This window comes from Mandrillus leucophaeus, unplaced genomic scaffold, assembly GCF_000951045.1.
Source record: "Mandrillus leucophaeus isolate KB7577 unplaced genomic scaffold, Mleu.le_1.0 Scaffold159, whole genome shotgun sequence".
Taxonomy (NCBI): domain Eukaryota; kingdom Metazoa; phylum Chordata; class Mammalia; order Primates; family Cercopithecidae; genus Mandrillus; species Mandrillus leucophaeus.
In genome coordinates, this window is record NW_012101576.1 from 5,116,256 (window position 1) to 5,182,004 (window position 65,749).

Genomic DNA, 65,749 nt, shown 5'->3' on the forward strand with positions numbered 1-65,749 from the left:
AGCACAGCAGGAAGGGCTTGTCCCTGCTCCACCATGCCTGGGGCCTCAGCTGGGAAAGCTGGAATGGCTGGGGGTAACTTGAACAACTGGGAGGTGGAAGCATCTGGCAGCTCCTTCGTTTACATGCCCGGTGCCTGCGCTGGGATTACTGAAAGGCTGGGCTCAGCTGAAGCTGTCAACCAGAGCGCCTAGGCAGGGCCTCTCCTGTGGCATGCGGCAGCTGGGATCCAAGACAGGGAGTGTGTCAGGAGAGCAAGCATTCCAAAGGAAACAAGGGGAAGCTGCAGGGCACTTTCTGCTCTGGTCTCAGAAGTCACACAGCAGCATTGCTGTGTTACTCAGTTGAAGCAGTCACACACTAGCTCAGATTTAAGGGGCAGGGGACCTAGAGCCTGCCTCTCAATAATAAAGGCATCAACAAATTTGGGACCATATCTTAAAACCACCAAAGCTTACAAAAATATGTGGCCTTTAGTCATGTGTTGGATATCTGCACTTCACCGTTGGTATTTGCTGTTCACATTGGGCCTGAAAGTGTTACCTTCACAGCATCCACATTCAGCAGGAGAGATGCCACAGTTCAACAAGAGTTCCCACCACTCCTCACATCAGGAGGATTTGGGGGCCGTAAAATTACCGCTGAACTATATGCTATGAGAAATACATTCTGAATCTTCTATTCCTCTCTTCTTCCTAATGTCATGGACGATGAAAAGAACTGGCCTCATATGGTACCCTAGAGATGTGGTAGGGAGTGCTTCCCTGACTTAAGACATTTTCTTTTGACTTATGATAATGTGGGGAGATATTTGAATGAAGATAAATGACCATGTTTCACATTACATTTGAGTAGTAATGGGTACATTTATTGAGCACTAAACTTATTTGCTAGATGTGTGCTCAGCACTTAGTTGATCTTTCAACATCCTACGACCTTGCTGCTCAAAGTGTGGTCCTCAGATCAGAAGCAGCAGCACCACCTGGGAGCTTGTTAAAAATGCAGAACCCCAGGCCCTAGGCCAGACCTGCTAAGTCAGAATCTGCATTTCCGCAAGATTCCCAGGTGATTTGTTCATAAGTTAAAATGTAGAAGTACTGCTTTATGAAGCGGGTGCTATTACTATCTACCTTTTACAGAGTAGGCAACTCCGAAGGGTTAAGAAACTTGCTGATCACATTCAGAGAGAACAGAAAAAAGAAACTTGATGAAGAGTACACAATTTGTGAGTTAGAAGAGCTAAAATTCAAATTCAGGTCTGACTGACTCCAAAACCTATATTCCTCACAATATTCCATCGTGCCTCTCAGTAAATTTCACTGCATTAGCAAATGTGTTCCTTTACAGACAGTTATCATCTGTTTAAAGGGCGGTTGTGAAAGTCTCCAATAATCTGAAAAAGAGGCTCTGGAACAGGTATTGCCACCAAAACAGCATTATTCCATCACTTCACAAATCATTTAGCCCTCTGCCTCCACTTGCTCAACTGTGAGTTCCTTAAAAGACAGGACTGTTGTCCTGTTTGTTGTTAAATCTGCAGAAATTAACCCAGAATCTGACACATAACAGAGTATCTGCCCCTAACAAACTCCTTAATTAATATACATTAGGCCTGTTTTTTCAAGTGAGTTGTATAGATTGTGGGCAGTTAACTGGGTACTAAGATTATTCTGCTATAAAAGAGGATGCAGGGGTCCTCCCTGGGGTTTCCTGCAGGCCAGGACTTCGGCAGCAGAAAACCACCAAGGCTGCTGCTCCCGACCCATTGGTGCAGCTTATCTCTCCGTCCAGGCAGCCCCCAGCCCAGCCCAGCAACGGGACTTCCTGAGAAAGGTTCTCCTTTCTTTCCTAGCCCTGGAGCACAGCTCCTCTGCGGCTATAATTAACTTCCTTCCACATGATTTATGCAGAAAGGACAGGACATGTGAAATGCAGGGAAGCTTGGTTATAATCCCTGTATTTCTGTGGTGCCACAATTTCTAAAGCGCTTTTTTAATTGATTGCATCTCATGTGTTCTTATTGAGAAATCTATGGAGAGAGGAACACAGACACTCAGCAATGTATAGTGGCTAGAGCAAGAAGTCCTGGCTTTCCCCGGACAATCCCCACCTGTGCACGCCATCCTGGTGTGATTGTTAACAAACAGCCTTTGTTCGTGGTCAAATGTGCCCCTGTTTGGGTGATAAATTATATGGTCACCTTAGTCACTGGGGCTAAGTGGTGGTCCTGATGTCACCTCAGGAGTCAGAACGGGGCCAGTCCCTGATGCAGATTTGCTTTCTGGACCAGTGAACCATCTGTCATTAGGGCGTTTCCCCTAGTGTCGTCTTCAGGCCGCCTGCTTCAGAGCCAGCTGTGAGCTGGGTGTCCACGCAGGTGCCCAGACCCACCTTGGTCCTACTCAGAACCAGAAGCTCCTTTTCGCTCTGAGCCTCAGTCTGATGCTCCCTCCTCTGACCTCAGCTTACCTTGAAGTCCCTGATGACTTTCTCTTCCCTAGGCACCCATTCTCCAACTCTTAGCACTGGGAACCGTTTGATCTCAGTTTGAAGGCCTCCATCTTGCCAACCCTTAGAAGGTGGCCTGAATACCACCCTGCCCTGTATCCCACAGCACTATTATTAGATGGGAACGTCAGAGGCTAGAGCTGAAATCCCTGGCAGCCCTTTGTCCCCAGAGCGGAGGAGAGAATCGCCGGAAGGGACAGCCTAGCCTGAGGTTAGGCAGTCCAGTTCTCTTTCCTCTGGGCTCCGGAGGACTGCAGGCCAGCAGGAAAGAGCTGAGCTATTCTTAGCCGAGGTGTGGGAGCCTGGCAGGAGCTGCAGGCGCTGCCCCGAGGGTCAGAGACAGGAACTGGCCACCCACTCTGGCTGCTTCCCCTCTCTCCCTTGGCTGCCCCTCACACAAAGAAATGACCACCCTACTCCCTGCAACCAGCAGCAGTGCATGGCTCAGACATGGGTCACCCGTAGTCCCCTCAGTAGAAAGCACAGCTCTGCCTCCCTTTTATATTACAGTTTGTGGGTATATTTAGAGCTGAGCGGGGCCTCAGCCATCACCTCACTTTCTTCTTAGAACCCTAGCATCCTGATAGGTCAGGACTGAGCCCCACAGAAGGAAAACGATTTGTCCAGGGCCACACAGACATTCAGAGTCACGAAGAACTCTACTAAGAACTCTACCAGGGCCAGGTGGGGTCATAGTGTATACAAGCTGTAAGTTTGGGCTAAGGTTTCCAAGTGTCAATCAGCAGACAGGCGCTATTTGTGCCAACATCTTTGCAGGTCCTCATAAAACAAAGACCACTTGTGTCATATTACCAACTGTGCTTTCATGGAAAGGATTTTACTTTTTCTGCATTTTTGCTCCCCTTATCTTGAGGTTGCAAAAAAGACCTTGCTTTATGAAATGACTCTAATAGTATATGACAACCCTAGGTCAGTCCCTAACATTAAAACTTTTTTTTACTGATGTGTGAAGTAAAATATGTATTTAGGAAGCAATAGAGTGGAGAATACTCAAAAGAAAATAAAGATACACTTTATTCATTCATTTAATAAATGTTGAAAGTCTATTTTTGGCGTACACTGCACCAGAGCACAAAATACACCTGATTTCTACCCTCATGTTGCCTACAATCAAATGGAGAAGATAAGAAATAAACAAGTCAATGTCACTGTAAAATGTGATAAGGGCGATGATGAGTTTCTAAAATAAAATACTATGAGAGGGAATAAAGGGAATGGTGAGATGCTTATTTTCAATTGGGTGGTTAGGGAAGACCAGAAGAGGAAGGGGAGCCACTTTGCAGAAAGTGAGCAGGGGAGAGAAGCAATTTGACAAAGGAACAGCTTGAGTAAAGTCTTGAGGTTGGAAAAGAGCTTGGGGAGTTTTAGGAGCTGGAGCAAGGGGGAGGTTCTACCAGATGAGGTGGGAGAAGCAGGTTGGAGTCCAGCCTCTTTAGGTCTTATGGAGGCTGAGAAGAGAAGAGTTTTTGATTTTATTTTCAAAGAAAAGGAAGTTATTGAAGGGTTTTCAGCAGGTGAATGAGATGGTCCAGTTTTAATTTTAAATACAAGGGATTGGCTCCAAGATTCCCTCCCCCAACTGTGGGTAACAAAATCTGCAAAGGCTCAAGTCCCTGATATAACCTATGCATATCCTCCTGCATACTTTAAATCATCTCTAGATTACTTATAATACCTAATGTAATACAAATGCTATGTAAATAGATATTATATTGTATTGTTTTGGGAATAATAACAAGAAAAAAGTATGCACATCTTCAATACAGATGCAATATTAGGGGGAATATTTTTGAATCCACAAATGCAGAACCCAGAGAAACGGAGGGCCAACTGTACTTTTCTCTACCTGCTGTGTGAAGAATGGACAGGAGCAACTCAAGAATGGTGCTAGGGAGACCAGAGTAGATACCAGTGATATTCCAGGTGAGAAGTGGTAGGTTCAAGACCTTCCTAGAGAAGATAATTTTCTATTTGTTGAGAAAATACACACACATGCTAAATGAGTCAGGTCATCTGGCAAATGTAGTAAAGTCATATGTTTGGACACAGAGCTTTGGAAAGGAGAGCTGAGAACATTCCAAGACCTTCCCAATCCCTCTCTAGCTCCAATCTTTTACCCTGGGGTCTTCAGCTGGTTGCCGGGCTTGTTCCCCATAGGTTAATACATCCTCAGAGGAATCTCCGAGGCCCTGTCCCTAATGTCCCCAACCAACCCTCCCAAAGCTCTCCAGTTTGGATATGACCATTTCTGCAGAATGCACACATCTGGGAAGCAGCTGCCTGGCCACTCTCACAAAATCATCTCCCTGTAATCCAGTTAAAGCTGGAGTAGAGAGGAGGCATGGGGGACTAAGGAAAAATGTGAAGTCTGCCCAAGATGGGATCTGGGTACATGTCAGGGGTACCACCCTGATCTTTGTAGACAGGCCTCCAGGGTAGCCACTGGGATTTCAACTGGCCTCTGTGTCTTCTTCTGATCCCCACAAGACCAGATGTGTCCCACAGCTGTACACCATCTGCTACCCTCTACCCTAGAGGAAGCTACAGTTTAGAGCTTAAAGAAGTGATGGGGAAGACAGTGAGCTCTCCCTTGTCTATAGAGAGTTAATTGTGGGAATAAAGAGTCTAGACGTCCCATGAAGTGGGCAAATGGTTTGGCATTCATCTGCACAGTGGCTCCCCAAAAATGTCATGGCATGGGAAAAAATTTCAAAGAAAACTTAATGTCCCAGGGTTTCTAACTCCCTTCTTACTCAATGTTTCAGAGAGTCTAGCTTACGAACTTGATCTTTCCTATTTGCTCTGCTCTGTGCTCCTCTTCTTTCCTCCCTACCCCAAACACTGGCACCCCGAATTCCCAATCTGGGTCATCAAAAGCCTAACAGCATCTATTCAAGCTGACATCTAATCCTCCCCAGAGGAAGGGAACTGCACTCCCATCCAGCAGATGATGTTATTGGCCCCCTCCCTGAGCTCAGAGGCTTGGTGCAGCCCAGACATATGGATCTTTTTAGAGACTTATGCAATTTGGCAACCCTGTTTCTCACCCTCCAAGCCCTGCTGCTCAGACACTGCTTTGCAGAGAGAGCACCCGGAGAGGGAGGGAGTGGATCCCTGCATGCTCTTTTATTCTTTCCTTGTCATTTCTCCTGGCAACTCTCTACTCAATTTGGAAAACAAAAAGTAAAGTGTTCTTCTCCTGCCCAATCTTTGACTGAAAACAGGAAAGAGAAAAAAAAAATCAAATAAAAAGAAAAAGAGGAAGAGAAAATGAGAAAAAGAACACAGAACTGCACCATGAATATTCTGATCAATTCTCCAAGACAAAGACTGAGAACCCCTGAGCCAACAACACACTGTCTTGCTTCTCCTCTTCTCCATCTCCTGAGTATGTGAATGGACATAGATTCCAGACTATATGGAGCTCCTGGATTTGTGCAGTGCACAACCTGAGCACCATCTGCTGCAACCCTACCTTCTTCAACACTTAATTCATCCTGAGGCTCTGATGGGTGAACTTGACCTTGCTCTGTGTGCCCAGGAATGATGTATAATGCTTCTACTGAGGCAAAAACATCTCTGACACTTGGCAGGCTCACCCTTGCCCCTTTGTCCCCTCAGCCAGATGCACAGGAGACTGGCGTGTCTTTGAAAAATAAGGAACTTTCTTGCTGCCCATGGAAGAAAGAATGTTCTCTGCTTAAGAACCAACAGACAGAACCATCAAGAAAATTTTGTAGACTCCCCAGTCAGGACTCACCAAAGGTCTGGTGCTAGGAGTGTAAGACCTTCTAAGGTCCCAAGACCTTATTTCCAAATTGAGACCTTAGCACCAAGACCTTAGAAGGTCTTACTCTCCTAGTACTAGACCTCTGGTGACTCCTGGCTGGGGATTCTGCAAAATCTGAACCTTAAAGGGTGGGGCCATTTTGGTTGAAGATGTTAAACTAGGAGGGGTCCACAAAATTCACAGGAATTAGGTTGTCCTTGAGCCATCCCCCCATGCACTGCCTCTGAGGTGGTCTCTTCCAGGCCACAGGCCCAACTCAAAAGGCAAGAAGCAGGAGAAATGTGAAGTAAGGAAGCTTTGCCCTTTTCTTTCAGAGCCAGGCCAGGACCAAACACCTTATTTTATTTTTGATGGTTTCATGATAGATGGGACCTCTATATAAAGCTCAAGAGAATAGTTTGGGACAGATGTTTCCTTTCCAGTCACATTTTCCTGCCTCAAGTTAAAAATAGCCATCCTCTTTGCTTTGGCTTCCATAAGATGTATGCCATTAAAGCTCTCTATTTGGGTTCACAGAGACAAAGGCTGTTAAGTCCCCAGCTTTCACAGCCTGTTGGGCCGTGAACTGATGCAATATTGGGTTCAGGAAGAACCAGCCCCTTGAGGCAGATTCCTGGACACTTTAGTGAGAAAAATTATTTTCCTATACCTACCTTTAGGTAGCACCAGAAAGAGAATTTCCAAGTGAGGAAGGACATTTCGCAAAGTAGTTCTGTTTTTGTTTTCCTGAATAAATCCCTCATTATGGAGTTTTCTTGAATCAACGACACCCTCACCCCCAGGGTAACCTGAACCCCCTTTGGTATCTGGCTTTAATGGAAGCATAAATGCTGTCGGTCATATTCATGAGCAATGTTGACTTAGGCTTCACCATCAGGAAGATCAATTGAAAGCCTAGACACTACAGAGGGAAACAAGCAGAGACAACACCAGAATTACAGACACAAATCCACAAACAATGGATTTCTGACCTGTTCTCAGAGAGCTGCTTCCCAGGGTGTAAGGAATCTTTACTCAAGTCGCCCTTATCACTGACACATTAGCCCTTTGGCCAAGCTGTTTCCACTGTCACCTGACAGCTCCTGTGGACAACCCAGGACCTGACAAATCCAAAGAAATGAACTACAGTCATGCATAATTGCCACATCTTTTCCTTTTCACAGTACAATAGCTTTATGTATTTTTGTTTCTAAAAGTAGCATGTTTATTGTGAAAAACAAAAGTGTTGCATACTGGAGTGAGAACGAAAGTGAAAATTACCCACAATTCCAACACTGAGACAAATCAGTATGTGTGTATATGAGACATGTATTGCCACCGACACTGACTTTTTACCTCTGCCACAACAAAATAGCATCATACTGTGACATGCTTTTTCTCCCCACTTATATGTCAGATCGCCAGGTCTTTTTTTTTTTTTTTTTTTGAGACAGAGTCTCACTTTGTCACCCAGGCTGGAGTGGAGAGGAGTGACCTCGGCTCACTGCAACCTCCGCCTCCTGGGTTCAAGTGATTCTCCTGCCTCAGCCTCCCAAGTAGCTGGAACTACAGGCACGTACCACCACACCCAGCTAAGTTTTGTAATTTTTACCAGAGACGAGATTTTGCCATGTTGGCCAGGCTGGTTTTGAATTCCTGACCTCGGGTAATCCAGCCATCTTGGCCTCCCAGCGTGCTGAGATTATAAGTGTGAGCCACTGCTCTCAGCTTCAGGTCACTAGGTCTCAATAGCTGTAGCAATGACAGAAAAGCTGTGAATTCTGTAGTAGTCTAGTTGACACAACACATCTTTCTCACTCACTCACAAGCTTGTCCCTTAGGGGGCAAAACTGGGACGGCAGCCCTAGAATGATGCTTGGAGGGGAGGGGGATACAAGGCATTGCATTTTACAGCTCTGTTCTGAACATCGTTCCATTTCTGCTTTTGCTGACATCCCAAGGGGCCTATGAAACACACCAAGGTATTATCTTGGGTGCCTTGCACTGGTTGATCAGCCCAAGCTCACTCCCCTCTAAGAAACAGCCTCACCTGCTCAAGGGCAAGAGAAGGGCATTCTCACAACGTAAGAATCACCTCCAACCCATTGCAAGTAACATAGAAGTATATTTAACATATGTATATATACATGTAAGTAATTTAAAAACTTTTGTAATGTAAATATCTGTAACAAGTTAAGACAAATTATTCACAAACAAGTAACAGTGCAAATTAAAAAGGGAACACACTCTAGGTAAAGTACAGATTAACAAGCAAATAGGAATTTTATCAACAACAATTTGAAAGGTTTGATAAATACCCAGTTTCCTAGGAAAATAACAAAACTTACTCAAGAAGAAATTTTTTTAAATCTGAGAATTCAACGATTACAAAAATACAAGCAGTATTGTTAAACAATCCCACATTAAATACTAGGCCCAAATGATTTACAGGCAAGTTCCCACAAATTTTAAAAGGAAGTGATTACCCTAGTCTTATAAAAAACTTTTCCTGAGACTAGAAAAACAGGGAAATACTCTCCAACTCATTTTATATGGACTCCATAACCCCAATACCAAAACCAGACAATGATGAAAAGAAAAGGAAAAATTATAGGGCTGTTTCATTTATGACTATAGAAGCAAAAATCATAAATAGAAGATTGTATTAGCAAATTAAATTCTACAGTGTATAAAAAAGATAATAAACTGACAAAGTTGGGTATAACTCAAGTATGCAAAGTTGATTTAATGTTAGAAAATCTATAAATGTAGTTCACCATACTACTATATTAAAAGAGAAAAACCATATGTAATTTTAATAGGTATAGATAAGGCATTTGAAAAAAATCATTAGTTCATTACTAAAGAAAAAATATTTTAGTAAAATAGGAATAGAAGAGAATAAAATTAACATGACAAAAAGCACATGTAGGCCGATTGCAGCAACTCATTCCTGTAATACCAGCACTTTAGGAAGCCAAGGTGGGAGGATCACATGAGGCCAGGAGTTCGAGACCAACCCAGACAATAGAGCGAGACCCTGTCTCTAAGATAAAATAATAATTTAAAAGTGATAGGTAAATAAATAAAAAGTACATTTAAAAAATTAAGCAAATGTGGAAATATAAGAAGTTTGTGCTTCAAAATCTGGAATGAGGCGAGAATGTGCATGATCACCACTCCTTTTTATCCTTAGATGTTCTTGCCAGTATATTAACTTAAGTAAAACAAATCAATCGCAGAAGGATTGGGAAGGAAACATAAAATCATCACTATTTGCTTATGATATGATCATTTACATATAAAACCCAAAAGAATCTATAAATACTTCAATATAATAAGAGAATTTAATAAGGTAGCTCAATAAAAGATTAATATAAACAATAAATTATAATTTCATACACCAGAAACAAAAATAATTAAAAAGAAGATAGTATTTGCCATAGTCTTAGAGGACATAAATTACCTAGGAATAAATCTAGCAATAAATTAAATGAATTTATCATTTAACAATAAATGAATTAAAACCATTACAGGGAAAATTACAAACTTTAATGAAGACTCAAACAATGGAGATATATATCAAGTTCGCTGAAGGAAAGATTCCGTTCTCCACAGGTTAATCTATGGAGCAATTCTGATCAAAATCCGTATCGTTGTTTTGGAAGAAATCTGATAAGCATTTATAAAATTATATGTTATTATTATTTGGAAGAACAAAGAGCCAAGAATAGTCAGGGCATTTCTGAAGACAATTTGGGAGAGGAAAACTTGCCCTACAGATATCTGAACTTATTCAATGCTACAGTAAATAAGGCAATGGCGAAGACACTGGGGTGTCCATACTGACCAATGCTAGAGAGCCTAGAGCCAGACCCACATATGTATGAAATGTGGACACACGACAGAAATAGCATGTCAGATCAGCAGGGAAGGAAGAGACTACTCAGTAAATGCAACTAGAAAAATGGTTATCTGTATGAAAACTATATAAAACTGGATTTCTGCTAGTTATTTATTTTGTCTCCCTCAGCCCCAACCTCACTCCTCTGTACTTTTCTCTATGATACTGGCTATAATGTGTGTTTACTCTATTATGTGAGAATATTCAGTTTCATACAGAGGACAAGAAAAGCAAGTAGGTGAAACTCATCAGATGTATTAACTACAGATACAAAGTAAGCAAGTCATTTGTGAGACATAGGCAGAATTCAAAAGATGTGCTAAAAATACAGGATGAGTATCCCTTATCTGGGATGCTTTTTGGATTTTGGAACACTTGCATTACATTTATATGTTGAGCACCCCATTCCAGAAATCTGGAATCCAAAATGCCTCAACGAGCATTTCCTTTGAGTGTCATGTCAGTGCTCAAAAAGTTTCAGAATTTGGAGCATTTCAAATTTCAGACTTGGGATTCTCAATCTATAGTAAGTTAGCAACCTGCAAGACATGTAAAACAGAATAAATGGAATAGACTACAAAAGGATGGAGCAAACAAGAGTGCTACTTACAGGCAGAAAAGGATAGAAAAAAACAAATCATAGGCCATGAGGTATAGATTATGCCACCTTGGGGTTTGTGTCCGTATCATCCCTAAATTGACTATCTACTGGTGGCACCTTCCAGCCCCCCATAAGCTCTACCCAAGAAATGCTGGCAAAAAGGATGGATTCCCAGAACACTGACAAAGACCTGTGGCCAAGCCTACCTGCCCTTAAACATCTCTCAATAGAATGAATATACCTTGGTTCCAAGCATCTTCCTCAAGCTGATCCCCTTACTCAATCTCAGTTCTGGTCCTCATAACTATACCACTGCAGAGCGAAACACATGATTGAGGCTATGAGACTGTGCAGGACTTTTGCCCTGCTTGCATTCCCAAGTGTATCAACCTCCCGTAAATCTGTCCCCTTGGTTCTGGCTCTATGCTTCAGATATATTCCATAACCCTTGAGATTTGATCATCGTAATTTGGTCTGAGCCTTCCTGATCTGTGGCCTCTGGAATAGGCTGCCTATCATGGAGGCAAACATTGCATCATGGTGACTTACCACAGGACACTGGTTCCCAGACTCCTTTGTCGGCTGATTTCTGGTTAGGTTCTGCCAAGAGGAGGCGCTGGAGGGAGACTAGAAGGTGGAAAGAGGAAAAAAGGGACTCGCAGGTTGTCACTGCATCAGTCCAACAGCTGAATACTTCTACAGCCAAGGATCTCTCCCTGCCAAACTGGGGAAAAAAAAAAAAAAAAAGTTTGCAATGTGGGAAAAAAGTTTTGGTTCCAAAATATAAAACTGGAAAATCAAAGTTCACAAATTTTTCATTAAATGCCTACAAAACGTCAACTCAGTCAACTTGTAAACTGCAATTCAACTCTTTAATAGTTTCATGTAAATCTAATAAAGTTTGAATTATACGAACAAAATGAATATATTTTAAAATTCAGAATTATAACAGCCATTTTCCTTACTTTTTTAACATGAAAGACATTATATTTGACATAGGATGAGGGCCTCTTTTAGGTTGATTGACATGATACGTGTGTATTTTGGGGAGGGGTGAGGTAGGGGATGTTTAATAGTAAAAGTGGTCATGACCTCCAAGGGTCTATAAAGGGCCTGAGACAGTCTCTCATTCAGTGTATTTCTGTTGTATCCTCCACTTTGTGCAGTGTAGCTAACATTTTTTAGCAACAGCTTATGAAGCAGGAGAGCAGAGAATTGAGGAGCAGCCCAGAAAGGCTAGAACTTTGAAGGGACTACACAGTTCAACTCTATCTGGCCTGTGAGGAAATGTAAGGCTGGGGTCCCTTGGTGCCCTTGTGTCCAGTGGCCAGAACCTGTGTTTGGGGGTGGCTGGGGCAAGGGTGTGTGTGTTTGGGGTGATGAGTCTCAGTGACCCTGGAAAATATGAAGAGTGGCCAATCATTGTCTAGCTTTGTGGTTCTGGGGCTATCCATAGCCTTGCAAGCCAGAGAAGAAACAGCCCTGGTCTCTCAGAGGAAGGGATTTACCAGCCTCCCATATCCTCTACTTCTATTTTTCCTCCCTGAAGCCTGACATCCACTTCGCCCTTGCTCCTTGTACCCAGCATGGGTTCTTTCTATACCAGGGCTTCTTGAACCTCAGTGTGCATAAGTCATGGAGAATACTTATTCAAAGTACAGATTCTGACCCTCACCATTGATTCTGTGTAGACCATGCTTTGAGAAAACTCTGCTCCATAGAATCATTCTCTCTCTCTTTGCTCCCAAAGCTAGTTAAGAAGTTCAGATACTAAAGAAAGACAAGTTACTTCCCCTGTTTCCCGTGGTTCAGCTATGGGAGACAAATAGTATTTAAAGTAACCAGGAAAAAAATCTGGAAATGGAAGTTAAAGTGGACCAAATTAGCTTTCATATCTAGCAGGGATTACAACTCCACATTTGTTCACAACCGCACACTGGGTGCCTGAAGCAGACCCAGAGGCCCCTGGAACTGAGGAAGTTGAGGGGAGTGGGGGGCCTGGCAGTGTTGCAGCTAACTCCTTTTCCCTGTTAATTGGGAGTCTCAAGGACCGATGCCTGATTTTAAAATGCGTGTATGCCGCTCTTTCTGTCCTCGGGCCCTTGACATCACTATGTGATCAGTTCTGAATCACCATTTGCACTTTGAAACAGATTCATACCATTCTGTTATATTCAATCAAATTAGCATATCAGGCCTTTGCTCTGATTGTGTGATGAAAGACTTTGTTCCCTGTTTAAAGGAATACTAGGCAACAAGACCAGAATAAGGAGATTTTGGTTTTGTTTTTAGACCTAGATCCTTCTCCGGTGCAACCCCAATGCATAGTAGGTTTGAGATGGACCATAAAGGTAAACCTACTTTTATAATGCTAGAGTGTCTGCAGAGAAATCAGAAATGACCACAGAGTGCTGGTCTGGCTTCTCTTTTTTCCCTTTAGGCTATGTGGCACCGACTTCATGGAAGAGGCTGAACTGAGTATAATTTCACGATTCCACTCTGGATATCAGAGCAGCCTCTCCCAGGTTATGCCTTATCTGATCCCCCACCTGGTGCCATCATCTGCCCAGGCTGGCTTCTCTCTTCTCCGATCTCTGCATCCCCAATTCAAGACTAGGCTGCCTACCCCGCTCAGTTTCTTCTATTCAGTTCACCAACACCCAGAAGAACTGGTGAGGAACAGGAAGCTCAAGGATCTATCAAGTGGTGGAGGATGGAGTCACAGAAAGTCCTTTTTCTGATGGGACAGCAAGGTGAAATCCCTAGTGGCTTAGACCCGGGGCTGGAGAGGGGATAACCGGGGAGAAGGCAACCAGGGAAGTCCTTTTTCTTTAGGATGATGGTGGTAGGGAACTATGGAAGGTCACAGGAAAAGTTAACACAAGTTAACAAAAAGTTAACACAAAAAGGTTTGCAGGAAAAAGAAAGAAAGAAAGAAAGAAAGAAAGAAAGAAAGAAAGAAAGAAAGAAAGAAAGAAAGAAAGAAAGAAAGAACCTCCAAGAATGGTTTGGACAGCTAAAATGAATACTTACAGTCACGTATACCTGCTCACTCCTGATACTTCACTCACAACACAGCACAGGATCTTGTGAGGCTATCACTAAATGTGTCACATTGTGGTTAAGTTTTACCTGATTAACGAAATGCTCACACTTCTAAACTGAGGTCCTTACAGTAGATTCCTTTTGCAAGATTGTTACTAGCTTACAACTTAAAAATAAAGGAAAATCAAAAGGAAAGAAAAGGGGGGAAAAAATCGGAGGAAACTTGCCCCTGCCCTGGCCACCAGCCACAAAGGGGTTAAAAGTTAAGTGGAAGCGGAGCTTGAAGAAGTGGGATGGGGCCTCTCCAGAAAGCTGAACGAGGCATCTGGAGCCCGAACAAACCTCCACCTTTTTTGGCCTCGACGGCGGCAACCCAGCCTCCCTCCTAACGCCCTCCGCCTTTGGGACCAACCAGGGGAGCTCAAGTTAGTAGCAGCCAAGGAGAGGCGCTGCCTTGCCAAGACTAAAGAGGGAGGGGAGAAGAGAGGGAAAAAGCAAGAATCCCCCACCCCTCTCCCGGGCGGAGGGGGCGGGAAGAGCGCGTCCTGGCCAAGCCAAGGAGTGTCTTCCACTCCGTGCGTCTCTCTAGGAGCGGCGCGGGAAGGATGCTGGTCCGCAGGGGAGCGCGTGCGGGGCCTGGGATGCCGCGGGGCTGGACCGCGCTTTGCTTGCTGAGTTTGCTGCGTGAGTACCGCCCGCGCGCCGCGGCCGCTTGGCTTCGCCGCGGGGAGGGTCGAGTCTCTCTGGGAGGCTGAACGACAGAGCAGAGTCTCACCGAGAGAAGGGACCCCTGCCCAATCCCTGCACTGCCGCCCACTGCGGCTTCCCCTGGGGCCAGCGCCTCAACTGGGAGCCGACGGGGGTGGGAGGGGAAGGGAAGGCCACCACCCCGCGGGTATGCGTTAGCCGAGGTGCGAATCGGTCAGCACGACTGGCTCTTGGACTGAGATAAAGTGCTTTGGAGATGCCAGGGTCTCTTCCGGTTGCCAGAGGTGCGGAGTGCGAAGTTGCAGCCAGAACCGGGAGACTGGGGAGGAGAGAAGCAGGAAAAGTTTTGTGGCTCTTGGTTGATTCGGAAAGTATAGATCCCAGCTGATAGATGGGAAGGGGCCGGGGTGCCCAACTTGCACCGGGACTGGGAGAGCCAGAAGTGGACATTGAGGAATTCGAGGGAAGCGAATCAGGGATGAGGCTCCAGGTTCCAGGCCAGGGGAGTTCGGAATGAACAGTCCGTGAAAAGGAAAAACAAAACCAACCGACCAAACAAAATCCTTGCATTTAAGATTAGGAAGCTGAGTTTCAATTCCCACTTCAGCAACCCCACCGCGGAGGTAGAAGTAGACAGAATTTGCTCTGCACCCAGCCTCGCTCGCCTTACCAAAAACCGTCAGCCTTGCACAAACTCAAAACTTGTTAGCTTTTGGAGTTTTCTTCCTCTACCCCCGCTCCAAGTTCTAAAGCTAGTAGATGGGTTAGAACACTCTCCCCACTCACCTACACATACCCTTACTCTTAAGGTCTTGCTCTCACTTTGGGAAAAAAAAAAAAAAGGCTTCGAGTATACGTATTTATACTCGATTAATTTCCTTGGGGAATGACATTCTCCACCTCATCTCTTTGCACTTGGAAGGTTTGAAACTTTCGAAGCTTTGTACATTGCTCTCCCTTTTGCTTACAGCACTCCAGGGCTCCCAATTCTGTACTCTCACTACATCCTAAAGGCCACCCACTATGGCCCTGCAGAGTGACCTGGACTAGACCTCTTTGCTCCCAGTCTCTTCTGCTGTCCCCCTTTGGGTCCGCCCAGCTGGGGAGAGCTGCCCCTGGGCTGGAGGAAGCTTGGAGTGAAGTTTTGAGTTGCCCTGTTTGGCAGTCCTGGGCATGTGCTTCGGAGCAAGGAAAAGCTATCACTGAGGTTTCAAAACCCTAGAGTGGGTGCTAGACTAGGCCCTCATAACAGGGGTGAGTTGGCCGGGCGCAGTGGCTCATGCCTGTAATCCCCACACTTGGGGATGCCGAGGCGGGTGGATCATGAGGTCAAGAGATTGAGACCATCCTGGCCAACATGGTGAAACCCCATCTCTACTAAAAATACAAAAATTAGCTGGGCATGGTGGCGCACACCTATAGTCCCAGCTACTCAGGAGGCTGAGGCAGGAGAATCCCTTGAACCCAGGAGGTGGAGGTTGCAGGGAGCCAAGATCCTGGCACTACACTCCAGCCTGGGAGACAGAGCGAGACTCCGTCTCAAAACAAAAACAAAAGCAAAATAATAGGGGTGAGTTGGCCAGTGGTGCAGATTCCAATCAGATGCTCCATTCTCCTTTGGCTACACAGCTCATGATGACCTGGTCCTCAGCCGAATGAGGTCCACCCTTTCCTTATTTCCTAAGCTGGTGGGTGTCAGTCTCGCCTTGGTCTGCCGAGCTTGGGGTTTGGGGAGCAACACAACCTCTGCAAAGCTTTGGACTGTTATGCTGAGAATTCTATATCCCAGCTTTGGGTGGGGAGGGATGGGGCACAAGGCCCCATTCCCAGCCTTGCCAGACTACTTGAGCCAATTGTAGTTTTATGCCCTTCCCAAGAGCTTTCTAGGGTTTTTGCTTGGATTTGTTTTGTTTTGTTAATACTAGGAGTCATTTTCTGTCCTGGGATACATTGTGGGATAAATGAGATAACTGAGTGTGCCTTGAAATGCTACCATAGGGCCGTTGCAGAAATGCTATTATTATTGTAAAATTTAGGGTGGAGGGGATTTCTGTGGTTTGTTTTCTCATCATTTACCCCAACAAATAGCTTGTTCTGGAAAGTTCTTTTTTCTGTCCCTTTGAGAAGGTGGCATGGGCACAGGCACTGCAACTAACCAGCAGTGGGCTGTCTTTGTTGGAAGTGGGGTAGATCACAGAGCAGAATCGGGGTGGGGGACTCAGGGGCCACCAGGCAGCACTGACAGAGTACTGGCTGGAACAGGAAGCCTTTCAGGTAATTAGGGAACCCCTTTGTCAGGCTCAGGGTATCTATTTCCTCCAAGCTTTCCAAGGCCTGTCCCTCTCCTCACTCTGACAACACCCCCAGGCCCTCCCCATTGCATTCCTCTTCTTCCTTTGGGTCCTTCGTGCCTGCTGACCCCCACACCCATATCCTGTCTAGGGCTACATGTAAGAGGGGAAAAATAAAAGGGAAAAGAATTTTATCAGCTATTTTCCAGAGGGGAGAGGACTCCACCCTTTGAATCTCTGCCATATGGCGACCGAGGAGGAGCAGCCTTGGGGAACCTCTGACTAATTCAGTGGTCCCCAGTGCTCCCCACTTAGACCCAACCCAGCTGGCACCACCTTTGCAGATGTATGTCTACAGCAGCATTCCTGTTTGGCTGATAAAACATGCAGGGGCCTGGGGCCTCTTTTTCTTATCCCTTTGGCTCCACCTCCTGGACCTCCTCATTCCCTTGTCCTCATCTCCTTCCTTCGCAATCTTTGTCTCAAAAAGCTCAGGGCAAGAAGTGCCAAACTGCAGCAGATAAACTCAGCTGCAGAGTCCTACAAAAACAAATAAAAATGAGGAACAAATTCCACTTCTTACGGTTGGTCTCATTGCCTGATTTCCTTTAGACCTTGAGCTGGAGGGCCTGGGTTTACTTTCAGGGCTGGATGGTTACCCAACTCCACCCTCAGGGTACTTGGGCCTCCCTCTCTCATTGACTTTGGTTGATCTAACTAAATGGCTTGCAGTGTGGAGAACCAAAAATGAGAAGGTATGGAAAAAGAACACAACACCACCCTCCAAAAGAAAATTCTCACAGTCGCCAGGGCTGCGAGAATTCCGTATTTTTCTGGGCTTTGACTTCTGTAATGAGAACATTCTCTTCCCTCCTTAGCTAATAAATGAAAACATATTATTTATGAGTTTTAGTCCCAGAGCCGGACTTTGTGCTAAGGAGAAAGATGCATGCATGTTGGAAAGATGGAGAGACAAACAAATAGGGATGCATACAAAGGTGTACTTCCTAGTACCTGTGCTCTTGGAGCCCATCATGGAATGAGTCACTTCCTTCAGATGCAATGGAAAAGGCTTTTGGGCTTAATTGGGAAGTAGGCTTCTTCCTGATTTGGAAAAGTGAAATCAAAACTGATACTTCTTAGACAGGAGTGGCATCTCTCGGCAGCTGATTTAAGAAAATGTCTTCAGGGATCTTTGGGTGACAAAGCCTAGAACCCCAGACAACCCTGGATGAGCAAAGGCAGGCAGGAACTGAACTGCTTAGCATGATAAAATAAAGTAAAGCCTTCTGTTTGTGTGGGCCTAAGAGACACAAAGCTGAAAGGACTCCGGAGCCCAGGAAGAGCATATAAAGGGCAGCGAGGTACCTGGAGTCATAGCAGGATAGTGATGGGTGGAGAATGGAAAAGACCTGGGAGGAAAATTTTTTTTTAATACATGGCTTCATTAGCACAGTAATGTCTAATATTTCAAGGTTATGCCATTGTCTCCCCTGGGCTGCCCTGTAATCTCGTTCCATGCCCTCAGCCATTCAGTAAATATTGGCTACACACACTAGCCTTGAGTTAGTGACTCTCTGGGGAGAGTAAAGTAAAGAGTGCTTGGCTAGCTTACGGTGAAGTGGTATACTAGTGCCGACAGAGAGCCATTGAGCCATGGGGCCACAACCCAGGAGTCTGTGGTGCTGGTAAAATGGAGGAAGAGGTGACAGAGAGAAATGTAGGTGCCCAGAGAATCTTCAAAATAATCAGGGTTCCACAGTAAGTGGATGGGGTCCAAGACATGCTATTTTATTTATTTATTTATTTATTTATTTATTTATTTATTTATTTATTTATTTGAGACAGAGTTTCTCTTTGTTGCTCAGACTGGAGTACAATGGTGTGATCTCGGATCACCACAGCCTCTGCCTCCCAGGTTCAAGCCATTCTCCTTCCTTAGCCTCCTAAGTAGCTGGGATTACAGGCAGCACCACCATGCCCAGCTAATTTTGTATTTTTAGTAGAGACGGGCTTTCTCCATGTTGGTCAGGCTGGTCTCGAACACCCGACTTCAGGTGATCCATCCACCTCGGCCTCCCAAAATGTTGGGATTACAGGCATGAGGCACGGCGCCCGGCCAAGACATGCTATTTGAATATAAAACAGAAATCTCGGTACACTGGGAACCCTCAGGCCACAGACCCTTGGTTTATATATACTCACACCTCAGCTTAGCCTTTGAAGCTTAAGAAGGCATCTGCTCAGTCCTTTGTTCTAGTCTAGGATGACTCAAATTCATGGTAGGCCTCAGAGTTGGACAGCCCCCTAACATGGATGCCTCCTGAGTGTTTGCAAGAAGCATGAATGGATCACTTATCTCCCAATGTGGCTTATTTCATTCTTATAAATAGCTATATCATCATTTTAAGCTTTTTCCTTGGATTGCAGTGAAATTGGCCTTCCCATAACTTCTAATCATTACTTCTAATTCTATTCTTTGGGCTGGCACAGATTTAATCTTGTCCTTCATGACAATACCTGAAGACGTTTCTAGTGGACCCCACTAGATTATAAACTCCTTGAGGGATTGATTTAAATGACAATGACACTACACCTAATGGAGGAAAGAGATCCAGCTCTCATTTTATACTCTCCACAGCACTGAGCAAGATCCTTTGCCCATCACTGGCACTGCAGAAAAATGAGAATGAATATACAGAATGAATATATCCCTTCTCCAAAATTCTTACGACCAGAAGTGTTTCAAATTTCTTATTTTTTCAGATTTTGGAATATCTGTGTAAACATAATGAGATGTCTTAGGAATGGCACCCAAGACTAAACATGAAATTTGTGTTTCCTATATACCTTATATACATAGCCTGAAGATAATTTTAGACAATATTTTTAATACACTTGTGCATGAAACAAAGTTTTGACTGTGTTTTGACCGTGACCTGTCACATGAGGTCAGGTGTGGAATTTTCCACTTGTGGCATCATGCTGGCACTCAAAAAGTTTCATATTTTGGAATATTTTAGAATTTCTGATTTTCAGATTGGGGTGCTCAACCAGTATAAATAACATGAATCTTAAAGAAAGTTATTTATTCTTCCTCCCCAAATTCTTCTTTTCCATATCAGGGGTCAGCAAACTTTTTCTATAAAAGGCCAGAGAGTAAATATTGTAGGTTTTAGGGCCATATGTGGTTTCTGATGGATGTTCTACTTTGTCTTATCTTATGACACTTTCAGAAATGTAAAAGCCGACCATGCACGGTGGCTCACACCTGTAATCCCAGCACTTTGGGAGGCCGAGGCAGGCAGATCACCTGAGGTCAGGAGTTTGAGACCAGCCTGTCCAACATGGCTAAACCCTGTCTCTACTAAAAATACAAAAATTAGCTGGGCATGGTGGTGCACCCCTGTAATCCCAGCTACTTGGGAGGCTGAGGCAGGAGAATGTCTTGAACCTGGGAGGCAGTGGTTGCAGCCAGTCAAGATCACGCCACTGCACTCCAGCCTGGGCGACAGAGTGAGACTGTCTCAAGAAAAAAAGAAAGAAAGAAAGAAATGTAAAAGCCATTCTTTCCTGACTGACCATACAAACAGCCTGTGGGTCAGGTTAGGTTCACTGGCTATAGTTTGCCAACCCCTCATCTAGAGGAAATAACACTAGACCCTCAACAATATGACTTGGTTTCTAGACCTCTCCTAATCCTGGTTATCTTCACATGAACAGCCGCCAGTTTAATTAATTCCTCCTTAAAATATAACATGAGAACAAGACTGCTGTGGCTAGAGGTAGCTGGTAGGAACACACCTGCCACAGTTGTCCTTCAATCCTATTGCTTTTCCTAAACTCCAAGGATTGTGCTAAGCACCAAGAGTAAAACACGTAAGAATAAGAATGGTTCCAGCACTTTAGAAATTTATATTCTGACTGAGGTGATAGTTAGACCTATTCTGAGGAAGCAGCATATATGATTTTGTGGCAGATTAGTCACAGAAATAAGTATCTCATGCCCTCTGAGAAGCAGAAGGAAGGGGCCTGAAACGAAAGATATCCACTATTTCTTGAGCTTTTACCGGACAGGATAACTGCTTCCACTTCTTAGCTCCTTTGTTCCTCAAAACAGCTAAGACATGGGGACTACTTTTATCTCTGTTTTACAAGTGAGGTTTACAGAGTTGAAGTAACTTCCCAAACCACAGCTAAAACAAGGTAAAGAAGCCTTTCAATGTGACCTGTCTGGCTGCAGAGCCTGAGCTCTTTGTCTCTGGGCTATACTGCCTTCCTGGCAATACACTCTGTGGCTCCCAATGGCCTACTTCCTAGCAGAGGCTGGCATGTCCCTTCATCCTGGTTCTGTAACTCTATGGACTAAGATTCCCAGGAATTCCTTCAAGATACTCCTCTTGATCCAGGTGCTAGAATATGAAAGCATGGGCAAAATAAGACTGGCAGGCTAGGAGATCAGGAAACAGCACCAGGAAAAAACTAAGGAGGACTGTGAAAAGCAAGACCAACTATAGGAAAATTCAATCTCTTAAAGTATGGGGATTTAGTTATTTAGGTAGCAGAGCTTTCTGGATCGCTGAGGATTTGCAAACTCACTTTAAACAACAAAAGAATCTTCAATTTACAAGTGGCAGGTAGAAATATTTTCAAAATGTATTGCACATGCCTTTTCTTTCTTAGAATACCCCCCGAAAAGGACTATATGACTCAGATGTATCATGAAAATGTCATGGTTATGTTGCAATTCAGTGACATCATTAATGCTTATTAAGGTATAGATATCTAACCTATTCACTCCTACCATAAATGATTCTGGAAAACTGGTGTGAGTTTTCATACTCATGTCTGCTTTTCACTTATTTCTGTTTCTTAGTTTTCAGCTGTTGCTTCTCCTTATTATTTGCTTCTAATAGGCTCTTCCTACGTTCCAACTTTAGCTAGGATATCAGATAACCAGGGTTATTATAATTATGTGTAAAACAAGAGTAATTGCCTCTGAAGAAGTACCTGAAAGTTCAGTGCATGACTTTTACTACATGAATTTTGTGACATCTATTTGGCTTCTTAGAATCCTCATTTTACTAATTTTTTGAGACCTTGTCTCCTCCCTTGCTCCAGGTTCACGAGTTGAGATCAAATAGGGTAACTAAGGGTCAAATGGAGTCCCTAGGGAGACACAGTTAATCAGGATGGACTGAGAAGTAAACAACAGAGGAGAGCTTTTTATTCAACTTTAAATTGTACTATAATTCTCATAAGCTTGTGGACAGGGGCTGTTCCTTCCATCTAGAATGAAAAGGAGTGGAGGTTTCATCAATTGTCTCTTAGGATCTGACAAGCTCTCACTGACTGGTAGACTCCTGCTATTCCCCTACAGTGTTGAAAGTCAGAAGGTCAGATAAAGAAAGGTCAATGTTTGATGGTTTAATGCCATGGATGTGTGTGGGAAGAGAGGATAAAAAGAGATCTGTGGTCAGTCTTGACTCTCATAAATGTCGTTCCTCCAGGGCTCTAGAGACTGTAAACCTAAAGGATGTACTCACCCTGCTGTGCTGCAGTGTTTATGCCAGGATTGGCTCCAGGCCCCTGGCTAAGGTGTCCCCTTGCTCTGCACCAGCTCAGGCATTTCCAATCACTCCGTTTTGACTTTCTGCTCTCCCACTTGTCCTGTCCCCCTGGTGTCTCAGAGGGTGCTCTGCTCACCCTGGGCTCAGAGCCCTGACTCTGAAGTTGGGGTCCCTTTCTCACTTGCAGGTGGATCCCGCTACTCATTCCACAGTGCTCGGCCTGGTTTTGGGTGGAGGGGCTGCTGCAGCTGGGAGCCCAGCCTCAGTGGATCAGTAGCTGGCTTGGGTCCAGAGTTGCTTTGCTCTTCTGGAACAGGCACCTCTGTCCTCAGAACTAGCAGCAGGTCTTGCTCCACATCTGGAAAAGTTCAAAAGTGTTTGTCTGGGTGAAGGAGGCCCTTCGGGGGAGGGGGTTCAAGAGCATGACATCATCTGAGTCAGGTCCAGCTTCCTCTGGAGAGAGAAAAGGTCTGGGCCAGGGAGGACCAGATGGGGTTCCTAGGAATCAGTATGCTGGGGGAGAAGAGGGAGAGAGCAGGCAAGAAGAGGAGTCTTGGAATGGTGCCTTGAGAGGGTAATCCTTTAATTCAGTGTCTGAATATTGCCCCCTTGGATGAATTCAGATGAATCTGACCTTAAAGTCAGAGTGGTGGGAGGGTCCCATCTAAACAGGAAAGAAACCTGGATTGGCTTCTGAATCAATTTTATTTTGATCAACCCACCTCCTGTTTAAGCCAGATGGGAGCTCATCCTTTTCTCTCCAGAGATGTGGGGGAAGAATTGTGATTTTTTGACAGTTTAGACCCAGCCTAACCTCCTTGCTGCATCTACTCAAGAGTTAGCTAAACCTCAGTGTTCCATTGATGCTTCCCTTCATGAACTATGGCCTTCCCTTTGGGAGATACCTTGGTCATTCAGGCTCTTCATCTCTAAGACAGAGATAGTGATATTCCTTCTTCCTACTGCTTACCTGGCACATAATAGTAAGACATGATTGCCGCCCTCACCATTAATAGCAATCTACTTGCAGCAGGTTGTGGAAGGAAGCAGATATGAAAGAGTGAAACCCTTGTCATCACCTTTAGGAAAAGCATTCTTGGCCCCAGGTTGATGGCTGTGAAGCCAAAAGTCTAACTTCCCTCTTGATCTTAAGGGAAACAACAGATGTCATTCTACCTTGCTGTTTACCTGGAAATTGCTAAAAAGTACAGATCTAGATCCCAATCAGGAAAATTTAGAGACAAGCTTTAGGGTGGCCTGGGACCCTCCAGGGCTTTTCCTTGAAGATGGAACTGCCTTTGTGAACTCCGGATAACAAGTTCACCCTTAACATTTACAAGGCCCAAGGCAAGAGTACAACAGAGGCCTACATACTGTATTTCTAAACATTTCAAGGTTGTAAGTCAGGCCAACTAAGTGATAAAATATCTTCTATCCTATTCCCTTGACAAACATATCTTCATGACCACTTGGAAGGCCAGGTTTGAATTTGGGATGCTCAGATTCTTGGAATTCAGTGCCACAATGCAGTTGAGCAGGAAAAGATGGCTCCTGACCCCAGCCCACTTCCCTTCTCTTCTTTCTACTCGTGACTCTGGCTCAAATTGCAGGGCAATTGCATGTGTGTCTGGGACACCCCACCCACAGGCTTAAGCACTAAGCACTAACTCTTCTCCCTGCAAGCAGTCATCATTTGGCCACCACTGGGCCTTGGAGGTACACACCCTTGTGCTGCAGTTCACCTTAGCAGGATGGACTGGGAGAAGAGGACCAACGTGGATGTCAGCAAAGTGCCATTTGAGCAAGAAATGCTAGGACTTCTGGTTCCCACAGTATGATCTAGAAGAGAGGGGACATCCTGATTGGTCCTCACAGGAAGCAGGACAGAGTGTGGGCTCTTTGAAGCATAGGGTTCAGGCAAGAAACTTCTCCTTCCTGTGTCTAATGATACTGACTGGGAATGGTGAGTCACATCTGTAATCCCAGAGCTTTGGGAGGCCAAGGCAGGAGGATCACTTGAGCCCAGGAGCTTAACGTTACAGTGAACTGTGATCTCACCACTGCATTCCAGCCTGGGTGCAGTGGTGACAGAGCAAGACCCTGTCTTTTTTTTTTTCTTTTTTTTTAAAAAAAAGGATGTATCCCAAGATATATGGAAGACATGTGCAAGAACACTCATGAAGATCTTCAGAGAAAAATGAGATCCAAAACATTATACTATAATACTATAATAACTTAGCATTTGGTATCTCATTGATTCTCCCAACAATCCATGTAAGGTAGCCAGAAAAGCCCCTTACTTAAGAGGTAAGAGAGCTGAGATACTTGCATGCACTAAATTACATGGTTAGTTATTGGCAGAGCCAGAACGAAGCTTGTCTACCTTTCCACTACATTGATGCGAAACCAGACCTTGTGTTCCCTGGTTCATTAGCTGAATTCCTAGGTCAGAGCATCCTAAAAGCTGAATTCCTCAAGAAAAGGAAAGGCAAATGGGTTTGAATACCATGAGCAAAAGGATGAGGGGAGTTTGGGAATGGGGAAGCCTGAGAAGGATAGATTTTTAAGGGGATCACGTAGAGACAGTGTGAGTCTAGTGATTATTCCGAGAATTAGTATACCGGATGGAGAGTGACCAAAAAAGAGGATACAGTGAAAAGGAAAAAGAAGCATGACCTCTTGCACACTTTAGATCTTCGCAATATTTATGCAGGTGTAATTTTATACTTTAGTATGTAACTAAACATACTATGAATACCACCTCATATTTCCACGTTGCTACAGTTTTTATAATTTTTTCTTTCTAATGATTGTTTATATGATTATGTAATGATTGTGGTACATTAAGTGCATATATCACTTATCCTATTGTAATTCATTTAGTTACTCACGTTTCCCTCCTATAAATAATACTGTATGAGACATTTTTATGCATATAAATCTTTCCTTCCCTATGTCCTGAGGGCAAATCTGGTAGTGGGGAATTAGTCCACTGTCCAGGAGTATGTTCTTGTTGCTGCCCCATTGTCAGGGACAGCAGGGAATGTTCTAGACGGATTCTGCCTGAAGTCAGGAAATTGCATCAGGTAATATCACAAGGCTGATACTTTTAGGTTCTGATTCTTCTTCCTCGTTTTCCTATAGCCTCTGGGTTCACAAATGCCAACAACACCAGTACTGTTACCCCAAAGTCATCTACCCAGGAAACATTTTCAACTGTTTCTACAAATGTATCGTACCAAGAAACTGCAATATCTAGTACCCTTGGAAGTATCAGCCCACACCCTGTGTCTCAACATGGCAGTGAGGCCACAACAAACATCACAGGTAAAAAGAGCATTTGTGTCAGATCCCTGAGAGGTGCTGGTGATGCTTGGGTAAAGCATTTAGGATATTTTCAGACTGCTCCCCTACACCACAGAGGAAATTATACAAGTCCCTAGTACTAATGGCTTGAGTATCATGCGTAGGGCACCCTGAAGTAAATTCTAGATAATTCTTCCTTCAGTGACAGTTTTCTCAGGCCCATGTCTTGGGAGCTGATCCCGATCAGTAATGCCTCCATACCCCTTCTCTCATGCTGAGTTCAGCTTAGTGATAAAATCAGGATCAGATGACTCCATAGAGACCTCCGATCTCTTCTAAAGGAAAGAAGGTGAGTACAGGTCCCAACTGGGGGTCTTTGGCTTCTCTAAGGTAGACCAGCATCTATTTCAGTTTCAGGGCACCTCTAATACATTCTGGATTCTAGCTGTGGTTCCAACAGCTTGAAATGAGTTTGGTCAGGGATGGGACACGATGTAACTGTTAACTCCCCAAACTCCCTTTTCTGTGTTGAAATGCATGCCCACATCATGAACTTAGATTGTGTATATGTATGAGCACGTGCACACATACACACCCATGTTTTGTTCTCTTCCAGAAACTACAGTCAAATTCACGTCTACCTCTGGGATCACCTCAGTTTATGGAACCACAAACTCTTCTGTCCAGTCACAGACCTCCGTAATCACCACAGTGTTCACCACCCCAGCCAACATTTCAACTCCAGAGACAACCTTAAAATCTAGCCTGTCTCCTGGAAATGTTTCAGACCTTTCAACCACTAGCACTAGCCTTGCAACATCTCCCACTGAACCGTATACATCGTCTTCTCCTATCCCAAGTGTCATCAAGGTGGGTGAATTGGGCCAAAAATAGCAGATTGCCCCTCACTTCATATGTATGCAGGCAAGCTGTCTCTTTCCCTTCACACCTCTCCTCATCTCTGCCAGTGGGATTTGGGTCATGTCAGAATCAGCATGGAAATACACAGTTTAAATATTGTTGAGAGAAGTAGAAAGAGGAGGAAAGGGGTAGAGTTAGGTAGTAAGGCCCATCCAGGCTTCGGGTATTGCATTTTAGGGAGTAGAGGGTAAACGGGATTCTCAGAGATCCAACGAATCCTCTGATTCTTTCTAGTACCTATTGGTGGGACTTTGACCAGGGCACCATTTCCCTCTGGGAATATTTGGAAACTATTGCTCATTTGCTGGGGCTGCTTCTCCCAAAATGGTTAGGACAAATAACATTTCCTCTCCATGAGAGGATTTGGTGGCTGTGCCAGGCACAGAGAGGCAGTAAAGGGGGTCATTGGCAATGGCAGGAACTGGGCAGACCAGGGATGGTGAGCTCAGCCTGGCCTTCTCAGCCTTGGGGCCTATGGCTGTCAACAGCTTTCAGCATACAGGACAGAAAATATGAGGGCCTTAGTCAGGAGATATGCTTGACGGATCTGTCTACTTTCTGTTTTTAAAGGAGCCAGGGCCAGGTGTGGTGGCTCATGCCTGTAATCCCAACATTTTGGGAGGCTGAGGTGGGCAGATCATTGAGGTCAGCAGTTCAAGACCAGCCTGGGCAACATGGTGAAACCCCGTCTCTACCAAAAAATACAAAAATTAGCTGGGTGTGGTTGTGCACCTGTAGTCCCAGCTACTCAGAAGGCTGAGGCAGGAGAATTGCTTGAACCAGGGAGGTGGAGGTTGCAGTGAGTCGAGATCACGCCACTGAACTCTAGCCTGGGCGAGACTCCATCTCAAAAAAAAAAAAGAGCCAAAATGGGAATCTGGAGAGTCCTGGAGGCCAGGAGAAAAACCAGGTATCCCCAGCATCTGCTGGTCCACCCCATTATCCCTGTTTGCCTGTATGGCCTTCCTGCAAGTGTGTGATTGACTAGAGAGAAAACAGCCCAAATGGGAAAATATCCTCCCCTCTCCCATTCCTGCACCATCCAAGCCAACGTTTACCAAGATTGCAAATAGCAACTTGCCAGTAAGCCCAGGCTAATAACAAAAGTTTTGTCATCTGATGAGGATAATGAGGATAGAGGTGAAATAGAAGAGAGTGTGACTATTAGAAATCTCTAGTCCCCTGACAAATTTTAAATTTCCTTTTCCTTAAAACTTCCTAAGAGAGCACACCGCGGAAAGCAAACTGGAAAAAGTTGGGAAAGAAATGAGGAGCAAAGATGCTGGCTTATTTACTTTTTTTTCTTACAGTTTTTTGTTTTAATACAGACAGAAATCAAATGTTCAGGCATCAAAGAAGTGAAATTGACTCAAGGCATCTGCCTGGAGCAAAATGAGACCTCCAGCTGTGTAAGTCAACTCCCCATCCAACCTCTTCCTGCCGCCCCCTGTCCCCTTCCTCAATCCCTTCTGAACACCCTTAAACCTTCTTGGATTGCACTGGATTTGAGTAGGGGTCTGGGGAGTTTAGCTTGGTCAACCTGCTTTTAATACCCAGCTTTCTGTTTAGAAAGTAAGAGGCCCCATCTGGTGGGCAAAAGAGGCAAAAACAGTTTTAATTATTAATAAATTTTGTTATTTTCCCCTCCTCTATAGTACTTTTTCCCACTCCTCTATAGTACTTTTTCCCACTCCTCTATAGTACTTTTTCCCACTCCTCTATAGTACTTTTTAAATTTTCCCCTTCTCTATAGTACTTTTAAATCTGAGAGAGTCAGATTTAAGTTGCTTTTTGGTTAAGAAAGTCCCTCTCACTCACCAGATATAAACTAGTCACCTAAAATGTCAGTTCATTTATTATTATTAAATATTTACATGTAACTCTTTAATCCATATAGAATTTATTTTGCTGTAATGTTACATTTTCCATGTAACCATTTTTCCTAACATTATTTGTTGAATGACTCCCTCTTCTGTTGCATGGGATGTATCCTTTAGCTTATATTAAGTTTTTATATGTCTTAGGGCATACTCTTCAGACATATTTTATTTGTTCAGTTTGTCTATACTTTTGCCTATTTTAAATTTTCAAAATTATTGTATGTTTTTGCTATAGTATTTTTAATATCCAGTCAGGCAGATCTTTTTTTATTACACTGTAAAAACTGTGACTTTTTTTTCTTTTAGAAAAAAAAATGCAAAACAAAATGCTTTAAAATTTGAATTGTAACTGCTCTGGAATTTCTTCATTTTTTCTGGTTTTCTTTTGCCTCTCTCAGCATCTTGTTTCTTTAGCTTTATTTTTTCTCTAGATTTGATGGATTTCATAGGCCTATTTGTCACATAGATCTCCCATTATATATTCAAATTGATTGTCGCTGATAGGTTAGAAAGTTAATAGGATTTTGAATAATTATTTCTGGGTTGGCCAGTTTCTTGAATTTGCCTATTGATTCTAGGAACTTTTTAGATGATTCCTTTCAATTTTAAGGTGAGCTATGTTGTTATCTACCACAATATATTGTTTTTCTCCTCCTGTTTAGTAGTTATGCCTCTTGTTTCAGTTTCATGTCTTACTGCATTGGAAAGAATGTAGAGGGCATTGTGTTAATTTAAATGATTCTGGCAGACCTTGCTTTGTTTCAGTAAATCTAATTTCCTAACAGTAACATGGCTCTGGAGGAAGGACGAGGTGAAGGAAAGAGTGGTATTTACTTACAGAAGAAAACATTTTCTTATGAGTTGGGGATCCATTTAAGGGAATCACATATGTGATGTGTTGGCATGCATAGATTGGAGAGATCGCAGTCTGTAGAGGGCATAAATTACTTATTTTTTCCATTCGAACTTGGTAGTTTTACTACAATCATCAGTTGGGTCTCTCAGACTTAAAAATTTGTAAAAATTATACCTGAAAGAATTTAACTTAGGACATCTAAAAGCAACCGAAATAGTGATGACATAAGTTTGCATACTGGAATAACTAAATGCAGTCTGCAAAATAGTTAACTTAAACATAAACATACAATGTACAAGTAACATGCAGTGTGCTTCTGATGCTGATTTTCAACTCAACTCATTAGAAAAAAAATTGTCAAGTTCTTTGCTGATCGTAGCCAAGGAAAATGACGATCTTTCCCCCTGCAACTCCATCGACTTGGTGGAGCATACGTTTTGCTGTGTATCACACAGGTATGTGCCAGAATGCTAATTCTTTGTGCCTGGAATTTAGAGTTAACTGCAGAGCCTTTGCCTTTCTGTTGCTCTTCAAAGTTCACATGTAACTTGGGTCACTGTATGAGAAACGTGCCAGAAACTTACTGCTCTTTTAGAAGTAATTCCTCTTAACTCTGCTGTGGTCTTTGCTGTCTGGCCTACTTCGTGCCACGGCTGAGAAGGTCTCTGCATGTTCCTCTAAGATTCAGGTAGGATCTGTGAGTGGTGATGTGAAAAGAGAGCAGCTCCCCTCCAGTTCCTATGCTAAAGAAGACTTCCATCCACACTGCCCCTTCATGAAGCAACTCAGTGGCAGCTCATATGAGTGCTTTTGTTTCCCTGGTCTTTCCACCAGTGTTGATCCCCTTTCTTCCTGAGGGCTCCTCATCCTCAGCCCCCATGTGGCAATGCCTTCTCCTGCTCTCCAAGGTAATTTATCCTCAGCCAACTATCCTGTTCCAAAATGTTTGTCCGAGATGCCCTTTCCTTTGGCCCTACTCCCTGTTTGTCTGATAAACAGTCTGTTTCAAAAGCTGCGAGTGCTGCAGGGCCTCCTAATTTTCCTTAGGTTGAATTTGTACTTTCAGTGTCAGAGGGCCTTAAGGTATTGGTTCTAACGTTGGGAGCCTCAGGCCCTACGTAATATTCTCGTGAAGAGCAGGAAGGATTTGGTTTCCCCGAGCATCACATCCTTGACGTATGTTGGTACTCTCCTGCATCTGATATATGCCCATAACAGGAATATGTGTGCATGAGTCTAGCTATCCAGACACTCGTTCTGCACTGATACATAGTGAGTGCCAATATGTTAGCTCACCCTATGTGAATTCTGTAGGTGTGTCTTCTGTATGTGCATTCTGTAGACATGTCTATCCCATTCACTCTTTTTTTGCCCCCCAGCCGTCACCTCTAGGCAGCCAGGGGAAGGGAAGGTGATACCACTCTCATCTCAAACACCTGTTACCATATCTCAGCACCCTCATTAGCAGTGTGTGTCTTCCTAAGTCTAACTTTCATTCTTTTGGCAGCAGTGTCAGCTTAATTTAGTTTTTGTGGTTGTGGTTCCCCAAATAGTTTCCAAAATGTAAGATTACTTGATACTTTTATGCTACACCCATTTGTCCAGAGGAATCCACCAAAATATTTTTAATTGTGGTAAAATATACGTAACATAAGTCATGACTTTAACCACTTTTAAGGGTACCATTGAGTAGTAGTAAGCACGTTCACATTATTGTACAACCAATCTCTAGAACTCTCTGCATGTTCCAAAACTGACACTATATACCCATGAAAAAACTCCCTGCTCTCCCCAGACCCTGGCAACTTTCTGTTCCTATGAATTTGGCTACTCTAGGTACCTCATATGAGTAGAATTATAGTGTTTGTCTTGCTGTGTGACTGGCCGATTTCACTCAGCATAATGTCTTTAAGGTCCAACCATGTTGTAGCACCTGTCAGAATTTCCTTCCTTTTTCAGGCTGAATAATATTCCATGGTATGCATAAACCTCGTTTTGTTTCTCCATTCATCCGTTGATGGACACTTGGGCTTTTTCCCCTTTAGGCTAATGTGAATAATACTGTTTTTAACATAAGTGTACAAATATCTCCTTGACACCCTGATTTGAGTCCTTTTGGGGATATATCCAAAAGTGAAATGGCTGGACCACATGGGAATTCTATTTTTGAATTTTTGAGGAACCACCAGACCATTTTACATTCCCACCAGTAGCGTACAAGGGTTCCAATTTCTTCTCATCCTCATCAACACATGTTATTTTCTGGGTTTTAAAATAGCAGCCGTGCTAATGGGTATGAGGTGGCATCTCATGGCAGTTTTGATTTACATTTCCCCGATGATTAGTGATGTCGCGCCTCTTTCATGTGTTTATTGGTCATTTGTATATCTTCTTTGGGGAAAGGTCTAGTCAAGTCCTTTGTCCACCAATTTGTTCTTTAGAAATACCTATCTTTAGTACCATATCTGTTTATTTGCAGAGTTTGTAATTACTCAGCTACCTCACTTTACTCGTATTCACATTGACTTCATCTGAGGCAGGCTGCCTCCAGCCTCCACTAAAGGTCAGTTTCCATGTGGAAAACATAAGTTACAGATGAAAGATTTATGAATATGGTATGTCTACTGCAAAAAGCCTGCGATCTGGAAGCAATCTCACTTCTTATCCTTGGTTAACTGCCTCCACTAGTTAAGTGACTTGAAACAGGTCCCTCATTATTCCAGTTCCTATATGAAAATAGAGTTTTCACTTGCATTGTCAAACTCACACCAAAATAGATAAAATGATTTTAAAAGGGGTTAGGGGAGATGATTGATCCTAGAATCTCAGCATTGGAAAATATCTTAAAGGTCATTAAAAAAATACCTATCCTTCCCCCACCCCCATCCCCATCCCAATGCTTGACGTTAAGAGTCTTTGCAAAGTTTGAGAATGCTACTCTAGAGAGGTTAGATGGGTTTATTATGTTTGCAAAGAAACATGTGTGAGCTGATGTAGTTAGGAGCTTGTAAATCTGATTCTCATGAACAAAATGGTGAGGCTGTGTCTTCCTCCTGCCCACTCTCCCGTGATGTTTGCCCACAGCCTCTCTTGGGGGAGGATGTTTATTCCAAGCGTCCGGAGAAGCATTGTGCTTTGTTCAGGATCCACCTGCTCCTCTTGGGGCTCAAACACAATTCACTGATGCGGTTGGATTCCAGAGTGGGAGGCTGGCCGCTATTATTCCTTTGAATCTAGTCCAAGAAACTGTGCAAGGGGTGGAGGGACCCTGTGTCGAAGCCAACTGGTTGGGATGTTAAGTTGAACAACAATTCCCTGAGTTCTTTTGTTTGCTGCTATGGTTTGTGCAGTCTGAGTTGTAAATGCTATAATGTACACTCCCCCCAACACACACACTTAGGAGTCTTACAGTCTAGTCAGAGAAAAATGATGATAACAATGCACCGAATGTGATCAATATGTAGACTCTAGATGATATGGTATATAAGGTATAACTATTATTAATAATGATAGTAGCAGCTGCCATTTATCTAGTGCCCACTAGATTCTCAACACCACATTGGACACTTTTTTTTTTTTTTAGACAGAGTCTTGCTCTGTTGCCCAGGCTGGAGTGCAGAGTGTAGTGTTGTGATCTCAGTTCACTGCAACCTCTGTCTCCTGGATTTAAGCTATTCTTGTGCTTCAGCCTCCCGAGTAGCTGGGATTACAGATGCCCATCACCATGCCCAGCTAATTTTTGCATTTTATAGAAGAGACAAAGTTTCACCATGTTGGCCAGGGTGGTCTCAAACCCCTGGCCTCATCTGATTTGTCCATCTCGGCCTCCCAAAGTGCTGGGATTACAGGCATGAGCCACCGCACCTGACTGGACACTTTCATACAATATCTCTTTAGTCACCCCAACAACCCAGTGTATAGCTGAGGAACATGACAGTCAGACTAGTTGCATGACTTGCAAGGAATCCAGTAAAGAGCAGAGCAAGGATTGATGCCCAGTCTGGTTGAAGATAGGACGAGCTTCATTGAGGAGGTAGAAACTGAGTTGAGTCTTGAAGGATAGTGAATACCAGGGAGAAGGAAGTGTTCTTCATTCTCCTTGAAATGAAGGTTGTGGAACAATGCATGCTCTCCCCATCTTGGGCTTCCTGGAGGTGGTGCCTCGATTCCAAATGCTCTTCCCCACTGGCTTCCTCTGCTCACCCTTCAGCCATTCTTCAAGGCCTATAGTGAGATGTGTCTGCTAACCTTAACCAGACGTGTCCTCACCCTCCTTTGTATGTCCATAGCACTTTGGTTGTACCTTTCTTATGGTGCTTACCATGGTAGTAGCTCTGACCTCTAAAGTCTCTTCGCACCTCCATTTTTTCACCTACAAAATTAGTAGAATAGCTCTCCCAATCTTGTAGGTCATGTGAGGCCTAAATGAGTTAATATATGGAAAGCACTCAGAACTGTGCCTAGATATCGTAGGCATCTGTTATTTTATTTTTTATTTCTTTATTTTTGAGCCCGGGTCTCCGTCACCTAGGCTGGAGTACAGTGGACTCAACCTCTCAGAGTGGAGAGACCCTCCCACCTCAGCCCACCAAGTGGCTGGTATTGTAAATGCATGCCACGACCCCTGGTTTAATTTCTAAATTTTTTATAGAGATAGGGTTTCCCTGTGTTGCCCAGGCTGGTCTCGAATTCCTGGGCTGAAGTGATCCTCTCATCTCAGCCTCCCAAAGTGCTAGGATGGCAGGCATGAGTCACCACGCCTGGCTGGCATCTGTTATTTTAATTGCCATACATGCAAACTGAAAACTTTCACCGGGTGGAATTCATAGATACCTCCCAATCCCCACCCCCCTACACATGACACATAAATACAATACACACATACATGACACATGCACAGAGGTTTTCACACGGCATCCTATATTCAGGGCTTGATAAATTGTCAAGGTGTGGCTTCTTGCACTCAGCAGGCGTAGGAAGGTGCCATTTGGTTTGGCTAGTTTATGACCTGCAGGAGCCCTGTCCCTCTGCCTCTCTTGGGAAGCAGATCTATTTCAACTGGAGACACTTCAGAAGGCCAGAGTCATCCAGGCAAGAACCCCCCTCCTCCTCATCCAGACTCTTGGTGCTGGGGAGCGGGTGTGCTCAAGGGGAAGCCATGTAAGGCTCCCCTGAGAGAACTGGGTTTAGAGAGGTGGAGACTGTTGATTGGTTCAGTGTGGCATTCAGACTACTTAGTTCAAATGCTGTTCAGAAAAACAGATTTTTCCAGAGGCAGAGTGTCTATCAAGGACTTGCTGGGAGACCTGCAGAATTGCTCCTTTTCCTGAGGAATGAAGCAGCAGTGGCCTGAGAACTCATTTCTCTGTAGTCTTGTTTCCTGGGGGTTTTTTGAGGCTCCAGTTTGGGCTCGTGTCTCTGTGACCTGGGGTTTGGCTAACCACACTCTCCTGGCTTTATCCAAGCCCAGTTATTTTCCCTCAGCTGCTTCAAATTCCAGCTGGGTCCTGAGGCCAATCTTGACCTTGCTTTGTGTAGGAGCAAAGGAGCCTGGGTTTTCCTGCCTTGGGTCACAGCAGTGGGAAAATACCCAGGCTCCATTCCAACTGGGAGGACCCTGTGGCCTTGTTGCAAGCAGCGGCCCTGCCCGCAAACAGGAAGCTTTCTTCTCCACAGAGACCCAGTTCTGATGATGGTCACACACCCCAGCAGTTTTCCCCTAACAGGAAAGTTGTCAGGACTGTTCAGGCATTTCCTTCTCTGCCATCTGCCATCCGCCATCCGGACTGAAGAGAAAGTCTTAGTTTCGATTCCTTTCCTGTTCAGGGGAGGAGGTGACTGATTGGAGGCTGCTGGAATAAATTCTGACTCACCGTTGAAGAATTATCAGAGTTTTTCTTCTGAGTCCGAGTTCCTGGGTCTGATGGCCCAGTCAGCAACCTGGAGAAAAATCTATGAACTTCATTAAAACTGGGTTCCATGCTTTCAATGGAAAAGCAGGGATGGAAGACCAGACAAAAATGCCATTTCAGTTTAAGCAATGCGCTTCATGAGACTCCTTTGGGTAGTAAGAGGGAGGAGGCCACTGAGGTTTCCACTGAGTGTATATTATAGATTCATTCTCTACTCCTCACCTTCCTTGACTTTTCTTCCATCACTGGGGACTGCTGTAATCTTGAAACAGAATATTTTCTCTTAGTTATTATTGTATTATTAATATTTTCTGTTGGTCATTTCCTTTGAGTTTAATTTGCATATGTGTACATGGGTGATGCTTCAATTAGACAATTTTTTTAAGTTTGTTTTCTGACATCTTAGATACTAGAAGATATGGATTTTCATCCTTGGAGATTATGCAGGTTTTTTTCTTATTGTGTTGTTGCACATATACAGTTAGCAGTATTTTTTTTTCTGTTGGAATTTTAGAAAGAAGGATGCTTCTTGTGGATGGGGTAAGAGTGTGACTGTAATCGGAATTATTGCCTGAGACTCTGGGTGCAGTTTAGGGTAGAGCAGTAATTTCATCTCTTGCTCTCCATGTTTCTCTGTCTTCCCAGGCGGAGTTTAGGAAGGACAGGGGAGAGGACCTGGCCCGAGTGCTGTGTGGGGAGGAGCAGGCTGATGCTGATGCTGGGGCCCAGATATGCTCCCTGCTCCTTGCCCAGTCTGAGGTGAGGCCTCAGTGCCTACTGCTGGTCTTGGCCAACAGAACAGGTAAGGTGCACCTCTGTCTGGGGGAACTGGGAGGGAGTAGGGCTGAGATTAGAGAATCCTAGGTGGAGATGTGGCATCCCAGATCCAGAGAGACCACAGGTGCTGGGGAGAAGGGCTTGGGTGACTTTGGGAGAGATCCCCCTGAAATGGACTACCCTGACCATCAGAGCATCTTGTAGAACAGGATGGGAGGGTGGAGCAGGATAAGCTGGTTTCTCTTCTAGATTTAGAAACCCCTGTTTCTAATTCTAGAAATTTCCAGCAAACTCCAACTTATGAAAAAGCACCAGTCTGACCTGAGAAAGGTAAGTTCTCTGAGATATGGGTCTCAGAGGGAATGCCGGGGCAGGGGGGCTCCCTGGAGTAAGAGGGGAAGCCATTACCTTCCCCAGTTCTACCTACCCTCCTTCTCTGAGTCTTCTCCTTTCTAGTCTCGAACCAAAAATGGTGGGGTGTGACTGAATTAAGAGATGTCAGTCTCAAATCCCATTTCAAAAATTCCTGAGGTCAATGCCCTCAAGCATCTGTTCACTGTTGAGTTACACACAGGGGGCTGGAGTAGGCTGGGCTCCACTTTTGGCAAGTGACAGACTGTGTCTTATGTGTCTTCTTTTCAAGCTGGGGATCCTAGGTTTCACTGAGCAAGATGTTGCAAGCCACCAGAGCTATTCCCGAAAGACCCTGATTGCGCTGGTCACCTCGGGAACCCTGCTGGCTGTCTTGGGCATCACTGGCTATTTCCTGATGAATCGCCGCAGCTGGAGCCCCACAGGAGAAAGGCTGGTCAGTTCTGGGGGCCAGGGCAAAGGAAATGGGAAAGATAGTGAGTTTCCGGGGAGTTCAGTGGATGTCATGGAGCAGGAGGAGAAGTACCAGAAAAAGTCCTCCTGTGAGCTTACATAAAGACATGCACGTGTGCACACACAGTAATTGGTGGAAGATTCAAAATATTATGTAGCAAACTGGGGAGGGGACAGTAATGGTGCCAGCCCACCTACTCAGTGTGGTAGCAGATGATTCATGTCATCTATTCATTATGTTTTCTGGGATAGCTCAGCTTGGTGCCACCAGAACAGCCTGTTAAATCAGCCACACTGTATTTGTAACCATGTTAAATGCCCAGTGGGTGCCCCTTTGTTCAAAAGGAGGCATATGGAAGGAGAATCTCCTTTTGCCATTCTGGATGAGGGAGGACAAGGCTGAGGTCTGAATCTTGGCCTCTGGCCTGTCCCCTACCCTGGGGAGGTCATCCCACCCTTCTTGGGACTGCCCGTTTTCCTGCGGGAGCTGGCTGCCAAGCTGCGGTGGCATGGTGGGGTGCCTCTCCTATGTCCTTTCTCCTCTAGGAGCTGGAACCCTGACCACTCTTCAGGAAGAAAGGAGTCTGCACATGCAGCTGCACCCTCCCTCCCATTCTCCCTCTCACCTCCCCCCACCTCCCGCCCCTGCCCCCACTTCCTGTTTGGGCCCCTCCCCCATCCAGTGTCTCACAGTCCTGCTTACCAGATAATGCTACTTTATTTATACACTGTCTAGGGCGAAGACCCTTATTACACGGAGAACGGTGGAGGCCAGGGCTATAGCTCAGGACCTGGGACCTCCCCTGAGGCTCAGGGAAAGGCCAGTGTGAACCGAGGGGCTCAGGAAAACGGGACCGGCCAGGCCACCTCCAGAAACGGCCATTCAGCAAGACAACACGTGGTGGCTGATACCGAATTGTGACTCGGCTAGGTGGGGCAAGGCTGGGCAGTGTCCAAGAGAGCACCCCTCTCTGCATCTGACCACATGCTGCCTCCATGCTGGAGGTGACATCTCTTACGCCCAACCCTTCCCCACTGCACACACCTCAGAGGCTGCTCTTGGGGCCCTACACCTTGAAGAGGGGCAGGTAAACTCCTGTCCTTTACACATTCGGCTCCCGGGAGCCAGACTCTGGTCTTCTTTGGGTAAACGTGTGATGGGGGAAAGCCAAGGTCTGGAGAAGCTCCCAGGAATGATTGATGGCCTTGCAGCACTCACACAGGACCCCCTTCCCATTCCCCCCTCCTTTCTGCCTCATTACAGGAACCCCTAGGGGAAAGATGGGCTTTTCTAGGCTACAATTTTCTCCCAGGAAGCTTTGATTTTTACTGTTTCTTCCCTATATTTTCTTTCTTTACTTTGAGGAAACCAAAGTAACCCTTTGCACCTGCTCTCGTGTAATGATATAGCCAGAAAAACGTCTTGAACTACTTCCCTTATCTCTTCTCCAAGACACTGTGGACTTGGTCACCAGCTCCTCCCTTGTTCTCTAAGTTCCACTGAGCTCCATGTGCCCCCTCCACCATTTGCAGAGGCCTGCACAGCTTTCTGGCTGGAGCCTAGAACGGATCTCCCAAGTTTTAGGACAAACAGCTCAGTTCTAGTCTCTCTAGGGCCACACAGAAACTCTTTTTGGGCTCCTTTTTCTCCCTCTGGATCAAAGTAGACAGGATCATGGGACCAGGTCTTGGAGCTGAGCCTCTCACCTGTACTTTTCTGAACAATCCTCTTCCTCTGAGGCTGGGTCCTGGCCTTATCCTCTGATCTCCATGACTTCCTCCTCCCTCCTGCCGACTCCTGGGTTGAGGTGAGGCCTCAGTCCCCCAGCAGATGCTTTTCTGTCTCAGTCTGCCCAATCACCCGGAATTCGGAAGTCCTGAATTCGTAGTTTTCCCTTCCATCATATCATCCTGCTCTTCTGCTTCCCTCACCCTGAGCCCCTTCATTGCTCTGCACCTCCATGTGGTCAGAAACCCAGATCAGCTCCTAACCCTTATCACCAGCTGCCTCTTCTGTGGGTGACCCAGGTCCTTGTTTGCTGTTAATTTCTTTCCAGAGGGGTTGAGCAGGGATCCTGATTTCAATGACGGTTGGAAATAGGACTTTCCAGAGAAGAGAGGATTGGGTAGATATTTTTTCTGAATACAAAGTGATGTGTTTAAATACTGCAATTAAAGTGATTCTGAAACACATCTGTTATGTGACTCTGTCTTAGCTGGGTGTGTCTGAATGCAAGAGCAGCACCCTCCACTAGACCTAGCTAGACTATGCAGTGATGTGGTGGGGAGGACTAGCCAGGGAAAAGGGTGGAGCACCTCAGCAGACACAGGCACCAGCCAGGATACTAAGGACCTTTAGCCAAATCTGCCAACTATTCTCCTCCATGGGAAGAGGAAACACCCATTTCCAGTGGTAGAAAGGCAGACCCAAATGTACCAGGGAGCTTCCAAATGGAGGGTGGTATGCTAGGGTCTTAGGAGCTATACCCTTCATGAACACCATTCTGAGAAGAGGAACATGCTGATCACTGCTGCAAAATATGCAAAACAAAGGGAAGGGGCAATGTCCTGTGCATCCTCTATTATCAGGCCACCCCCGCTCCTCGGCTTCCCAGGTCACAGCAGACACAGTGAAGGTCTATGTGGGGATTGTGGTTCTAGAGACCTGACAGTCAACTCAGGGAGGGAGCTGGTTTCTGCCCTCAATATTAAGACAGCAGCCTTAAAAAAAAAAAAAAAAAAAAAAAATCTGTAAGCATGTACCTCCCCCCAGCTTCCAGAACAACCCCCGCCCAATCCCTACCAGGGGGAAGTTGGGGAGGGAGTGCTGAGGAGCTCCAGGAAACACTCCCAAGTGTGTCAACAGTGGCAGAGGCAGTTGGGACCAAACAAAGGTTGATTCCTCCATTCTTATCTCCACAAAGCCAGACCTTTCCCTTCAGCACTCCTCCACCCCCATCTCCTTCTTGCTTTTCTCCAACTTCTCTAACCATAGGTTCCTCTTCAGGACTCAGGGGAGGTGAAATGATGAGGTTTAGAGTCTTCCCTTGAAGGCGATGGCTACCTTGAGGATTGGAGCAAAGGACGATGGTAATCAGTAGGGAAGTCCAACTGGCCTGCATCTAGTTGCACGTCTTGCCTTGAGAGTGATCCAGTGAGGATCTGTCCCAGCTAGGTCATCAGGTAGGAGGGGTGTGTTCAGGGTTCAGATTCGTAGGAAACATGGGAGGAGAGGAAAAGGCAACTTGCAACCACCTCCAGCCTCAGGCCTAGCAACCTGCAATGCATTTCACCCTGTTTGTTGGAATGTGAATGTAGGCTTTTGGAGGAAGGGGTTTGTGTGTATTGTGGGGTGGGGTGCAGCAACTGGTTCCTTCTGACGGCTGGACAGCTTGCCCTGAAGAATTTGCCTGCCTTCTGGAAAAATCCAACTTTCCCACCCTGGGCCTGAGCATCCTGATACAGCAATGGCGCCACCTGCTGGCCGTATTGAGGTCCTACTGCTCAGCCTCAGCTCAATTGCCTCCATGTTGGGCTTCTCTCCCTGGCCGCCCCATCCTCTAGTCCAATTTCTCTTGTACACAAAGCTCATATAACTATAGAAGGTCACTGTTGAAGAGGACTTTAAAGATACATTTAATTAAACTCCCTTATGGTATAAAGACAAACTAAGGCTCAGAGAAGGGAGGTGGCTTGCCCAATCACTCAGAATTCAGAAGTCCTCAATCTGTAGTTTTCCCTTCTATCATATCCTACTCTTCTGCCGAGTCCTCCGGGTTCCTGCAGTTGGATGTCATGAAGCCAGTGTGGCAGTGTGAAGATAGGTTTCGGACTTCACTTCTGGAGCATTTCATCAACATAAGCTATCGTAGGCCTGGCCGGCCAAACAGGTCCTGGAGGAGCCCCGGAACAAAGAGATCACAGGAGGCCATGAGATTCGGCTTCCTTGGTGTCCACAGTGAGCCCAGGAAAATTAGCTGTAGGGTATTACACTGTTCACTATGGAGATAATTCACCTGGAATTATCTTCAGCCAGATTTTCATCTGAATGGATAAATGGGAATACCATCTAAATCCAGATAAATAGATCACTTCCATCTCATCCCCTCTAGGTAGATTAATCCCACACTTCCTCTTCACACAAAACCAGTAATAGGTCATCGATTTTGTGCAACAAAATGCTGCTTCTCTTCCTAAAGCCCCCATCGAAGAGGCTCCCAGCCACCATTCAATCATTCATCAAGTCTTATGATGTGCCAGATACAGTGCCACATGTGCCAGAACATCTATTATGTGCCAGACACTGTTCTTGAGACTGGGGATAGAGCAAACACTCATGAAGCTTATAATTCTAGCAGAAGAAGACAGTAAGCAATGTCATCTCAGTAAGTATATACGTGTGTTTTCAGGTCATATTGAGAGCTATGAAAAATATAAAATATATTGAGAATAATGGTTGGTATTTTACATATGGTGGTTACTTTCAGAAAAATAACAGTGGAGAGCACAGGTTAGCTTGAATGAAGTGGAGAAGCAGGTTGTATGCCAAGCTGGGAGAGATTATCCTACACTGGGGAAAGGACAAGTGCAAAGCCCTATGATGAAAAGCCGCCAAGTGCAGAAAGCCTCATATGACAGGGGGCAAGATGGCCATGAGGTTGTGTCAGTGAGTGGGGGGGTGGGGAGACACAGGAGGTCAGACTATATGGGGCCTTTTAGTTGTAGATTGGGAAGCCACTGGAGGGTTTTGAGCAGAAGAGTCATATGATCTGCTTTATGTTTTAAAAGGATCATGCTGGCTGCTGAGTAGAGAATAGAGGTTGAGGGATAAGAAAGTAAAAGAGACCATAGCAAGAAGAATGATCATGGCTGGAAGCAGGTAATCACATTGGCAGTGATGAGATCAAGCAGAATTCAGAGTGTTGTGAAGGTAGAGGTAACAGGACTTGCTCAGTCCATTTATTTCTTCAAATAATAATCACACTAACAATGATAGTAGTTAACATTTTTGAGTGCTTACTGTATGAAAATTGAGACATGGTGCCAATATTTAAATAGCATATTTTACTTAATATTCACAGAAACCCTGTGAAGTAGGTTCTATTATCTCAGAAAAAGAAACTGAAACTCAGAGAATAACAAGGGACTGTGCTGGGTGCACAGTGGCAGAGGCAAACATGAATAGGATGTGAGTTTATTTGAACCCCAAATGTTTAAATCTTGGGGTTAATATAACATACATTTAAACAAACAAGCAAGAAAAAAATGCACAGCAGAAAGTGAGAAATAACATGAGGAAAGACTAGATGAGGTGCTGTTATCTAGACGTGGACAGGACTCTTTCCAGCTGGGAAGATCTGAGACTGGGTCATGAACAGGTGGTTTCTTGAGTGGGTCCTGTAAAAATGAATATGATTTTGATGGCAGTAATGAGTAAGGACATTTGAGACTGATAGAAGAGTACATACAATATGTAGTGATGGGGAAAGATAAGGTACTGTCAAAGGACAACGTGTTTTCTGGTATGTCAGAGAAGTAGAATGTGTTAAGGGAAGCTGAGCACCAGAAAGATCCGGGTGTCACAGTTTGTGTAGGATGTTTAAAGCTAAACCACAGAGTTTAATTTTATCCAATAGAAGAGAACCCACAGAAGAGTTTCCATTTATTCATCAATTTATTCATTTATTCAAAAAATATTTCTTGAGTGCTTATTATAAGCCAGGTACTGTGCCAGGCACCTGGGATAAGACACAGTCCCTTCTGTCAAGTCTTTACATTGGGTGGATGTGGGAGGGACAGATGACAGAACAATATGCATTGAGTGTAAGCACTATGGTATAGGAAGCTCTGAATGGGAGGGGCATGGAAGCCATGGAAGATCATGAAAGGCTTCCCAGGAGAAGTGACGTCTGGACTGATCCTTTGGTCAAGCAGGAGTTAAAGAGGAGAAAAGGAGAGATATGGGTGTTCCAGAGAGAAGAAGGAGCCTTGTCCCAGGAGCAAAGTGAGGGTGATTATTCCAGAAATGTGAGTGATTCTTTTAAGGCTCAACCAAAGCATATGATTCTTCTTAATACTTTCTATTTCTTTGCTGAGTCTTTCTGTTCTTTTGTTTCAAGCATGCTGCAGTTGCTCATTAAAGCATTTTTATGATACCTGTCGTTTTAAAATTCTTGTCAGACCATTTCAACACCTTTATCGTCTCAATGTTGGCATCTGTTAATGGTTTTTTCTCAATGAAATTGAGATTTTCCTAGTTCTTGGTATTACCAGTGATTTTAATTGCATCTGGAAATTTGGGATTTATGTTGAAAGACTGGATCTTATTTAAAGATTCTGTTTAGCACGCCTCCTTTGATACCACACTGGTGGGTCCAGGTTCCCCATTCAGCTGTTGACACTTGCAGGACAGAGGGGTGGGACGGGGTGAAGTGGGTACCTCATTATTGCTGGGCCAGGGTAGAAGTTCAGGCTTCCCAGTAGATATCTGCTGATACCACCCTGGTGCCATGTCATTCCTTGAGTACAAAAGTCCCCCCAATTCTGCCTTCTTTCTGCCTATCAGAGTCTCCCTATGTTTGACTCATATATAATGTCCAGGGTTTTCAGAGGTACTTAACAGGAGGCGTAAGAAAAAGTGTGCCCACTCCATCTTGTCTGGAACTGGAAGTTCAAGTCAAAAATAAGAGAGAGGACAGGAAATCACAAGCCATGAGACTGGAGAGTTAGGCAGGTTCTACACCAGCTATTCTCAAAGCCCTCTTACACTCTTAAAAATTTAGAACTTCAAAGAGCTTTTGATTTTTAAGGTTACATCTATCAATAATTACTATTTCAAAAATTAAAATTGAGAAAATTTTAAATTATTATTAATTTGTTTAAAAATAACAATAATCATTCCATTACATAATGTAAGTAATGCTTTTCTTAATGAAAATTAATTATATTTTCCAAAACAAAAACAATTAGGAAAAAGAGTGTCATTGTTTTACACTTTGGTAAATCTCTCTAATATCTGGCTGACGGGAAGAATGCTGATTCTTTTGTTTGCTTCATATTCAATCTGTTGTGATATTATACAACGGGTAGCCTCTGAAATATTCCACTGTATACTTGTGAGAGAATGAATGTGAAAAAGGAAAATAGATTTTTAGTATTATTATGAAAATAGTTTTGACCACAGAGACCACTTGGAAATGTTTTAGGGAACCCCCAGAGGACCCTCGATCACACTTTGAGAACCGTGGCTCTAGACATGTTACTATTTCAGTAGCATCTAGGTACATGTGGCTGCGGAGCACTTAAAATGTGGCTGGTGCAAATGAGAGACAGGACTTCCAGCTACATATAATTTAATAAACTCAAATTTAAAAACTGAAACAGCATAAAATGTTTTGTTGTTGTTGTTGTTGTTAAACATGACCTTATAGTTTCGGTAAGAATACATTTCACTTTAACCCTTCAAAATTTAGCATCTGAATTGAGATATGCTGTACATGTTAAATACATGACAGATTTTGAGGACTTAGAAAAAAACAATGTAAGATGTTTCATTAATAGTTTTTATACTGAGTATGTTTTGCTATGATAATATTTTTTATATATTGAGTTAAATGTATTTTAAAATTAATTTAAGCTATATTTGTTAAAATCTTGAATGTGGATACTAGAACATTTAAAATGACATATGTGATTCACATTTTGTTTCTCCTGGACTGTGCTGCTCTAGATGAATTTAGATGATGAAGGCTTTGTGTGTCATGTAAAGCTCATTCTTTATTTTGAAGGTAATGTAGAGCCATTGAAAAGTCTGAAGTAGAGAAATGACATATCAGATTTGCATTTTAGAAAGCTTACTTTGGCTTCAGTGTGGAGCATGGACTGAAGGAGGAACCAGTTAGGGTTAGGAGGTGCTTGCATTATTGAAGGGTAGGAAGACCGTGGCCTGAAGAAAAGTGACTAAACTGGAGACGTATGGCTGGGCACAGTGGCTCACGTCTATAATCCCAGCACTCTGGGAGGCTGAGGTAGGCTGATCACTTGAGGTCAAGAGTTCAAGACCAGCCTGGCCAAAATGGTGAAATCCTGTCTCTACTAAAAATACAAAAGTAGGTGGCATGTGCCTGTAATCCCAGCTAATCAGGAGGCTGAGTGAGGCACAAGAATCACTTGAACCCAGGAGGTGAAGATTGCAGTGAGCCAAGATCACACCATTGCACCCCAGTCCGGGCAACAGAGTGAGACTCTGTCTCAAAAAAAATAAATAAATAAACAAATAAATAAATAAATTGGAGACCATAGTGGAAAGATGAAATCAACTGGACTTGGTTCTTAGGTGTAATAATGGCACTTTGGTTATGTAAGAGAATGTTCTTATTTCTAAGAGATGCACACAGGAATCTTTAGGGATGAAGGGCCATAATGTGTGTAATTTACTTTCAAATGGTCCATCATATTCACACACACATACACAGTACATCTGTGAGATAATAAGAATGAAAAGGTAAATAGCATCTTAGTAGTATTATGAAAAAATATATATGGAGAGAGGGAAAGGAGAAAGAAAGCAAATATGAGACAAAATATTAGCAATTTTCCATCTACATGACAGCAATCTAGTAAATGGTGAATCATTTTACTCTTCTTCCAACCCTTTCTGTAGGTTTGACAATTTTCAAAATAAAAAGGTGCGGGGAAAATGAAAAAAAAAAACTTCAAAATGTCTTGGAAATCACTGATTAGATATGACAGAAACGGGGTGACTTTCTGGTTTCTTGCCTGGCAACAGAGTAGACAGCATTGTCATTCCCAAGACAGAAGTGCAAGAGGAGCAATGGAATTGGAGGGATGATGAGTTCAGTATGGAATGCGTGGACTTTGAGAGGCTCTGGGCTCCAGCAGGCAATGTGCAAGCCTGAAGTTTTTGATAGGGAAATGTGGTAGAGATGCAGACATGGGTGTCTTTAGAATCTAGATGATAATGGAAGGTACTGGGGCACACTGGAGTATCAAGGGCATGTGTAGAGAATGAGAAGAGATGAGGTGTGAGGATGAAATCCTGGTGAACACTGACATTTCAGGGTCAGCAAAGAAGAATATCGGAGTAGACAACTTCCAAGATGGCCCACAACATCGCCTCTTCATAGGCAGGCTCTTGTGTAGTCAGCTCTTCTCACACTGTATCAGGGTTGGTCTGTGAGACAAGAGGGGCGGAAGTGATGGCGTGTCACTCCTGAGATTACATCATAAAAGACATGGTGGCTTTCATCTTGGCTTGGTACATGCTCATTCTTGCTGATCCCTTGTTCTGGGGGAAGCTGTCTATCATGTCAGGCTACAGGGAGTTCCATGCGGGGAAGAACTGAAACCTCCTGCCAAAAGCTATGTGAGGAAGCTTGGGAAACCTTGGAAGAGTATCCTTAAAAAAAAAAGTTTTAAATTAAACATAAATAAATACATAAACAGCACAACTGCAATCTCATGAGACAACCCAAGCCAGACAACTCAGGTAAACCATTCCACCCAGCTAAATTGTTCCAGATTGCTGACCCTAGGAAACTGCGTGAGTCCGGGTATGGTGGCTCATGCCATAAACTCAATCCTTTAGGAGCCTGAGGTGGAAGGTTTGCTTGAGGCCAGGAGTTTGAGACCAACCTTCACAAATAATGAGAACCCCCGTCTCTACAACAAATTAAAAAATTAGCCAGGCATGATGGCACGTGCCTGTAGTGCCAGCTAAACAGGAGGTGAGGCAGGAGGATTGCTTGAGCCCAGAAGGTTGAGGCTGCAGTGGGCTGTGTTTGTGCCACTGCATTCCAGCCTCGGCAACGGGGCAAGATTCTGTCAGAAAAAAAAAAAAAAAAAAAAAAAATCAAGAAACTGTGAGAGAATCCATGTTGTTTTAAGCTTCTGAATTTTGGGGTGATTTGTTATGCAGCAACAGATAACGAACACAGATAAGCCTCAAAGAGGGAATACGTCGAGATAGGAGAACCATGAGCCTGGGATCATGAGAATATTTCATGGAGGACAGCTTAGAATATGGTGGCTAATACTACTGAATGGTGGAGGTTTGGAATTTTCAACAAAGAGGTGATTTATAACCTTGGTGAAAGCAGTCAGGAGAGTCGGGGGGGAGCGGGTCGTGGGCAGAGACCAGATTATAATAGGCCAAAGAATGAATAAGAAAAGCTGTAATTTTTCCATTATCACATTTATTGAGGGGAAAAGTACAGTAAGTATCATAATCCTAATTTTAGATATGAGAAAGCCAAAGTCACATTGCAATTATGTGGCAAAATCCTCCTGACCGTTCCACCAGTGATACATTAAAGAATTTTCTCTGGTAGCAAGGTGGCTCATGCCTATAATCCCAGCACTTTGGGAGGCTGAGGTAGGAGGATTGCTTGAGGCCAGGAGTTCAAGACCAATCTACTCAACATAGCAAGATCTGCCTCTATGCAAGTAAAAAATAATAAAAATAAATTAGCCAGGTGTGACGGTGCATACGTGTAGTCCCAGCTACTCAGAGGCTGAGGTGGGAGGATCACTTGGGCCCAGGAAAGAGGCCAAGGCTGCAGTGAACCATGATCGCACCAGAGCACTCCAGCCTAGGCAACACAGTGAGACTCTGTCTTTTAAAAAGATAATTATCAGCCAGGAGCGGTGGCTCACACTCGTAATTCCAGCACTTTTGGAGGCCGAGGCGGGTGAAACACGAGGTCAGGAGATTGAGACCATTCTGGCTAACATGGTGAAACCCCGCCTCTATTAAAAATACAAAAAATTAGCCAGGTGTGGCGGCGGGTGCCTGTAGTCCCAGCTACTCGGGAGGCTGAGGCAGGAGAATGGCGTGAACCCAGGAGATGGAGGTTGCAGTGAGCCAAGATCGCACCACTGTACTCCAGCCTGGGTGACAGAGCGAGACTGTCTCAAAAAAAATAAAAAAAGAAAAAAGAAAAGAAAAGAAAAGAAAATTCTCTCCACCTACATTCATTACTGTTTCTGGGAAGAGTTCTGATAAATTCAGTTTTTGCGACTTTGTTCCATTTCCAGTGATATTCTTGAATCCCTTATGATTGTGGTGACCCAGCCAGCTTCCCAGCTGGGATGCTCCTTCATCTGGTTCTGCCTAACTCACCCCCGAGCCCCCACTGCCTTGGGTAAGTCCTTAGAAAGAGAACTGACAAATTAAAGTGAGACATTCTTTCATTTATCCCATAGCAATTTATTGAGCTTCTTATAAGAGCTTCAGCTACCTGGCTAGCATTCTTAGACATCAATGGGCAACCAACTTGTCGTTGGCAGTTTTACATATGAAGTCAGCACTCCACAAGCAAAAGAAAATCTGCCTTAGCTTCCTAGAGAGGGGGGCCCTACTCAAGGTTGAATAGAGCACAGTAAAATTCAGCAACTGCAGCATCAACAAATGAAGCAATCAGGGTAATCATTCAGCAGTGATTAATAGCAACATCTCTTCTTGGGTCTCAGACGTGAAGCTATAGATAGGTAGCTATTCCTAGCTCTAACTCTATTTTAATGTATTTGGCCTTCAGTCAATCAATTCACCTTCCTCTGACCTATACAGTCTTCCCTTCGAAAGGTTTCCTGAGTAAGGTTTGCCCTGGGGGTGCAACCCACTTCAGACCTGCTTGAGCTGCACCTAGCGGCCACATGGTGTCGTGGTCACTCTCTCTGGCTCTGGAGTCAGACATGCCTGTATTTGGAGTCCAGCTCTGACATGTTAGCTATGTCACTTTGAGTCGATTACTTTTTTAACCTTTTCCATCCTCGGTTTCCTCATCTGAAAAAAAAAGGGGGGGGAAGGGATAATATCTACCTCATAGTATTACCATAAGTATAACAGGAAGAAAAAGATGTAATGTAAAAAGTGACTGCCATATTTCTTCATTCTAGGAGGGAGCAGGATTCATCACAGAGGTGCTTCACTCATTTATGGAGGAATACACACTTTGTTCAACTTTTTTGGTTAAGAAAAGCAGCTGAGGATCCAATTCTCAGCTCCTCCTCTGATCTCAGAGTGAGAATAGCCCAGAATGGAGATGTTTGTTCAAAAGAGTTAAATTTCCTTTGTGTAATAAAGTAACAGTAATCAGATATTTTCAGGGAGAGGTGGAGGGCAGTAGAGAGATGGAGGGGAAGAATTGGGGAAAGAGAGAAATGACTGCAGGCAGCGCTCTGGGAGGCAGAGCAGCCAGGAAAAAGGACGCTGGGCATGCTAGTGTGATGATTTTCAGCACTTCCTGGTCTGAGTGGTGCTGTCACAATCCTATGTTGCCCTGACCTTTAGTAAAAGTCTTCCATGCAAAATGACCTTATGTACTGGGGCTCTTTGGGGAAAGAAGGAAAGAAGGGGCCCATTTGCCATGAATGAGAGTAATGTGATAAGAGGACAACATTGTCAGCGGGCGGGTGAAAGTGCCCAAATTCAGTTGGAGCAGGAATTCATAAGGAAAAGTGATCACAAAAAATGTCAGTCCATCTCCCAAGAGTTTTTGGAAATCTTGGCTGGGTGTGGTGGCTCATACTTGTAATCCTAACACTTTGAGAGGTCAAGGCAGGAGGATCACTTGAAGCTGGGAGTTCGAGAGCAGCCTGAGCAATAAAGCAAGGCTTCATCTCTACAAAACAAACAAACAAACAAACAAAAAATTAGCTAGACATGGTGGCTGGCACCTCTCACCCCAGATACTCAGGTGGCTGAGGCTGGAGGATGGCTTGGGCCCAGGAGTTCGAGTCTGCAGTGAGCTATGATTGGGCAACAGAGCGAGACTCTGTCTCAAAGTAAAATAAAAAATATATATATATACACATACACACATCTATATATACACACACACATATATATATATGTTTTGGGAAAACATGGACTCTCCAGACTTGGGTTGTTAATGAAACATGATTCAAGAAGGCTGGTAAAAATTAAGTTACATAAGGATTAAATGAGAGAATGTACATAAAGCAATTAGCTCAGAGCCCAGTTCTTGATAAGGATTCACCTTAAAATAGCCCTTATTACTATGACTTAGTGTTCAATTTCCTCTTTTCTTCACCCCTTTTACTTCAAAGGTTCACAATCTACTTAAAAATTTTGATATAGTCACTTGTTTATTCTACAAACATTTATCAAAGTCCTTTGATGTGTCAGATAAGTTAAATAATTTCAGGCAGTAGTAATTGTCATAGCTAATGTTTTTGAGGGCTTAGTAAATACTAGGTACCGTGCTAAGTGCTTTACATAGCTTTTTATATTTAATCCTCAACAGTCCTAGGGAGGAACAATTATATTCCCACTTTACAAATGAGGTTAGAGAATAAGGCACAGTGAGTTCAAGAGACTTGCCCCAGATCACACAGCTAGCCAGTGGGAGAGCCAAGGTTTGAACCCAGGCTGCTAGATTTCAGTGCACGCTTTTTTTTTTTTCTTTTTTTCTTGAGACAGAGTCTCACTCTGTTGCGCAGGCTGGAGTGCAGTGGCGCGATCTTGGCTCACTGTAACTGTAACCTCTTCCTCCCGTGTTCACGCCATTCTCCTGCCTCAGCCTCCCCAATAGCTGGGACTACAGGCTCCTGCCACCACGCCTGGCTAATTTTTTTGTATCTTTTGGTATAGATGGGGTTTCGCTGTGTTAGCCAGGATGGTCTTGATCTCCTGACCTTGTGATCTGCCCACCTCAGCCTCTCAAAGTACTGGGATTACAAGCGTAAGCCCCAGCGCCTGGCCTAGTGCATGCTTTTAAGCTCCACACTACACTATTTTTTATTTAATTTTTTTCTTTTTGTGTCTTCTCATGCTTGTTTCCTAAATATACTGTTTTTTAATGCGACTGACAATGTGTGTGAGTTATGGCGTACGGAGTCAGAGGGATCATGATGGAATAGCCACTATGGGGACATTATCCTAGAAAAATGAGTGGAATTTTCTTGCCTTCTTTTCCCTCAAACCTCATATTCCTTTTCCAGCTCTAAGCACTCAAGATGGAGTGGCAGTAGGATCCCAACACTAATATCTGTCCAGAACTGGTCATCAGCTGGCTTGAGTTCTCCCATTCTGCCTGTGCCTACCCTTAGCAAGGGGAAGAACAAGATGGAAGAGAAGGAAGAGACCTGATTGAACCAGCCAATAGATAATTAGAAGCTGACTATTTTGCAATAATGCAGCACAACAGCAATAAATAAATCAATCACTTGGGGGGTGGAGAATGGCTTTCCTATAATCAGCTATTAAAGGCTTGTACCACTAATTAGTCTATTAATTAGAACTGTTTTCTTCCTTCCACATGTTATCAGCCTGCCAAGGCAGAGAAAACTCAGCCCTGGGGGCAGGAGATAAGAGAAGTAAGACATACAGAAGTGGCAGATTCAAACAGTTGGGCTTGTGTGTGTTTTAAAAGCACAGTTCTTAGTGCCCCGGGCATATCCACCTGCTAGTAGGAAAAGAACGTTTATCAAAAACCAAAGGGCTGTTGTCTGTGTTGAGCAGAAAGGGGAAAAAAAGATTTAATCTTTAAAGAGAAAAACCACTATAACCACACTCAGGGATCTGTGAAGGGCAGTTCCACTGGGTGTTCCCTAGAGCACAGGACACAGTGAGAAACAAGCATACTTAGTGCCAAGGCAGCATAATCAGAAGACCCAGGGGCAGAGGCACTCTGCTCCTACTATGTGCCTGGCACCACCCCCATTCTTTATGTTTGTAGTGTCTTGTCTGATGATTTCATCTACATTCTCAGATGCCCTTGAGTTATTTCTGGGAGTGCCCAAAAAGGGACCTCATATGAGCCCTCACAGCTGTGGTCACCAAAAGATGGCTGTTCTGCTCTGCCTCTCCTGTTGTGGCTCTCAATGGGTCATGCTCCCTGCCCACCAAGAGCTTGGGAAAGCCTCTCATCACCGTGCCTGACCTTGTTTTGCAAGCTCAAAGGGCTCTGCCTGGGCTCAGAAACTCACAAGTCATTCTTAAAGAGTTCCAACGAGCTCTGAGCCCCACAGCCGTCTCCATACTCCTGACAAATGCACACTGAGGAGTACTGCAGCCTTCATACTCCTTTTTTCACTTTCCCAGCTCCTCAGATCTGTTCTTTCCTCCCCTATTTACTCAGCAGACATCCCCTTGCACTCACATGAAAAATAGCAGACACGGGGTGGGGTTTTGGGGCAGGTGTCTCCACTAGCAACAGCTCACCAACAGTTGATAGGTTATCTTGCTTAATCCTCCCAACAGCCGTGTGATGGGCTATCAATCCCATTTTGCAGAATGGGGAAACTGTGGCTCAGAGAGGTTAAGCAATTTGACCTGGCTTCCATGGGCTGTGACAAAGCACTTGGTAAGAGCTCAGTAAACATTTGCTGATGGACAGAATTGAAAATATGGAGGAAATGGAAGATCTCCAGCTTCTGAGAAGCTCAGAGTCTGCGTGGGTTCAACTACATAGTGAAGCAGGCTGTCAACTGAGGTGGCCCCATTAGAGTAAGAGAAGGGGCAGAGGTAGAGAGCATAGGGTCAGACCCAAGGCCAATTCTTCCCCACTCCATTCTTTCCTATCTTGATAACTGTTGATATATAGTCCATTTTCTACCAACAACTCACCCCCGCCCCCTGTGTCCCAACAAGCACACCTACACACACACGAAAACCCTTCAGAAGCGGTCAGTGGTGACACTTATGAGCTGCATGATCCTCAGGATGTCAACATGTATGTGTCCCAACATTGATACCTACTTCGGGAATGGAGAGAAGAGCAGTGGTGATGTGGCGGAGAGAGTCTGAGCTTGGAACCCCGTGTCAGGCCTCTGTTCCTTGGTAACCAGCTGGGTGACCTTAGGCAAATTGCTTTACCATGTCTACCTTCAGTTTCCTTATATGCAAAGTAGGAAATGTCAGCTGTCTATTCAAAATGTTATTGTGAGGATCAAGTGAAGTAATACAATACTTCTCACTAACGTACATATATATGTGTGTATACATATATATGTGTGTGTATATATATAGAGAGAGAGACAACTTTAAAATTACAAAATGCTTTGTTACACATGTATCTCTGGCCACCTTCAGAGCAAGCCTAATTATTATTGTTTTCATTTTTTAGATAAGGAAATAAAAAACTCAGAAAGATTGAAATTCACTTGAAAACAGTGAATAGTGCTATTATTAAAAAGCAGTAGGCCTGTCCTACCTTATCTGATTTTTAGATTACGAAGCACCACTGCATTTACCCCCAGAGTCTCTCATCTGGGGTATGTGCCATGTTCAAAGCTTTCATTTATTTAATAAATATTTATGTGTTCCCATTTGGCACTAGGTATTGTGCCAGGCATTGAGGATACTATCGCAGAGGTATTAGTGTGGCAGGGAAAGCAGACGTCATATAAGAACAATAACAATATTGTGTTTTTCACATTATAGCAGAGGAAGGGCCAGGTGGTGCAAGAGGAGACAGTTGGGAAACCTGAGGAATAGGTGGAACAAAGTCTCAGAAAGTCGGGGAGGGCCAGGCGTGGCAACTCATGCCTGTAATCTCAGCACTATGGGAGTCTGAGGCAGGCAAATCGCTTGAGCTCAGGAATTAGAGACCAGCCTGGGCAACATGGCAAAACCCTACAAGATACAAAAATATTTGCCAGGCATGGTAGCGCATGCCTGTAATCCCAGCTACTCAGGAGGCTGAGTTTGAAGAAATCACTTGAGCTGGGAAGGTCAAGGCTGCAGTGAGCTGAGATCACACCGCTGCAACCCAGTGACAGAGTGAGGCCATCTCAAAAAAAAAAAAAAAAAATTGTGGAAGAACTCTTATCAAGGTGGGAGAAACATGGTGTTTAGTACAAGTGAAGCATATAGGTAAGAGTGGAGGCTGTGCCAAGACGGGAGGCTGGAGAGTCAGTTGGGACCAGATCTAGGAGGCCTTGTTAGCCAGGTGAAGGAATTTGAACCTCATCCTTAGTCCACAATGAAACTATATAAGAGTTTTACGTAGGGAAGGGATTGGTATGTTTGCAAAATCCTTCTAAATGGGATATTTTATTAGTCTAAGCTGCTATAACAGAATACCATAGACTGAACAGCTTAAGCAACATTTATTTCTCACCATTCTGGAGGCAAGGTAGTCTCAGATCAAGGCATCAACAGATCTGTGTCTGGAGAGGTCTGCTTCCTGGTTTGCAATTGGCCATCTTCTCACTGTATCCTCCCGTGTTGGAAAACAGAGAGAAAGAGAGGGAGAGAGAGAAAGAGCACACAAACAAGCTTTAGGGAGATATAGACATTCAGTCCACAGCAGATGTGGAGACTGGATCTGGGCCTACTGAGGCTGGAGGCAGGTAGGCGAGTTAGGCTAGAGACAAATGCAGAAATCCCAGCAAGAAATAATGGTGGAATGAGCTAGGAATAAAGACAGGGCCAATCTTAGAGATTTAAGATTTAGGAAGTAGAATCAGAATGTGGTGATTGACTGGCATATGTGCAAGAAAGGAGGAAAGTGAAGTGGAAAACTCAAGGATGAAATCCACGTTGCTTGTGCACCAGGCGGGTGGGGACACCCCTCACTGGACTAGGAGATACTGGTGGTAGAATATCTGCCATTTGGTATGTGCATCTTGCATGAACTTGTCTTGCAACTTCATCCAGGAACCCCTCAATTATGGCTGCCTTGCCTAGAGGAGCAGGAAAGAATGAGATGAGCCTATCAACTTGAGGATTCTGTTTTCCAGACGCCTAGCAGTCCATGTGGTGGAGCATCAGGAAAGGAGGAGAGGTGCAGGTAGAGCAAAGGCATTCATCTCCCTGGGCCTCCTATTCTGTCAATCCAACCTCTCTTTGATTATTTAAGAACTGTTTGTCAAAGTCCTACCATATAAGGCCCTTAGTAGTTGCAGAGGGAGAAACTGATCTTAAAAGAGTTTTACTATCTAGAAGGAGATAAGAAAACCAACCACAGAAATAAATACGGGTGTATGTATAACATGTTAACAGCCATAAAATACCTACTCAGAAAACTGAGGTCATAAATGGCATTGCTGATTGGGAAAATCAGAGAGGAAGAGGTTTTCGAGTTGGCCTTAAAGGACAGGTGGAATTTGTACAAGCAGAAATGTGAGATTGGGGGTCCAGTGGAGATATTCCTGAAGGCGGAAAAAGCATGAGATAAGATGGCAGCGTATTCAGGTAATCACCAGCTCGCTCTTTCTGCGTAGGGTATCTGCAGAAAGTGAGATATTAAGCTGGGATCCACGGAGCTTTGAGGAGTTTCAGAATTCCCTGAAATATTGTGCAAAATTATATTTCCGTATGCATGCGCATTTTTTGAAGAGAGGGTCCATAGCTCTTCTGCAATTCTCAGAAGGGTGTAGATACAAGAAAAGGTTAAAAACAGTACTTGAAATTTCCATTAGAATTTACAGGTAGACTGGAGCATCTGTGCATGTGTGTTCTAACAAGCTCTGGAAGTGACTCAGTGCACACCTCGGATCTCTGGACGAGCCCATGGAGGCCTTGAGATGCCAGCCTCGAGAGCTTCCCACCCTTTTCCCACCCCTAGATTCTCCACACCCCCATTTTACAAGGAGTCACCAGCCTCCCCACAGTCTCCACTGCCCTGGAAGAAATATGGCGAGGCAAGGTCAGAGGAACAGGGGGAAATCAGAATATCTTGCAGACTCTGGAGTCTCCTTCAGAGACAGGGTGGGTGGGAGCTGCTCTGCCCCAAGTCTAGCGACGGCCACACGGCCTGACAGGTCTCCCGCCCCGCCGCAAGCCTATGGTCAAATTCTGGGAATTTCCGAATCAGTTGGCCGGCCCGGCTGCGGCAGATTTTCCCGGACACGAGCTTGCAGCGCCCGACGCGGCCGCTGGGTGGCGCCGCGCGGGACGCCGAGCGTGGGAAGCGCGGGCGCGCGGGCAGGCTGAGCTCACACGCCCGGGAAGCGGCCGCCGCGGAGCCGGCGTCCGCAGCGGCTGCGCATCTCGGGCCTGCAGCGGGGCGCTTGGCGGGCGGGGGTGGGGGGGAGCCGGTTTGCGCAGTACCCCCGGAGGGAGGAAGGCCGCCGAGGTAAGCGCCGGGACCTGGCCAGGTGGGAGTGGGCACCTTGGGCCGGGCCTGCAGGGCGGTCCCCGAGCGTCCCGGGGTAGGGTGGGCTCCCTGGGGACGATGCCGGAGGCCCCGGCCGCGCTCCGGTCGCGCCCCACCCCGGCTGCAGCGCGGCCTCGGGGCGCTGCTGGCCTCGCCGCGGGGGTGGGAGCGGTCGCGGCCTGGAGCAGCTCCGGGCGGGCCCCGGGCTCTGGGGCCAGGGCCAGCTGTGCTCAGGGGTGAGTGAGCAGCCCCCGGGCCCTCAAGTGAGCCCCTGCCCACTCCCCACCTTGCATTTCTCCTCTCCGCAGTGGGCGTGGTGCCCCTTTGCTGCAGAGGGGGCGCCCAGAGTTGAGGAAGGCTGCGGGGGAGAGGGCAGAGACAGGTGGTTGAGGGGGCGAGGGCTGGTGCGCCAAGGCTCGAGGTATTAATGCGTATTTCTTTTTGCCCCCTTCTTCAGGGGGCGCGGAGGTCCGTGTGGAGGAGGAGGCGGGAAGGCCAGAGGCATAGCTCAGGAGAGGGCAGGTGCTGCAGGAGATCACTTGGCTGTGTCCCTGTTCAACTCCCCCCAACCCCTGCCAAATTAATAAAGTGGGTGTGGTGATGACAGTGGAGGAGTTTGATGAAGACCTGGCCCAAACTGCCCAGAACTGCCCCAGGTCGGCCGCCTAGTCCCGCGTGTATATCTGGGAGCCGCAGACTGAGCATTCTGTAGAGGGAGGGGGAATACTCGAAGGAGCTACAGCCACTGAGGCAGCTCCAGACATAGGGGCTGCGGGGCAATCTTCGGGCTCACAGCCCAAGTTCATAGATGGTGAACTGGCCAGGAATGGTGGGAGATGGGGGCTGTAGGGAAATAGGGTAATTTCCTTAGGACCCCTTCCTTCCAGCTTTGCAACCATAGACCAAAATTTGGGATCTGGCGTTTGTCAAATGTGCTTATTTTTTTTTTTCTTTCCCTTTCGGTTTGTTTTGTTTTCTAGAGAAACAGCAAGTGACAGAGCAGAGGAACGGCTGACCCAGCCAATCCTGGAGCTGCTGCTGCAGCACTTGTTCCCCAAACAAGTGCTCCTACATTCTGGTAGGACAGAGAGGAGGGGGCTACTGGCCCACACCCCTCCCCTGCCCTGGACCCCCTGGCTGCTGCCCTGCGGAAAGGACAGTTAGGCTGCCTCAGGCCGGATGGGCAAAGGCTGCCATGGGCCAGGGTGGTGACGGTTTTGCGGCCCCTCCCTGCTGCCCCGTGTGGGAAGAAGAGCACAGAGCTTGGCACGTTTCTCTCTGTGTCCTCTGGGCTGGAAGGAGCAGGTATAGACAGGGCCCAGGCAGCCAGGGCCTGGTGCTGCTTTGGCATCGGTGGCAGGAGGGCTGAACCTCCAGCCCCTTGGGTTTGGTTCCACCCCTGGCCTGTCCCTGGCACTCGACAACTGCTCCTGTGTGCTTATTGGTGCCACCATGTTATATAACGCTTATATAATCTTCCAGGGCGAGCACTGTGTCTCCGCTCTCAGGTCACGCAGACACGGTGTCCGTGTGGGAGGCAGGATCTGTGGAAGCCTGTGGGTGAACCTACTCCCCCCATCCCTAGCCTGGCTCCTTCTCCTGATCTCAGGCATAGGATGGGGGCTGGGAGACCCAGGTCCCTCTCCACACCAGCTGTGTGGGATGAGAATACGGTTGGCTGGGCAGTTTTCCTCACCTTCCTGCCCCACTAGTCCCACTTGCCCTATCTTGTAGAGCAGATGCCATCCTTGTGCTTTGAGACCAGCTCTTTGTTTTGGGGGACCCCTGGCATGGCAGGTGGCATGGTGAGATGAACCCCAAAATGTTGCAGTGGAAGAACACATGGTACTTAGGATTGGATAAAGAGAGGGAGAAATTAGCTCTGCCTTTGAGGTTTCGAGCAAGGGTAACCAGAAGGATGGTGGTAGCATTACAAGAGATTTGGAGCAGGCCCAGGGGCTAGGGGATGGTCAGGGAAGGGTGTACAGGGAAGTAGATCAGACAGCAAAGATAAACATGGTGTTCTTTTACTGTACTCTCCACTGGGCTGTCCCTGGTTACCAGGGCAACAGAAGCAGTGATGAAAATCATGCCTTTCGTTCAGTGGAAAAATCTGGCTCCTCCTCCTGGCTCTTCCTTCTCTAAATCGCCTGTGACCCATTGAGAGGGTTGTGCTTCCAAGGATCAGAGAGAGACCCCAGCATGTTTTCATCATGCCCCCCTTTTCCCAGTCTTTTTTATCATCTCCCCTCTTCTTGCATCCCCTGTCTCCCCCCACAGCTTGGCAGTTGGCAGTTGCGTAGGAGTTGGAGTAGATGCAGGGGGAAGGGCATGGACGTCATCACAGGGCAGAGTGAGCAGAGCGTGGGCAGAGATGTGGATGCAGGAATGCCTGGCACATGAGGAGGGTCCAGCATTGATGAGCTAGATGGAGCCAAAAGCCTGTTTCTGGGCTGGTAGGAGCTAAGGTAGGCAGGGTAAGATGATGGAGGGCCTTCAGAGTTCAGCAGTCTGGGTTCAAGGGAGTAGGAACTAGGAAGGGCATGAGGTTTCTTGTGTAGTCATCTTGTGATGAAAACTACCAAACCATATCCCTTTTTGAAGTTAAGATTTTTTGTTTAAGTTTTATCTTTCATCTTATGATGAAAACTGTGATTCATTCATTCAGCATTTATTGTGTGTCCCCCATATTAGGTGAGGTTCTGGGAACTGGAAAGCGAAAGGTGAGTAGCGCTGGACCTTGACCTTGAAGAGACTGTGGTGAATGGAAGGAGGATGAGTATATGGGGGGAGATCTGGCGTTGTTGCAAGCCTGGAATCTGGGGTCCCCAGCAGGAGACTAGCAACATACCAGATTGGAGGTGATAGGTTAGGGTGGAGCCTATGGAAATGAAGAGGAAGAGGTAATTTAGAGTGCTACTTTGGCTTGAGAACAGGACATGGGGAAGAGGAAGTGCTGAAATTTTGAACCTTACTGATTTATAGAAATAGAAACATTAGAGTTCAAACTTGTTTTGGGGAGTCATGTTTGATTTTCTTTTAGACATGTTGCCTTCAAGATGATGGCAGGTTATCCAAATAAAAATGTTTATGGTCAGGCAAGTAAAATATGCAATGGAAGTCCATTCTGGGAAAAGATTTGAAGGATATTGGATTATGAAGCTTGAAGGTGGGTAGAGGTAGATCCTAGGGCCTGGGGCATTACCTGGAATTGAGTGAGGCTGTATGCCTTGTACTGGTTTATTATCCCAGGGCTTGCCCAGACCCTGGACATTTCTGCTAACAAACACCCACATCTTCTACCAAACCATATCCCTTTTTGAAGTTAAGATTTTTGCTTACGTTTTCCTCTCCCTAGTAACTATGTCCAGGTATACCTGGAAACACACACACACACACGCACGCACTTATTTTCCCAAGCTCTTGTACCATTTGCTTATAGCCCGGGACTGTGCTGTAGAAATGCGCCACAAGTCTTTGGCCTCTTCTAGCATGCTGTTTGTCACCCTGGAGGAGTAAGAGCACTGGACAGAGAGGCGACTTTTGCTAGCTACATAATCTTGGACACACCACTTTCTTTTCCAGGCCAAGTGTCTAGTCTAAGGGATCTAGCTTCTTTCAGTTTTGAAGCCCTCTGATTTGATGTCTGGAAAGCTTTTTCTACCTTTGCCCAGGTTTCTGATGCAGATCAGGCTTTTTGAACAAGTAGCCTAGATTTCTTAGTGCCTTGTGGGAGGGACTGGTAGGGATGGAGGCCTAGTCCCCAGAGTGGGTCCCTGTCTTCAGTGTGGATAGGAGCCTCTGTTCCTCTTTGGAGCATGGAAATACTGGAAAAGCAGATTTTCCCAATGACCAGGGGTTGCAAGCTGTGGCCCGTGGGCCCGATCCCTGTTTTTGTAAATAAAGTTTCACTGGAACAGAGACATGCCCGTTTGTATGTCCGAGACTGGTTTCATGCTACAATGGCATAGTTGAGTAATTGCAAGGGAGCCTGTATGCCCCATAAGTCTAAAATATTTACTATCTTGCCCTTTAGGATAAAAAATAAAACTTGCCAACCCCTGCTGTAGACTACCAGAAAGGTGCTTGGCCTTTTACTGGGGATGCTAACGATGGCTGTTTCAGATTTCTAGGGTTCTTAAAGATTCTGTGTTGGGCCTGTCTTTGTGATCCCATGAGAGCATGATCTGATAGTTGAAATAGTAGTAGATTATTAGAGTCAGCTCAAAAATAGTCATTCTGTATCTAGGAAAGCGCTTTCACTTTCAGCCTTTTCCCTGGAACCTGCAGGCCTGAGCTCCTCAGCAGGACTGGGTTTGACAAGCTACTGTCCCTCTCATTCTGATTTCCCAGGGCAGTGCAGAGGATATACTGGACTGACCCAAGCCTAGTGTTGGGTGAGGAGAAGAGAGGCTTATTGGTTCCACCTGTCCTGTAGGATCTTCCCCTGATATCTCTGTTGCTTCTGATCTCACTGGCACCTTTAATGCCAAGGTCCTGGAGATGCCACCGCAGAGAGAGTCGGCAACCCAGCCTGGCATGTCTGTCTGAATCTGGCACTTATCCACTCTGTCGGAATAAGGCCCTGGGCTTGGCGTCTGTGGGATGTGTGTCTGTGTTGGCTTGGGACTGGAATCAGCATTGAGTATTCCTGCAGCCAACCTTTATGGAGTCCTCCTGTGTCCCAGTTTCCACCTTTTTGACCTGGTCCTCAAGCCGGAGTCTTGCTGAAACTCCTAGCTAGGAACAGGGCTAAAGTTCTCACTGCTGCAGAACAGCAGCAGCCCAGCAGTTGGGGCAGTTCTGCTCAGGGCTGAGATAGGAAGTGAGACACGTCGGTAGCAGGAGGAAACCACGTGCTGAAAGTAGCAGGGGGAAGGGAGGTGACTGAGGTTGATTCTCATTGCACTTGGTAGGGAGGAGGCCAGCAGTGGGAGGAGGGAGCAGACAGTCCGCAATAGCAAAGAAGACAGAAGTCAAGCACACCTAGAGCTGCTTTTAGCTGGTAATGGTAACTCTGGCTCTAGGAGCATTCCTTCATACCTCCCTGACACAGTTTCCCCAGAGGCTGTTATAAAGAAAACATTCTCTCTCAAATATCTTTTCATTTGTAGGGTTTAGGGTGACCCCATACTATATGGTCTTAAACTTGGGTTGAGACAAGTATACTGACTTGGATAAATAAATATCATTTACCAGATATTTATTAAAGATTATTACATGGTAGGCACTGTGTCAAGTTCTCAGGATACAGAAGTAAGTAAAAGATTCGCAGTTTGATCTGGAAGGTTTATGGGCAGCTGAACCAATCTTAATTCTGTCTGTACTGGATCACATGCTTCAAGAGAACATGTCTGTATCTGTCTTGTTCTTTGCTGTCACCCCAGTGCTAAGTACAGAGCTTGGCACACGATAGGCCTCAGATATTTATTGGTTGACCCATCCTTGTTTGATCTGTCCTGGAAATGTGCAGGAGGGATCTGAGTGGGTAAGTGGAGGAAGAGAGCTGCCTAACGCAGCAAGTGTGACAGATTTGGGGGAAGATGGACGTACTCGGATATAGGATGATGACTGCCTTTAAGTGACTGCCTTTAAGGAAAAGAGAAGGGTTAAAGCCGTGTGGGCATGACAGAATCCATTGGCGTTAGGGCCATGAGAAGGAAGGAATATGACCTGGCTACAAAGGTGGGTTAGAGGTAGTCAGGATCATTGGATAAAGCAGAGGGCCACCAGAATAGTGAAGAACTAACAAGCGGCAGAGAAGGGAAGAGTGGAGGGAGAATAGGGGCCATTGTGAGAGGAAACATGGAGACCTCTTCAGGCCTAGGATGAAAGCAGAAATGACACAAGCGAGTCTCCGATGAACATGATGGCAGGGATAAAGAAAAGATGGGACTCTCAGCTCTGTTCTGCCAGTCTCCTCAGAAATGACTGTGTCCATGTATGACTAAAAATGCCTCTCAGTTATTTTCCAACAGTGCGGCAAATGCAAGGAAATTAACTGTGGTTTGACATTATGGTTAGTCTTTTTTTTTTTTTTTTTTTTTTCAAATTTGTCAATGGAGATTTTCACAGGTACACAAAGAATTAGCGTAATACACCTCAATGTTCCCATCCCCCGGTTTTTTGACACATAATCAACACATGGCTTTTCTCATTTCTTTCATACCTTCACCCACCTTTTCCTTACCCCCTTCTTGGATTATTTTATAGCAAGTCCTAGATCCTGTGTTATTTTATCCATGAATACTTTTTAATGTATCTCTAAAAGATAATATCTTTTAAAAACATAACCCTAGTGGTATTATTACACCTTGAAAAAGCACAGTCATTCCTAAATATCTCCTGTCATCCAAATATCCAAATAATGTTTAAATTTCCTTTGTAGTCTCAATTTCTTTCTTTCTTTCTTTTTTTTTTTTTTTTGGGAAAACAGCGGGTTGGTTTGAGTCAGGCTCCAAACAAGATCCGTATGTTTCATTTAGTTGATGACATCTTCAAAGCTCTGTTAATAAAGATTATGGTCATTCTTAAAAGAATTGATGTTTTGCAATTCTACCTTTTAGATTTACTTAGCTGCCCACCATTCTTCCCAGTCAACTGCCAACAACAGCTTCCTGAGTTTTGTTAGATGGTTTTTATGATTTTGAGCATTTTTTCATGATCCCTCTTGCCTTTGTGGTGTAATGTAGCTCGTCATTTTTCCCTTCCTTCAATAGATATTTCTTGCGAGCCTGCTCTGTTCCAGGAGCTGTACTGGACACTGGGCCTACACCTGTGAAAAGGACAGACAGGGCCCAACGCCTGGAGCTTACAGTTTGACCACAGGAGAGCTGCTGCTTGGCAGTTTTCCCCGTGTGTTCACCCCAGCTGAGCAGTGTGACCACAACCGTCACTTCTGTGCAGGCAGACCTGCCACGTTTTAGAGCATGGTGTTCATGCTCTCATGTTGTCATTTTATGTAGTTGATAAAGGTGCCCCTAGCATGTTCAAGAAGCCAGACGTGGCTTCTGTGGCAGGCCTATGTCTCATAGCCACGCGACCCGGCATTTTAACTGTGGTGCTGCCTGGACTCTGAGCATATCCATGTAACACTTTTGGGCTTGAGTGTGTATAGCTCGGAAAGTTAAAATAGAGAGCTTCCTGAATGGGTGGATTGTAGAGAGGCTAAATGAACACGTTTAAAGAGAGGGGCTCTGAATTGTTACAGGGCTTGTCAAACGCCAAGTGTTGCTAATGTGTTTGAGCAAATTGGATGTTTCTGTGGCTTTGTGGACTTCAGGTTGGTTTGGGGCTTTTGCCTGTTCCAAATAGGCTGCCTGCCAGCCTTTCAGATGACAGGCCCACTTTCTTGATTTGCTGTTTGTTATGTATTGGGTAGCCAGTCTGCCTCAGTAGCCAAATATGATGATACAATTCAGGCCTGTCTTGCTGATAAAACTTTTAACTGATTTACATTTCTTTATGTAAGTAAATTATCAGACTCTGATTCCTGTGATGCTCTGATTTTGAGAATGGTCCATGATTCTTTTTACATTTTTGCATTTTCAGTTCAAGTGCAACTGTATTGTAGTTACTGGATTATAGTGTCTGAGCCTTTAAAAAAAATCTTAGTTAATAAAAGTATATTTTCAGATACAAGACCTAGTAGCCTTATGATACCTTATCCCTGAAGGCTACATGTTCAGCCTCTGAGGATATGTTTTGTTTTCTTTCAGTTAAGAGGTCTTTAATTATTTCGATTGTGTGCCCATATCAGTTAAAACTTTTGAGCAATTCCCCTTGTTTGTGTGTGTATTTATAATTTATAAAAAGCAGTGCTGTGCTAAAATACATTATAGTATTATAAAACACAAAACAAAAGACTTCAAATGGCTAGGATATCTAGTATTCCCTACCTTCTTCCTAAGTGAAGTCTTCATGGTTCTGTCCAAGGGCAGCCTTCTACTTTGCCCTAAATTTCAATTCCTCTCCCATATTCAACATTGCCCCAGCCTGTCCCCTCCTCCTTGCATCCCCACCTTTTCCCTCTACTGGATCGTTTCCAAAGGCTATCTTTCTCATCTTGAAAAAGTCTTCTTTGGTCACCTCTCCCAGCTGCTGCCCCATCATCTGTCCCTCCGTATTTTCAGTTCTGGCTGTCTTCACATCCTCTCTTGACTCATGCCACTCTGATGAAAGTGCTCCTGTGGTAACTCGCATGATCCTGACTCTAGTGGTCACTTCATCTTCCTCACAGGAGTTCTTCAGCAGTTTGGCACCTCTGGTCATACCCTTTTCCTTGACGCTGTTTCTTCACTTGGCTTCCAGGGTGTGTATTTCTGGCTTTCCATCTGCCTAATTGGCCGTTCCTTCTCGGCTGCTCATCTCCCTGACCTCTAAACATTAAAGGCCCTGGGCACCTCCTCTCTATCTTCTCTCATTCTGTCTGTGATCCTCTCCTGTTGCATGGCTTTTAATACCATCTATATGAGTGATCTCCAGAGTTTGCTTCAGTGTAATCCTGGGAGATCAATAAGATTGACCATGAGCTGATCATTGTTGAAGCTGGTTGATGGGTACCTGGGGTTTTTTATACTGTTCTCTCTCGTTTTACTTATGTTAGAAATTGTCTTTTTTTTTTTTTTTTTTGAGAAGAAGTCTCACTCTGTCGCCCAGGCTGGAGTGCAGTGGCGTGATCTCGGCTCACTGCAAGCTTCGCCTCCTGGGTTCATGCCATTCTCCTGCCTCAGCCTCCCGAGTAGCTGGGACTACAGGCGCCTGCCACCGCGCCCGGCTAATGTTTTTGTATTTTTAGTAGAAATGGAGTTTCACCATGTTAGCCAGGGTGGTCTCAATCTCCTGACCTCATGATCCACCTGCCTCGGCCTCCCAAAGTGCTGGGATTACAGGCATGAGCCGCTGCGCCCGGCCCAGAAATTTTCTATAATGGAAAGTTAAAAAATCGATATGCTGACGACCCTTAATCATTTGTCTGCAGCCCAAACTCTCTTCTGAACTGTAGACCTGTGTATCCATCTGTCTGTTTAATATTTCAGCTTCGATGTTAATAGATATTTCAGTAAACATGTCCAAAATGGAACTCCTGGTTTCCCTCCCCAATATGTTCTTCCTGCAGTCTCCCCATCCCATTTATGGGAATGCTGTCCTTCCAGTTGCTTTTTGAAAACACCTCTGGTCATGCTTGATTTCCCTCTTTCTCATCTGTCCTTCATCCAGTTCATCAGTAAGTCTTGTTGACTCTACCTGTAAAACATATCCAAAATCTCATCTATCAGAACTACTTCCACTGCCATCACCTTGGTCCAAGCCACCATCCTGTCTCACCTGCTTCTTTATTGCCCCTTAGAGGCTGTTAGTCTTCCCCGCAGCCGAAACAGTCCTGTGAAACGTTAAGTCACATCATGCTCTGCTATGCCCAAACCCTGCAGTGGCTTCTCTTCTCTCTCAGTAAAAGCCATCACCCTTACTGTGGTCCATAAGACCTCATAGCTTATCTCAACACTGCCCAGTAGAAATATAATGTGAGCTACACGTGAGGGTCATGTATATAATTTAAAATTTTTTGATAAAAGGAAAAATGAATGGAAAATGAACCAGTTGAAGTTAATTTTGTAATGTATTTTATTTAGCCCAGTATGTTAACAGTATTTTCACCTCTGAGGTATATTACGTTGTTTTTGTTTTGTTTGTTTGTTGTACTAAGTAATAGTCAAAGCACATCTCCATGTGAACTAGCTGCCTTTCATGTGCTCCATAGCCTCACATGGCT

General features: G+C 44.9%; 1 protein-coding gene across 1 annotated transcript; it reads left to right on the plus strand.

The window, feature by feature from the left end:
- The first annotated feature begins 14,129 nt into the window (after positions 1–14,129).
- Positions 14,130–38,288, plus strand: CD34 (CD34 molecule). Its single transcript, XM_011975842.1, has 8 exons — positions 14,130–14,530; positions 25,560–25,742; positions 26,338–26,591; positions 27,971–28,051; positions 35,936–36,092; positions 36,345–36,397; positions 36,711–36,875; positions 37,629–38,288. The coding sequence occupies exons 1-8, from the start codon at positions 14,452–14,454 to the stop codon at positions 37,812–37,814; spliced, it is 1,158 nt and encodes a 385-aa protein (XP_011831232.1). The 5' UTR covers positions 14,130–14,451; the 3' UTR covers positions 37,815–38,288.
- The last annotated feature ends 27,461 nt before the right edge of the window (positions 38,289–65,749 follow it).

Bases quoted from the DNA above. Each gene is read 5' to 3' on its own strand.
- CD34 (XM_011975842.1), top strand. From the start codon at position 14,452: ATGCTGGTCCGCAGGGGAGCGCGTGCGGGGCCTGGGATGCCGCGGGGC. The intron at 28,052-35,935 runs GTAAGTCAACTC...CTGTCTTCCCAG, and splicing joins AAAATGAGACCTCCAGCTGT to GCGGAGTTTAGGAAGGACAG. The intron at 36,093-36,344 runs GTAAGGTGCACC...TTCTAATTCTAG, and splicing joins GGTCTTGGCCAACAGAACAG to AAATTTCCAGCAAACTCCAA.